This window comes from Tubulanus polymorphus, chromosome 1 (assembly GCF_964204645.1).
Source record: "Tubulanus polymorphus chromosome 1, tnTubPoly1.2, whole genome shotgun sequence".
NCBI classification, from domain to species: Eukaryota; Metazoa; Nemertea; class Palaeonemertea; order Tubulaniformes; family Tubulanidae; genus Tubulanus; species Tubulanus polymorphus.
This window is the reverse complement of record NC_134025.1, coordinates 14,511,439-14,583,527: the sequence shown is the minus strand read 5'-3', so window position 1 is coordinate 14,583,527 and position 72,089 is coordinate 14,511,439. Positions and strand designations below refer to the sequence as shown.

Sequence of the window (72,089 nt, the reverse complement as noted above, 5' to 3'; positions counted from 1 at the left end):
GAAACCAAAATGATGAATTGTCTCGGGCGACAAAACCAAAATAATGAATTGTCGCGGGCGACAAAACCAAAATATTGAATTGTCGCGGGCGACTAATACAAAATATAAAACCAAAATAATGAATTGTCGCGGGCGACAAAACCAAAATAATGAATTGTCGCTGGCGATGAAACCAAAATAGTGAATTGTCGTGAGCAATTAAACCAAAATATTGAATTTTCGCGGGTGACAAAACCAAAATATTGAATTGTCGCGGGCGACAAAACCAAAATAATGAATTGTCGCGGGCGACAAAACCAAACTAATGAATTGTCGCGGGCGACAAAACCAAACTAATGAATTGTCGCGGGCGACAAAACCAAAAAAAGAATTGTCGCCGGCGATGAAACCAAAATGATGAATTGTCTTGGGCGACAAAACCAAAATAATGAATTGTCGCGGGCGACAAAACCAAAATATTGAATTGTCGCGGGCGACAAAACCAAAAAAAAAATTGTCGCGGGCGACTAATACAAAATATAAAACCAAAATAATGAATTGTCGCTGGCGATGAAACCAAAGTAGTGAATTGTCGTGAGCAATTAAACCAAAATATTGAATTTTCGCGGGCGACAAAACCAAAATATTGAATTGTCGCGGGCGACAAAACCAAAATAATGAATTGTCGCGGGCGACAAAACCAAACTAATGAATTGTCGCGGGCGACAAAACCAAAAAAAGAATTGTCGCGGGCGACAAAACCAAAATAATGAATTGTCGCCGGCGATGAAACCAAAATGATGAATTGTCTCGGGCGACAAAACCAAAATAATGAATTGTCACCGGCGATGAAACCAAAATGATGAATTGTCTCGGGCGACAAAACCAAAATAATGAATTGTCGCGGGCGACAAAACCAAAATATTGAATTGTCGCGAGCGACAAAACCAAAAAAAAAAATTGTCGCGGGCGACTAATACAAAATATAAAACCAAAATAATGAATTGTCGCGGGCGACAAAACCAAAAAGAAGAATTGTCGCGGTCGACAAAACCAAAATAATGAATTGTCGCTGGCGATGAAACCAAAGTAGTGAATTGTCGTGAGCAATTAAACCAAAATATTGAATTTTCGCGGGCGACAAAACCAAAATATTGAATTGTCGCGGGCGACAAAACCAAAAAGAAGAATTGTCGCGGTCGACAAAACCAAAATAATGAATTGTCGCTGGCGATGAAACCAAAGTAGTGAATTGTCGCGAGCAATTAAACCAAAATATTGAATTTTCGTGGGCGACAAAACCAAAATATTGAATTGTCGCGGGCGACAAAACCAAACTAATGAATTGTCGCGGGCGACAAAACCAAAAAACGAATTGTCGCGGGCGACAAAACCAAAATAATGAATTGTCGCCGGCGACGAAATCAAAATGATGAATTGTCTCGGGCGACAAAACCAAAATAATGAATTGTCGCGGGCGACAAAACCAAAATATTGAATTGTCGCTGGTGATGAAACAAAGTAGTGAATTGTCGTGAGCAATTAAACCAAAATATTGAATTTTCGCGGGCGACAAAACGAAAATATTGAATTGTCGCGGGCGACAAAACCAAAATAATGAATTGTCGCGGGCGACAAAAACAAGATATTGAATCGTCGCGGGCGACAATATCAAAATAATGAATTGTCGCGGGCGACAAAACCAAACTAATGAATTGACGCGGGCGATAAAACCAAAATAATGAATGGTCTCGGGCGACAAAGCCAAAATAATGAATTGTCTCGGGCGACAAAAACAAGATATTGAATCGTCGCGGGCGACAATATCAAAATAATGAATTGTCGCGGGCGACAAAACCAAAATAATGAATTGACGCGGGCGATAAAACCAAAATAATGAATGGTCTCGGGCGACAAAGCCAAAATAATGAATTGTCGCGGGCGATAAAACCAAAATAATGAATTGTCGCGGAATGATGCAATCGTGAGTTGAAATAATACCTGAACAAATCGATGCACAGACATTTACTTTATATATCTACTTGAACAATCGAGCCTACTCAGTAATATACTCAGTTTTTACGAAACCTGGAGTTTTTGTTTCAGAGAAATTTGAGTATCAGTATCCGATGCTATATACTAACGTTAACGTTAGTTATCATCGCTCCGTCATGCTAAGTTATACATTTCATGTCAACCAGTATCTACAGGCAGCTGTACAGTGTGTACACACTATATCTGAATACGAGGCTGGAATAACAGGCTCACTTCACGTAGGTTCATGATGAGGAGAAACTCGCAGCTGATCCCCGGAACGACGATGTAGTAACACACGTCGATTCGTCGATGTTTACGGCTCGACAGTGCTTTTAAAATCTAAAGTAGTAAATTTCCAGTGTATCGGTAATATGATTTGATGAGGAAAATGGGCTATTGTTAAAATCACTGTTTGAAGACCGCGACTGAATGTGAAGTCTGCGGCAATAAATTAGTTCATTTATACTTGAATTGATAATCGAAGTGACAGTCGGCCTGCGGGTTGATTTCGGGATGACGACTCGAAAAACATGTCGCCCCATTGAATGGGGCTAAATTTTCGATGTTTACGGCCCGACAGCGCTTTTGTAACGATGATTCGTGAAAAAACACGCGGGCTATTTGTAGATCTCAGTGAGCTGAACGATATTATATGGATTGTATATGAAACAGCGGTAAGGTAACAAAGCCTATGTTCTTTTGGTAAAAATAGTGTGGAAGAAAATAATAATAATAATAATCACGCGGATATCAATAGGGTTTTCTGTGAAATAACAGAAAACCCTAATAAATATAACTGCAAAGCAGCGATAACGTGTTTTCTGCACAGTCTTTGAATCCTGTTCAATGGTTAATACAGTTTTATAAGAGGAAGCTCGACAAACAGTCAATTAGACCTTCTTGAAACCATGGACAACTGAACCAGATGTCCTATTTGACTCTGGAAAATCGACTGTTAGGCGATAATTACTCTTTATGATTTCGACAAAGCATTTAATAAGGTACAACATCAGCCATTACTAAACAAGGCTATTAGGAAAACGTATCAATGATAGGTTGCCGAAATGGCTCAGCATTATCTCTGAACGAAAACTTGTAGCCGAAATCAACGGAACGCTTCATCTTGGATTAAGTCGGTCTAACTAGTCGAGTCACGCAAGGTAGTATCCTAAGTCGTCTTCTGTTTAATGTCCTGACAAATGACATACACAGTAATCCAAAATATACCAGACCGAGTAAATTTCCAAAACGACCTTAACACGCTGATCGACCAAAAAACTTAATGATCCGACAAGAAAATCTTGTACGCTTTTTGTTTGAACCAAAACTTTTCTTCATTCTGAAAGCTTTGTTATTGTTGAAATGAAAAACTTTTTGTCCCGGCAAAAAAATTTGGTTGAGCGAAAACAATTTTTTCGAACGAATGTTTGAATGAAAACAATTCTGTTCGGTTGAACGAAATACTTAATACTTTTAATTCGGAGAAAAAACTTTTTACAATATACTTGTTCGAACAAAAAAATTAATGTTCTGAAAAGAAAATTCAAACGATTCTGTTCAATCGAACAATTGTTCGAACAAAAAACCTTTCGTTTGGACAAAAAAAGTTTGTTCAACTTTGTTCTAACGTTTTTTTCGAATTGGTTCAATCGAACAGAATATTATTGGTTGGGACGAAATAAATTTTGTTCCGACAAAAGAATTTTCAAGCGAAGGTCTTTTGAACGAAAAAAAAAGAAATTTCTGTGGCTCCGCAGTAACTTAAAGCCGGACGTAGGTCAGCCTTGTGACGCGATGCGATCCTCGCGTTGCATCGCAAGTTTCGGTGCAAGTCGGTTGCGATACGATTGTCAGCGACTGTGTGCGACTAGTTTCTGCCAGTCGCAAGAGCGCGTCGGTTGGTTGTGACAGTCGTGTCGCGTCGCAGAAAGTAGAACACGTGTGACTCCTTGTGACTGGCGTTGCTGAAAGTCGCAACCCGTCGCAAGGGAGCGTAGGTCGATGAGTCGTTGCGACACAATCGTCGCTGGCGGTCGCAGTGATAGGCGTCGCAGTGAATCACAAGCCGTCGCAAGGCCGACCTACGCCCTGCTTAAATCATAAGAAATTAATGGAATACCAGTTTCATTTATGATGAAAAAACTCTAATGAAAAGTCTGGCTTATAAAGCTGTCTGCTCAGACGAAATTTTCAAAAAAATCTTCATTTTTGGCAATAAAATTGATAATTGTGATTGATCGTTGCAAGTCACAACCAGTTAATCACTAATTAACATGCATTTTAATAAATCTTGATTCCTCCTTTACAGTGAACTTAGCTTTAACCTAGTAGAGGCTACTAGCCTATGTAGGCCTATGTGTATGCGTAGGCCTAAAATCTGGACAGATTGGTCGTAGGCCTATTGAATAACAACCCACCTAAATATCGTAAATTTTGTTTTGAAGTTCAATCCAATGAGTCCGTTAATAAACGCAACAATTATACTGTGTTTGTTTAGTAAAGCTCAGTACCGGTAGGCCTAAAGCCGCGTAAAACTCGATAAACACTTCAAGCGACACAGCGAACGATCTCCTTTCTCCCACAGCGAACGCTTACTCCGAATGTCAAGTGTTAGTCCAGCATACGGAAAGGAGTGTGTTATATACTTGTTTTTAGTAAATACCTTGTGCATTTGACAATGATCGGTATGTACTGTAGGAAATATAGAGTATTGATGGTATTGATATAGAGTTTGAAGCCCGCGGCCGAATAAAGTAATATATTCTTTTATTTTGATACCTCGTCGACATAACAGCTTTTCTCCGCTATATCTCTTCGGCGTGTTTAGTTTAGGCCTACGATTCCCCGGTACACTAAAGATTTATCTTAGTAAATACACGGTTAATTCGGTAAAGAAAAATAGGTATTGTTAAACTAACTCCTTGAAACCCGCAGCCAAATCACTGGTAGTAATAAATTAATTTGTACTCGATTTGATTCTCATGATGAGGAGAAACTCGCAGCTGATCCCCGGAACGACGATGTAGTAACACACGTCGATCCGTCGATGTTAACGGCTCGACAGTGCTTTTAAAATCTAAAGTAGTAAATTTCCAGTGTATCGGTAATATGATCTGATGAGGAAAATGGGCTATTGTTAAAATCACTGTTTGAAGACCGCGACTGAATGTGAAGTCTGCGGCAATAAATTAGTTCATTTATACTTGAATTGATAATCGAAGTTACAGTCCGCCTGCGGGTTGATTTCGGGATGACGACTCGAAAAACATGTCGCCCCATTGAATGGGGCTAAATTTTCGATGTTTACGGCCCGACAGCGCTTTTGTAACGATGATTCGTGAAAAAACACGCGGGCTATTTGTAGATCTCAGTGAGCTGAACGATATTATATGGATTGTATATGAAACAGCGGTAAGGTAACAAAGCCTATGTTCTTTTGGTAAAAAACCGTATAAGTTACATATTTAAACCATACATCACTTCAAGTATCTTGAAAAGGGCTGCTTACCACACATTGCAACCTCGATTCTATCGCCAACGGTTAAGGACCTAGGAGCAAAAATCGTTTTTTTCACAGTCCCCTGGTGGCAGTTGTATGAACTATTTATGCAGGATGGCATATTACACACATGTCTTTGTACTTATACCAAGTTTTGTGATTTTCACAATAAACAGACCGCATTAAATGTGAAAAATGGATGCTGAAATCTATTTTTCAAAATTTACGCCCCCTAGTGGTTAAAATGGGAACTAATCATATGAGGGGTTCGATTCGTTTAGTAACCAGGTACATGTGTATCAATTTTTATAGAAATCCATTGATACCCTCAGTCGATATAGATGAAAATGCGTATTCCAGCGTCTTATAGGTGGCGCTACTGGCGAACCATATGAGCTACATAGTTATACCATACATCAATACAAGCATCTTTGCAAGGGCTACTGGTCACTCGTTGCAACCACAATTCTCTCCACCGGTTAAGGAGCTAGTTGCAAAAATCTCTTTGAAAAATTTGGGGGCCCATTTTCGAGCCCGTAGAGCCCAAACGGTTAATCGCAGATAGGGCGTGCCATTGAATTTTTTAGCCTCCAGGCTGTTATGAACAACTTTCGAGCTCGGCCGAAGCTGAAAACTCAAAGACAAAAATTTTTCTCACACAGTAACTTTTCGATGTCAGAATTTTCAAATGTAAAACGCCCCCTGGTGGGTGAACGGGGTTCCCAATCAAAGATCCCTTCGACTTACCTCAAGGTACCTCTGATCCGTACATCTCACGAAAGTTTCAAGTAAATCCGTCAAAGAATATTGTAATGCTAACGGAATATAGCCATCCAGGCTCTCGCGTATAGATACCGTAGCTGCATTCATTAGCTCTATCCAGGGAAGTTACTGCAAGGATGCTATTGCTTGTATATGTGGCACAAAAATTCCTCAGTTGCGTTCACTCGAGACTGACCCCATTCAGTGCGCCACATATATATATATATATATATATATATATATATATATATATATATATATATATATATATATATATATATATATATATATATATATATATATATATATATATATATATATATATATATATATATATATATATATATATATATATAAAGATACTAAAAAACTACAGATCTAGTACACACGCTCTATCACTGCTTATAGGGACACTGACACAAACAGACGCACTGACGCGCTGTGGGAATGACACGTAGGCAATACACATACGTAGATGGATACTGTTTGAATCGGGCCTAAATTTCGATGTTTAGAGGCTCACAGTGAGTAAACAGTGCAATTCTGATTAATATCACGTACATTATTTGTCAATGCAGCGTAGTACTTGTGATACAGAATGGTTTCACCGACAGTGAAAGTAAGTTGCAGTTGTTTATATCCTTTCAGTAAGATCCAGTGTGAAAAAGAATATAATAATAATAATAATAATAAATATAGCTGCAAAGCAGCGATAACGGGTTTCTGCCTTGCTGGATGAGGAGCGCCACCAAGGGGTCAGCTGATAACATGGCTATGTTGATTCACATGGGATACTACGCGAAAAGTTCTAATGTACCAAGGTTAGGGGAAATCGCCAACGGTTAAGGACCTAGGAGCAAAAATCGTTGTTTTCACAGTCCCCTGGTGGCAGTTGTATGAACTATTTATGTAGGATGGCATATTACACATATGTCTTTGTACTTATACCAAGTTTTGTGATTTTCACAATGAACAGACCGCATTAAATGCGAAAAATGGATGCTGAAATCGATTTTTCAAAATTTACGCCCCCCTAGTGGTTAAAATGGGAACTAATCATATAAGGGGTTCGTTTCGTTTAGTAACCAGGTACATGTGTATCAATTTTTATAGAAATCCATTGATACCCTTAGTCGATATAGATGAAAATGCGTATTCCAGCGTCTTATAGGTGGCGCTACTGGCGAACCATATGAGCTACATAGTTATACCATACATCAATACAAGCGTCTTCGCAAGGGCTACTGGTCACTCGTTGCAACCACAATTCTATCTCCACCGGTTAAGGAGCTAGGAGCAAAAATCTCTTTGAAAAATTTGGTGGCCCATTTTCGAGCCCGTAGAGCCCAAACGGTTAATCGCAGATAGGGCGTGCCACTGACTTTTTTAGCCTCCAGGCTGTTATGAACAACTTTCGTGCCCGGCCGAAGCTGAAAAGTCAAAGACAAAAATTTTTCTCACACAGTAACTTTTCGATGTCAGAATTTTCAAAAGTAAAACGCCCCTGGTGGGTGAACGGGGACCCCAATCAAAGATCCCTTCGACTTACCTCAAGGTACCTGTGATCCGTACATCTCACGAAAGTTTCAAGTAAATCCGTCGAGGAATATTGTAATGCTAACAGAATATAGCCATCCAGGCTCTCGCGTATAGATACCGTAGCTGCATTCATTAGCTCTATCCAGGGAAGTTACAGCAAGGATGCTATTGCTTGTATAGGCCTATGTGGCACACAAATTCCTCAGTTGCGTTCACTCGAGACTGACCCCATTCAGTGCGCCACATATTTATAAAGATACTAAAAAACTACAGATCTAGTACACACGCTCTATCACTACTTATAGGGACACTGACACAAACAGACGCACTGACGCGCTGTGGGAATGACACGTAGGCAATACACATACGTAGATGGATACTGTTTGAATCGGGCTTAAATTTCGATGTTTAGATGCTCACAGTGAGTAAACAGTGCAATTCTGATTAATATCACGTACAGTATTTGTCAATGCAGCGTAGCACTTGTGATACAGAATGGTTTCACCGACAGTGAAAGTAAGTTGCAGTTGTTTATATCCTTTCAGTAAGATCCAGTGTGAAAAAGAATATAATAATAATGATAATAATAATAATAATAATAATAATAATAATAATAATCAGCAGGAATACAATAGGGTTTCTGCGAAGGCAGCAGAAACCCTAATAATAATCAGCAGGAATACAATAGGGTTTCTGCGAAGGCAGCAGAAACCCAAATAATAATAAGAAACACGCGAATCTCAATAGGGTTTTCTGTGATGTAACAGAAAACCCTAATAATCACGCGGATATCAATAGGGTTTTCTGTGAAATAACAGAAAACCCTTATAATAATAATAATAATAATAAGAAACACGCGAATCTCAATAGGGTTTTCTGTGATGTAACAGAAAACCCTAATAAGAAACACGCGAATCTCAATAGGGTTTTCTGTGATGTAACAGAAAACCCTAATAATAATAAGAAACACACGAATCTCAATAGGGTTTTCTGTGATGTAACAGAAAACCCTAATAATAAGAAACACGCGAATCTCAATAGGGTTTTCTGTGATGTAACAGAAAACCCTAATTAATGAGTAAGGAAATACATTAAAGATGAAGTAATATTAAATGAATGAGGGACTGCTTTGAAGCAACATTTAGCTTATACAAGAAAGCAGCCCTAGAAAAGAGGAAAAAATATACACAAGATGAAAACTGGACCACGTTCGACTGTTGTTGATTCACCACCGCAATTTACCTCTAGCGGATAGAGCTTTGTTAACGGTCTACTAGTCGTTCCTGTTGCGGTTTTAAGTAACGCTGAACGCACGACGTTGTCCCGGCAAAAATTCAAACCGGTGACTCTCCTAAGCCTCCAGTCGACTCGCAGTCCATCATTATGAATTAGGACGATGTCTCCAACGCGAACGTTTGAACGCCGACTTCCGAAATTAACTTGAGTCTCGCGTAAAGCTGTAAGATACCCATGCTGCCATCTTTTCACGAAATGCTGAAACAGGTGAGCTCGGTGCTTAGCTCTGTATTGAGTAGCGGTCTCTGTAAACTCGGATCGCACAGATCATCGATGTTTACGACGGAATACGGTACGAATACGACGTCCCTGGAACAATTGGGACGGTGTTATCGGATCTGGGCGTCTATATCACTGGACACGTACGTCAACGGCCTATCATTTAACACCGCTTCGATTTCGGTCACCATTGTTGCAAGTTCGTCTCGATCGAGTTTGTTACGATGTAGAACTTTTCTCAGTAGCCGTTTCGTCATTCCAATTAACCTTTCCCATAGACCCCCGAATTAGCTCTCTTAGGAATAAAGCGTCATTCACATGATCTTGATGATAGATAATTAACTATATCATCATCATTACATATATTATTTAATAGAGGGCGCCGATTGCGCCCCGGAGGACGCCCCTTTCATAAACACGTATATGACTGTGGATTCTAGAAAGTGTCTTTTTAACCGAATCTGACTTTTATATAGACCGCTTGTAGCCGCCGATGAAATTCACGCTGGCCCTACACAGATCGTAGATAGCTTCGTCATTCCACCAGCATCCCCATGTTAGGGTCAGACTTTTATATCAGACTTCCAAATCGTGTATACATCCGCCATTTAACCGATTAATCCGATTTACTAATCATTTCTATATATGCCTGCCGCTCCTGATATAATCATACATCCTTTACTATAACAATACGTATTCTAATGATACTCAATGCAATATAATATTACGACGTTCAAATAGAGGTCATTATATAATCACAGGAAGCCATTCTACATCTTAGTCAGTAATATTTTGCCAAATAGCTTGTATGTGTACGCATAGACCTGTGACGTTTTGCACATCGATTTACGGTTGTCGTTTGTAAAATGACACTGAATGGTTAACATTGTTTAGGTTTCATAATAGTAACGTTTTATAAGGCGTCAAAAAATTACGTTAGAGTTCGAGACTTCGTGGGGGATGTTCCGGAAGAAGTATTGCGTCACATTTAAAAGGGAAAACGGCAGCATTTGATCAAATTGACTACCGCGACTGGAGCTGGTGATTCTAGACAGGGTTCGTAGCGGGTCTTCCAAGGCGGTATTTATTTATATATTTAGAAAAAAAATCATAGCCAATATTTGTCTTGATTTTTATTTAAAAAAAAAACAAAGGCGGGAGGCCCTTCATCAGGAGATTTTAATTCACTCAATTTGTCAATTTCTTTATGATAACCATGTATTTTAGGCTAAAAAACTGCCCTCAGCTTTTTGACCAAGTCGGCTTAATCACTGGAAAATTTGGGTGGTTGCGTTGTCATGTGGTGACCGTCATTCCGTGTTGAAGGTTGCTGAAACCAATTTTAAAAACGTGTCGAATTGAATAATTCAGTTCAAAAATTGCCAATGCGTCATTTACTTGTCTCGGAGCTAAACGCTGTAGAAAATTAGTAGATTCGAAAAACACAACGCGATGTGTTCAGTCACGAAATAACATCTTGGAAAAGTTCAAATCCGTAGCGACAAGCAGTAAAATATTGAAGTTGAATCCGAAAATCGATGAAAATGGCGTATCAACCTACGTGCGAATTAAATGGTCGATTAATACATGCGGATTATTTGTCTCGCGATGCACGTGAACCGATTATCCTGTCGCGTCATAACCAAATAACTCGCTTAGTTTGCGTTATATGGCGCATTCACACGTCGAAATTTAGGCCGGTCTAAATTTGGTCTGGTCCAATTTAGACCGGACCAAGCGTTCATACGGGCAAAAGTACCTGGCACGGTCTAAAAGAGCGAACCAAGTCGGGTCCAAATTTATGACCGGTCAAAATCGTGTGTGGTCAGAAACTGGTACCAGGTCCGGTCTAAATCGTAATTCTGAATCTCTGCGGTGACTGTCGCAATCTCTCTGGAGTGAGTCCAGTTTATTGAGATTTAAATGCTTTTATTAGCCTTTATGTAAATAATCTAATTACTGTTTTTTCCTCCCATATACTATACCATGGAAAACACGTTCCCAAATGTTTTGATACTTTCTCAGTTTGTATCAAAAATATTGCCAATTTCTGGTCCTTGAGTCCTGAAAAATGATAAATTTACAGCGCAAAATCGTACAAACGTGTCAATTATACTTCTAAACACTTTATTTGCGGACCAGTTTATGAATTGAGCGTGGGCCATAGAGCGCTATATCAGTAATAGGGAATAAGTTGTTTCATACCAAAGGTCGAAGGGTCGAGCTCATAAAAAATAAAAAATAAATTCTCGCAAACTCGAATTTATTTTTTATTTTTTACTCACTCGCCCCTTCAACCTTTGATATGAAACAACTTATTCCCTATTACTCTTAAAATATTCATATATATGAATAAAATAAAAATGAATAACTTCTAAAATCAATTTTAATAAAAAATTTGATATTAAAATGGAAGCAAATAAGTACTACTGTCCAACATGTAATATCAATCTATATAAATCCCAAAAAGCAAGACACAATAAAATTAAAACACATTTAGAGAATAAATTGAAACTAGAATATAAAGATGATATATTAGAAACTAAATTAGATGAATTAAAGAATGAAAAAGAAAAATATAAATGTGATACATGTAATCAATCATTCAGTGATAAAAGATATTATAAAGAAAATTTAAAATCTAAAAGTCATATTAGAAATAAGAATAATGATATTTTAGGTGAAGATTATTTTGATAAAGATAATGATAAGAAACAGAAGACAATTAAAAGCATAAAAAATAAATTAAACAATAAAAGACCATACATGGAAGATGTAAGAAATTACATTAATTCATTAGATAATAAAAAAGATATAGAGATAACCGAAGCATTTAAAAGTGATATTGGCCCAGCAGCTATCGAGTTTAAATTTCATAAAGGAAAAACATTAGAAGAAAATAAAAAACATTTAGAAAATATGAAAGAAATAATAAAAATAATAACTGATGTTGAATACCCTAAAATTAGTATATCTTCTAAAGTTAAATTCATAAAATCTGAAGATAAACCAATATATAATCTAAATTCTCATTCACAACATATTATATCAAAACAACATATAGATGATAAATTAGATAAATGTTATAATGAAGTAAAAACTAAAATAGAAGAGAAATATTTAGAAGGATCTGGTTTAATATTTGATGAAATAATATTTATGACTTAACATGTTTATAACACAAAATTTAATAAGTTAACTAAATCAAAACCAATTGATGAAAATAATGTATCATTATAAAGAACCAGATATTGAAGCATCGAGTTATATTAAACTACCATTTAAAACTAATGCTGTAATAAATGTACAAAATTTTGATGATAAATGTTTTCTATGGACAATTATAAGTTGTTTACACCCAACAGAAGATATTACACATAGTTTTAGATTAACTCATTATTAACCATTTGCAAATAATTATAAGATAGATAAGTATCCTGTTAGAATTAAAAACATCCCAAAAATAGAAAGAGATAATAATATAAAGATAAATGTATTTGATTTAATCAAATTACCAAATACAAAAGGTAACAATATAAAACATTATACATTAGAACCTTTATACCTATCAAAAGATTATGATTCAAATGGTGTTATAGATATATTATATTATGAGAATCATTATATGTGGATTAAAAGAATTGATTTATTTTTTAAATCAGAAAATGATTTTGATAATAAAATATATCTATGTAGAAAATGTTTACATAAATTCAGAACTGAAAGTGCATTATTAAATCATAAACAATTATGTGAAAATCATGATTATTGTAAATTAGTTTTACCAAATGAAAAAGATAAAATATTAGAATTCAAAAAATATGATTACAAAAATAAAGCACCATTTGTAATATATGGAGATTTTGAATCATTAAATAAAGAACTAACTGATCAAGATAGAAAAGAAATATATTATAAAAGAAAGAAATTAAATTCTAAAGAAAATGATTTTTCAGATGAACCACCAAAAACAAATACAATTAAAAAGATTCATCAATCGGCTGCAGCTTTCGGGTTATATTTAAAATCTGATTATCCAGAACTAATTGAAAGTGAATATTATCATTACAGAAATGAAAATGTTATCAATCATTTTTGTGACTTATTAATTGAATATGAAATAAGATTTAGTAAATTATTGAATACAAATATAGAAATTATAATGACAGAAGAAGATAAAGAAGCATTTGCGTTTGCAGGTAAATGTTATTATTGTGAAAAGATATTTAATTATAAAGATAAAAAAGTAAGAGACCATGATCATTTGAATGGAAAGTTTAGAGGCGCTGCACATGAGAATTGCAATTTGCAAGCTAAGAATTATATATCATTCCAATTTGGGTGTCTAAGATTTATAGATTCATATAGATTTTTAAATAGTTCATTAGATAACTTATCAAAATCATTAGTTGATGATGAATTAAAAATATTAAAGCAACACCACCCAAATAATGATGATTTTCAATTAATGAGATATAAAGGCGCAATTCCATATTCATTTTATAAAAATCATAATGATTTTAACATAACTGAATTATTAAAAGAACAATTCTATTATGAATTAAAAAATGAATATGTTAAAGATGAAGTCTATAATAGAACATTGAATATTTGGAATCATTTAAAAATAGAAAATCATGGGCAATTAGTAGATTTATATCTAAAATCAGATGTATTATTATTAACCGATATATTCGAAAGGTTTAGAGATGTAAACCTAAAATATTTTAACATTGATCCTTGTCATTGTTATTCATCACCAGGTTTAACATGGGATTGTGGATTAAAATTTACAGATATAAAAATGGATTTGTTAACAAATATAGATCAATTATTATTATTTGAAAAATCTATAAGAGGAGGAGTTTCAGGTGTATTAGGTGATAGATATTTCAATGTAAATGATAACCCTGGATATAAGTTATTATATATAGATGCAAATAATTTGTATGGTTGGGCAATGATGGAACCACAACCTTATGGAGTATTTGAAATAAGAGAAGTTTTACAGAATGAAAATTATGATAAATTTGATTGGAAGAAAAGAATTCTAGATATTGCAGATGATTCAGATATTGGTTACTTCTTTGTTGTAGATTTAGAATATCCTGAACATATTAAATTTAAATCTAGAAATCTAGCATACTGCCCCGAACATAAAACTGTAACTCATGAAGAATTATCAAATTACCAAAAAAGAATTAAACCCGAAAATCATATTCATACAGAAAAGTTAATGGTATCTCAAGAAGATAAATATAATTATGTAGTACATTACAGAATGTTAAAGTTTTATTTGAATCAAGGAATGATTCTAAAAAAATTACATAGATATATTTCATTCAGTCAATCTAAATGGTTAGAAAAATATATAGATTTTAACACCAAACAGGGAACTAAAGCTAAAACTGATTTCGAAAAAGATTTCTTCAAGTTAATGAATAATGCATTCTATGGTAAGACTTGTGAAAATATTAGAAATAGAAATGATATTGAGTTAGTTAGTAATGGTAAAAGGATAAGACATTTACAATCATATCCTAAGTTCATTGGTAACAGAATATTTGATGAAAATTTAGCCGCAGTTAAGATGAGAAGAACATCAATGAAATTTAATAAACCAATCTATGTTGGTGCATCAGTTTTAGAATTATCAAAATTACTAATGTATGAATTCTATTATAATATATTACAACCACTTTTTGGAGAAAAACTTATAGAAATATTATATTTTGATACTGACAGTTACATATTAAAGATAAAAACTGATAACATAACTGATGATTTAAAAACATTAAAACATCATTTTGATTTTAGTAATTATCCTAAACATCATGAATTGTTTAGCAATGATAATAAAAAAGTTCCCGGTAAATTCAAAGATGAATTAGGCGGTGAAGAAATGACTGAATTCATCGGTATTAGATCTAAAATGTATTCATATAAAACTAAAGAACATGAAGCTAAAAAGTTAAAAGGAATAACCAAAAGTGTAGTAGAAAAGAATATTCATTTCAAAGATTACATCAATTGTATATTCAATGAAGAAGTTAGAAAACATAAGATGAGATGTTTAAGATCTGAGTACCACGAAATGTTTATTGAAGAAATAGAGAAGATAAGTTTGAATCCATTTGATGATAAACGATATATATTAGATGATGGTATACACACAGTCGCGTATGGTTGCAATTTAGATGAATACTTAAAATTTAAAAGGGAAGAAGAGAAAGAAAAGGAAATAATGAACAGGATTATAACGTGTTAATTCAGTTTTAATGAAAATATATATTATAAATGGAGCCGGAACAATCACAAACTATCAATATTACAAATAGTGTTATAAATATATATCATAAAACATGTTGCAAATGTAAAATAAGTAAGCCATTTACAGATTATTATAAACGTAAGATTGGTAAAGATGGTTTACGCCATAATTGCAAAAGCTGTTATCATCAGAATAATCAACAATATTATAGAGATAATATTGAAGCACGAATCGATAAAATTAAGCAATGGAAGGAAAATAATCCAGAACGCGTTAAAGCGTATCAAAATAAATATCATAAAGAAAGATGTCAAACAGATTTTAATTTTAAAATGAAACAATGTCTAGGTAATAGATTATCACAATTATTCAGTAAAGAAGCGCATTCAGTTACACTATCTAATTTATTGGGTTGTTCAGATGAATTTCTCAAATCATGGATTGTATATCAATTCAACGATAAAATGAATGAAAAAAACTATGGTGAATACTTTCATATTGATCATGTGTTACCGATATCTAAATTTAACATGAATGATGAACACAATCAGAAATTAATTTGGAATTGGAAGAATCTAAGACCTCTTGAAAAGAAAGAAAATCAAATCAAATCTAATAAACTAGATTTTCAGTTATATTTGGATCAATTAGATAAAGCAAAGAAATTCATTGAATTTTGGAACAATGAACCAAATAATGAACGATATGTTGAAGAAATTGAAAAGATAAGTCTAAACCCATTTGATGATAAAAGATATATTCTGGATGATGGAATTCATACAGTTGCTTATGGTTGTAATTTAGATGAATACTTAAAATTTAAAAGAGAAGAAACAAAAGAGAACGAGATAATGAAAAGAATTCTAACGTGTTAATCAAATTTTAATAAAAATATGTATTATAAATGGAGAGTAAACAAACACACAGTGAGAACAACAAATTATTTCTAGATAGAATTAAAGATATAACAAATGTAAAATAAGTAAGCCATTTACAGATTATCATAAACGTAAGATTGGTAAAGATGGTTTACGCCATAATTGCAAAAGCTGTTATAATCATCAGAATAATCAACAATATTATAGAGATAATATTGAAGCACGCAACGATAAAATTAAGCAATGGAAGGAAAATAATCCAGAACGTGTTAAAGCGTATCAAAACAAATATCATAAAGAAAGATATCAAACAGATTTTAATTTTAAAATGAAACAATGTCTAGGTAATAGACTATCACAATTATTCAGTAAAGAAGCGCATTCAGTTACACTATCTAATTTATTGGGTTGTTCAGATGAATTTCTCAAATCATGGATTGTATATCAATTCAACGATAAAATGAATGAAAAAAACTATGGTGAATACTTTCATATTGATCATGTGTTACCGATATCTAAATTTAACATGAATGATGAACATAATCAGAAATTAATTTGGAATTGGAAGAATCTAAGACCTCTTGAAAAGAAAGAAAATCAAATCAAATCTAATAAACTAGATTTTCAGTTATATTTGGATCAATTAGATAAAGCAAAGAAATTCATTGAATTTTGGAACAATGAACCAAATAATGAACAATATGTTGAAGAAATTGAAAAGATAAGTCTAAACCCATTTGATGATAAAAGATATATTCTGGATGATGGAATTCATACAGTTGCTTATGGTTGTAAATTAGATGAATACTTAAAATTTAAAAGAGAAGAAACAAAAGAGAACGAGATAATGAAAAGAATTCTAACGTGTTAATCAAATTTTAATAAAAATATGTATTATAAATGGAGAGTAAACAAACACACAGTGAGAACAACAAATTATATCTAGATAGAATTAAAGATATAACAAATGTAAAATCTGTAGATTATAAATTCAAAAAGTTAACAGAATTAACAATCCATAAGAAATATCTAATTAGAAATATTGTTACAGTTACTAATAACTATGGAGATAAATTAGTTATACACTTAGAATATGAAGGATTAGAAGGAAATACATATAAATTCAGAACATATTTACCTGATAGATTTCATAGATTATCAAGTGAAGATTTGGAAGAATTATGTTCTGGTGATTTCTATTTCGTATACAAAGGTAAGAATGAAAAGGGGCACCATGAAATAGATTTCGAATAAGAAAATATGTAAAATAAATGGTAGAATTAAAAGAATACAGAATATTTGTTGATTCTAGAAGACTTACAAATTATAAATCTCATAATTTACTAGTACAATTAGATAGAGAATATAAAAATTGTGTTGATTTAAAATTAGTTAATATAAGTTTATGTAATTCTTTTTACAATATATCGAATAAAACTATTGAACATAGAGCCTTTTTAATTTTTAATAAAAATAAAAATGAATGGGCCTATATATATTTAAAACCGGGGTTATATAATTTAGATACATTGGCACAAGAAATTAATAGAAAAGCCTGGCACAAGTCAGGTAATAATTCCGGGTTTAATATTAGATTTTTAAAAAGTGAGAGTACTGACAAAATAAAGATAAGGTTGTCTAATAGTGAAAAACATGCATTTATGGTAAAAAAACCTATAGCTAAACTGTTAGGAATTCCTCCAGATAAATCTTTTACAAATATTGAAGCTACACCAAACTTAATACCTTTTACACACTTTTATATTTATTGCAATTTAATCGATCCTACAAAAACATTCGAAGCAACTAAAGATATAACTTGTAATTCTGGTTTACTAAACATTTTACCATTGAAGAATGTTAAAGAATTTGGAACGCAAATAAATTATAATTTAACAGAATGTGATTTCAAACCATGCATTCCTCGTTTTAATAATTTTAGATTAGAAATAAGAAATCATAATGGATACTTAATTGATTTAAATAATTTCCCTGTAATTTATGAATTATTTATAAGATGTAGAGAGTAATTTTTTTCACTATATAAATGAATATAACTGTTGGACCGAGTATATGTTTTGGGTTTGATTTTAAACATGGTAAAGAAATGAGAATTAAACTAAATGTAATTACTGATATAAAAAGTAAATCATTTAACAATGCGTCAATGATTGATAAAGAAAATTATAATATAGAAAAAGTAATTGATTTAATTAAATCACCTTTAGAATATTATGAATTAAATGAAGATGGAATTATTGAAGATATCAAAAACATATTATCCAAAATATATGATAATCATCAAAGTAGTAATGAAATAAATGTTGAATTAATCATAAATAAGATAACTAAATATTTTGATGATAGTAATTTTTTTGATAAATAAATGAGTGATAATAAGTGGATAATAACTGGATTATATAATGGAGCATTACTATCAGTTGGAACTGTTGGTTATACAATGGTATTAAAAAAAGTATTTAAAATGGGAAGTGTTAATGTTGATAGATTTGATATAAATGATATTTTAAAATTAACGTTAGCAGTTACTTTATCTAATTTAACTATTGATTATTTGGAAAAACAAAAATATATTCCTCCCATATAAATGCATAATTTTTTTGCTAAATAAATGGCTTCTGCAATTATAACTATTATAGGATCAGCAATTGTTAACGCTTTAGCATTTACTGGTGGTGGATATTTATTTAAACATATTGATAAAAATGGTTCATTAACAGAACAAAAAAGACATAACTTAGCATTAGAGAAATACAATAAAGCTGCAGAAGAATATAGAGAAAAGAGGCAAAACTACATGGATTACATCAATAAAGAATTATATGATCAGAAGATTTCACATAGAGATTTTCAATCAGTTGATGATGCAATGAGTTTATATAACGCGGTAACCAATAAAGAAAAATTACATCTATACAAACCTAAATTATCAGATTATTATACCCCAAGTAATGAACAGAAGAAATATGAAATAATATGGATTTTAGGTGGAACAGTTATTGTTATATTTGTTGCTTATAAGTTTACTAATTAGTAATTTTTTTTTTCTAAATAAATGGATGATAAAGTTGATAATATTGATATTATTCCTCATGATATAGATAAAAATAAATTAAAAATATATTTAGAAAAACAAATATTAGAATTTGAAAATGACTTAAAAGTTAAAAAGAAAAAATATTTAAAATCTAAAATTATATATTATTTGATTATAAGTGGTTCGGTTACAATTAGTTCTGTAATAACATTTCTAGCAATATTCAGTCCATTAACACCTTTAGCTATATCAATTGGTGTGTTAGGATTAAGTTCAAGTGTTTTAACCGGTATAAGTTCAAAATTGAATATAAAAAGTAATAAAGAAAAAATTAAAACTAATATAAAAGAAATTAATAAATTAAAGAATACACTAGATTATATAATAAGTTTAAATGGTCATATAACAGTTGAAGAACAAGATAAATTATTAAAAGAATTAGTTAATTATTAATTTTTTAGTTATATAAATGGGGTTTCCAAAAGCTTTCCAATATAATAAATCAATTAAATATAATATTCCGGCAATAGATTTTAAGAAAAATATTACATATAAAAATATAGTTTTAAATTCATTAACTAATTTAGAAATTTATGTTACTGAATCACAGTTGTTTATTTCTAAAATGGAAAATATATTTAATACATATGAAGTTACTTTTACTCGAGATGAATATCATATATAAAGTAAAATCTAATATGAAATATTGGCAGAACCAATTAGATTTTGCTGTTTATTGTGCAACAACAGGATGTGGAATAAGTTGGAATGATCATTTAAATAACTTAGATAAAAATTTGAAGTATTCTGATTTAAAATTAATTCACACAATATTTAGATTTCACACATATTTTCAAATCAGAATAATATTAAATGAATTAGAATGTCCTTTACCCGGGTCTAAATATTTTAAAGAATCGGATAATAATATTAATCTATCTAAGTTTTATAAAATATGTAATGAATTTAATATGAATATTAATTCTGATTTTAGAGCGCATGGTAAATTGCAAGGTATTGGTGAACAGTATGAAATAAAAAGAATTGATTATATGCATAGAATTGGAGCTTATACTAATTATAAAATTGATAATAATAATGGTTGGGTTAATTTCATTTTAGAAAATAGTGAAGGTTTTACTAAAGCTGGTATACAAAGAATAAATCAATCTATTAGAACTTATTTGATATGTATTCTAGGTGCGCAAGTTGAAACAAGATCACCAATAGTTGGAAATGATAACACTTCATTCGATGCGCAGAAACAATTTAAAGTATTATTTGAAGATTCTATTCATAATGATAAAAATAGATCGATTCCAGAAAACATTGTAAGATATCAAAATTATTTAGATAAATTACATATTAGATTAAATTATTGTATAGGCCCTAATCTATTAATTATTTCTAATGATTTAGTATTAAAGATGGGAAATATAATTGGTTATAATAATCTAATTAAAACTGCAACAATAAATAATTCATTTGGATTGAATGATATAAATAAAAAGATTATCACTGCTCCAAAATTAATGGAAGGTGAAAAAAATTAAAAACATATTCAATCAACTGAAACTAAAACTAATAATATTAAATTGCATAATGATTCTAAACCGGATTATAATACATCAGAAAATGGTGCCGTACGGCACCCACACGGTGATATTAAAACTGATAATATTCAACATGATATAATTAAAACTAATGATGATAATAAATCCCATGAAAATACTAAATTAGCTTTAACTTGTATAGGAATTGTAATCGGAGGAATATTATATTTTAAATTTTAATTTTTTTATTATGTAAATGGATGTAGAAGGTGGAGAAGATTATGAAATGGAAGGCATGGGAAATAATGATGATGTCAATACTAACAATGATGATTATATGACTGCTGATACTAATATTGATAATGATAATGATACAACATATAATTCTAATTTAGCAGATAGTGGTTCTAAAGCCCCATCAACAGATGAATTTGATAGAAGAACTAGATCGAGAATAAATCCTGAAAATTTAGACCCAGGTTTATCAAGACAAAATTTAGAAAATATTGAATTTATGTATGATTTTCAACATGTATTTAAAGAATCTGGATATAATATAAATGATAGAGGCGCCAGATATTTAGTAAGAGAATTAAAATCATTAGATGGTGAATATTATTATCATTTGAAAGATGATTATTATATTGATATCTCTTATTAAAAAAAAACAAAATATTAGCAGAATCAACTTTGTTTAGGTTAGACCTATCTAGAATTAAAAGAATAAGAAATATAAATGAAATAGAAGATGTAACACAAGAAGAAATTATTAAAAATGAAAGAGTATTTAAACAAAGAATTAATGAATTATTTGAAACAATCGATAATAATTTAGAAACAGAAACAACTTCTGAACAGAATATAACTTCCAAAACTAGTAAACTTAAATCAAATAAAGTTCCAATTGAAAAACTTTTACCAAATGGATTACTTGATGCAACAGATCAAGAATTAGAATATTTAGATATATTTTCTGATAAAGCAATTAGAGAAATTTTTAGTATAAGACTTGCATCTGATAAAATTGCGCATGATAAAAGTATAAGAGATTTTAAAATTAGAACTTTAGAAAAGAATTAACTGATAAAAATAAAGAAATAGAACAATTAAAGTCTGATTTAGATCATCAAGTAATTGATGAAATAGAATATAGGCAAAAAAAGAATTACGTTTAGAAAAAGAAAAAGATGATTTAGAATATAACATAGAATTACAAAAAGAAGAAATTAAATTATTATTAAAATCATATGATTATAATATTGATAGATTAAAAGTTATTTTTAAAGATTTGTTGATAAAACCAGATTCTAAAATATCATTAAAAGACAGAATAAAATTGTTATTTAAATTAGAAGGAATAACAATTCTTTCAATTCTAACAGCTGTAACTATGTTATTCACAACAATTGGTTTAGCTATATCAAATGCTTTAAAATCTACTCCTACTCCCAATAAACCGGATAAACCCCCGAATGATAATAATTCTATACAAAATAAAGTTAAAGATGGTTTAAAGAAATTAGCAAAATATTTATGGGAACTATCAAAGAAATCTGCTGCAGCATTACCAGGAATTATTGCATCAATTGTTGGTTTTATATTGAAATCTGCTGGGAATATTCTTAACTTTGCTGCTGAACATATTATTTTATTTTTAATTACAGTTGTAAGTGCTATCATTTTTGGATTAGTAAATATGATATCCAAAAATATCAAGAAAAAATAATAAAAAATAACCATGATAAAAAATAAATAAATAATTTTTTTGTTAAATAAATGAGTGGGAGTTATATAAGTCCTTCTAAGATTTCTAGAATATCTAATGCTATTAAAGCAGAAAGATCACATCATATAATTACTCATAACCCTTCTAATATTAATCCCGATGAAACTTTATACGTTAGAATTCCTCGATTAACACAAAATACTTTTTACGTTCCAAATAGTATTTATTTATCAGCTAATATAAAAGTAATCGGTAATAATAATAATTATGTTGTTGATAATGTTGGAAGATATTTGATTAAAAAATTAACTATAAAGATTGGTCCAGAAACAGTTTTCTCATTAGATGATTATAATTTATTTATGCATTATAAAGATTTATGGTTAACTAAAGAAAATAGAAATAATATGATATTTCAAGGCATCCAATCAGAAAACCAAAATAAATTAAGATCAGAAGCCAATAGCGCAATATTAACTAATGCTGTAGATAAATTGATAAAAAGTATATATGGAAGCAAATATAAAATTCCATTAGACTTTGAATTGATAAATAATAATGCGCCTTTATATAAATACGCAATTCAAGAAGACGTTATATTCGAAATAACATTTGCTCCTGTTAATGAAATTGTAATATCTAGCGTTAATAAAGATATGGGTTATAAATTATCGAATATATGTTTAGAATATGATACAGTAACTGATGAAAATATTTCAAGTATAATTCAAACTCAATACAATCAAGGATTTTCATTATTATATGATTATATTGATAAATTTAAAACTGTAACTATTAATGCAAATGATGAAATAATTAATGAGAATATTAACTTCTCAAGAAGATCGATTAAAGGTATATGAATATTTTTTACCATTGCAACATATACTAATGGTGCAATAAATGTTGATAATTATTATAATCCTGAAATAACAAAAGTAGAAATAACTATCGAAGGAATAGCAAATAAAATATTTTGTCAAGGAATGAGAATGATTGATCAATGGCCAGAAATTAGAAAACATTTTATGAATGAAAAAGTAAAATCATCTGAAAATTGTAATATTAATCAAATTGATTATTATACCGGTAATAAATATGCATTATGGTTAGATTTTAGAACAACAGAGGATAATTCATCACATGGTTCTGGAAAAAAACTACAGAACACTAAAGATGGAATACAATTATTCATGACAAAGAATAAAGGAATCAAAAATTTTAAAATGCACATTTATATTATATCTGACGCGCAATTAAATATTGTGAATTCACAATTAGATAGTGTTATGTATTAAAATTTTAACTTTAATAAATATTTATTATATAAATGGAAGGTGGTAAAGTATATAAACATATTCCATACATCGATACACATGAAAATAATGATGGTTTATATTATGTAATACCTTGTAATATAGCTTTGATATTTGATCCTATTTTCAAAATTTATAAAACTAAACTAATAGAAATCGATAATAATAAAAGTGGTGTTGTTGATAATTTAAGTAATGTAATTGATAATAATGTAATACCTACTACAGTAATACCTACTACAGTAATACCTACTACATCTAATAATGTAATAACTTCTACATATAATAATGCAATAATATTAAATGTTAGTCAAAATAGAAATTATTGTGATTATTGTAAAGATGAATATTCAAACGCTCCATCAAATTGGAATAAACATATGAATACAAATTCACATATTACTAATGTTATAGAACGTGTTGGTTTAAAAGAATTTATAGAACACCCATTTAGATATGTTACAAAGTTTGTTTCAAATACAAAAGTAAATGGTAAAGAATTATATGTAGATTTTTTATTAGCAACACCTAATAAGATGAATTAGATTTAACTGATGCTAATGAAATATTAGGATCAAACACTGTAAATGAAATATTAGGAGCAAACACTAATAAAGATTCTATGAAACATAAAGTAGAAAATAATGATAAATTTGATTGGATGAATAAGCATAACAATGAAACAACTATTGATGATGCGGTAAAAAGGGTGAAGAATAAGTATAAAAATAAAACAACTATTGACGATGATACGGTAGAGAATTTGAATAAATTGTTAGGGTCTGATAGTGAAAGTGATTAAAATATTAATTATATTTAACATATATAATAATAATAATATTGGTTGAAAATTGTATAAAATAATAGTAAATAAAAAAGGGGTTTTTAAGTATTTAAGGTATTTAAGGTATCTAATACATATCTAATACATATCTAATACATATTATTTGAAAATACCTTAAATCATATTTCTTTTTTAAATTTATGTTGAAACCTCAGTAATAATAAATAACCTTTATTATTTTCAAACTTATTCATATATTAGTTGAAAAAATAAAAATAAATTGGTTGAAAATTGTATAAATAATATTTATTTTAAAAAAGGGGGTTTTAAGTATTTAAGGTATCTAATAGGGTATCAGGTATTAGGGTATCTAATAGGGTATCTAATACATAGATATATAAATAGTTATTTTATAAATGTATATTCATATGGAAAATGTAGTCTCAGTAATAATTTTGAACCTTTATTATTCTTTAATTTATTCATATATTCATCATATAATTCAGTAGGTATAATTTGATTTTCTTCCAATGATTGTTGCATAGATTTTTTATCTTTGTTGTAGAATAAAACTAGAAATCTTATATTCTCCCTAAAGTCTTTAACAATTGAATTATATTTTTGATTTAAAACCCAGGTTGTTATCCCAAAATGTCTTCCAGAGAAAGCTAAATAACATAACTCACTTTCTCTCACTTTTGAATCATGTAAATTTGCGCAATCATCTACAATGAATAATGTATTTGATCCTTTATAAGCATCAATTACTATTTTTATACAATTATCTAAATTTTCTTTTACTGTTTTAGGATCTAATATAATAAACTTTTTCATCTTAACTATATCTCTATTATATGTTTTATTCATTTCATAAGTAGGACAGAATAATATTATATTATCAAAATGATTCTTATAAATAGTTTCTAACAAATCTAATATGAAATGTGTTTTACCACAATTGGTTACTCCAGTAACTAACATATTATGAGGTTCAAATATAAATAAATCTTTATTCATTTATTCTTTTAATTTTACTAGATAAAATCCATTCATTAAATTTATCATCGTATCCTTTATATTTCACCAAAGAATACTTTTTTCCTTTAAGAGTTTTTGTTTTCAATACTTTTTCTATTTTGTATTCTATTTCATCTGGATTTGGTACAAGTGATAATTCTTGTTCATAGAAATAACCTAATATTTCTTCATCTTTTAGATCTTCTAGTTTATAAACAAAAGGTTTAGTTAATATTATCTTTTTAATTTTAAATATCTCTTCAGTAAAATTTGGAGTATAACCTTTATAGAATGTTTTTCTATATTTAGATATTGTTACGTGTTGTCCTATTTTAAATTTAGGTTCACCGAAATCGTGTGTAACAAACGCTCCATATAAATTATTCCAAACTATTTCCGAATTATCTTCTTTTCTAGCTTGTATAGGTTTCATATTTATAGAACTATGTTTAGAATTATTATAACCTTTCACTAAATCATCTAATATATTTATAGACTCACCGATATATTTATATGTTTCATTAGCAGTAAAATATTTCCACATTCTAGTTTTCAATGTTTTATTAAATCTTTCTATAATAGATGCTTTTTTATCTGAATGTGTTGAAAAATAATCTACATCGTTATCAGATAATAGTTTTTTGAAATGTTTGTTATAGAATTCCTTACCTTCATCAAATTGTATCTTATCTGGAATAGCTTCTTTAGATATAGATTTAAAAGCATTTGTTACTTCTATTCCAGTTTTATTTTTGATTGGAATTGACCATGCGTATCTACTGAATATGTCTATAACATTTAATATCCAGAAATATCCTTTGTTGTATTCTTCTAAGTTCTTCATGTCAATTAAATCTGCTTGCCATTGTTGATCGATATATGAAACCATAACTTTTCTTGTTAAATAAGTTTTATCCATTTTCTTGTGGATTTGATATGTGGGTTGGTTTTGTAACCATGATTTTAATTCGCTATATTTTATACCACCATTTTCCTTATCAGATTTAATTTTACCCCATAATTCTGTAACGTTAGAATATGATACTTCACTTTCTGGGTTATAATATAAATCTCTTAAATATTGTTCTTTTTTCATCTTATTTTAATCCATTAATAATAATTTAGATTTAGTTTCAATTGTTTTATGATTTGACTTATTTTCTGGTATAATAGGTTTATTGTCTGTACACGGATAACTAAGTTTCCGATTGTCATTGGAATCATTATTGTTATCATCAGATTTGAATTTTGATTTATATATTACCCCGGAGAATATAATAATTGTGATTAACCCAATTGTAATATATAAGTAATTATGAGATTCAGCTGTGCTGAATCTATTAGATGGATTATTATTTGAATCAATATCAGATAAAGTCTGTGATTCATTTATATCAGTTAATTTATTTTTCTTAGCTTTTTTTAATTCTGAAGATCTTTTACCTAATTCTCTTGCCCATATAATTTGTTTCTCTATATCAGTTAATTTATTTTTCTTAGCCTTTTTTTAATTCTGAAGATCTTTTACCTAATTCTCTTGCCCATTTAATTTGTTTCTCGGATCTAGCCTTTTTCTTAACTCCATCACTCATTTATTTTAGTTAATTTTTGTTCTGATTCATTTTCTGTTTCAACGTTTGGTTGTAGTACATCTGTTTCGTTCTTACCTGATTTATATTCCATAGGCTTGATGTTCGAAAATGTTATGACACCAGTAGAAATTAATGTCATAACCGATCCTAATTGGAATGAAGCATATCCAACCCATTTTTGTAATTCAGTCATAACTAAGTAGTCATTTTTCAAATCACTATATAATTTATTTTCATCATCAATTGGTATTAACTGGTTACATAACTTAGAATAACATTTGACAATACCATCTGAAATAGAATCATTTATTCTAGCTAATCTAGCTTCTTCATAAATCTTAAAATATTTTATTACTTTATCTGGTTTCATAGCATCTAATTCTTGAAAAGTAATGATTCTATTTAAAAACTCATTAGTTTTTCCACCGGCAATCAATAGTTCTAGATGATGCTTACAATATAAATAGTATTCATAATCTATATTGTTATTAACTTGAATAGAATTAGAAACAACTGTATCTTTATTATCACTAATACCTAAATCATCTAATGTTTTTTCAATATCAATACTATTCTTATTAGATTTCTTTGACATTTATATTAGAGAAATTTAATAAGAAAAATATTATAAGTATTATAAAATGATACTAGTATCTCTTTGGGTTAATACTAGTTAGTTAAAGGTAAAGAATTTTAGTATTAGTTATTGTTTTTTTAGTATTTTTTATTTGTGATATAAAGTATTCTTTTTTGAAAAGAAAATATTAAAAATATAATAGAATTCACTAGCTAGTTGAAGTTATTGTTTTTTTAATATTTTTTATTTAAAATCTATTATTCTTTAACCACTCATTAAAGACTCAACGTATTGTTCATTATTTGGATCATTGTTCCATTGATCAATAAATTTCTTTGCCTTTGTTAACTGTTCTAAATATAACTGTAAATATTCTAGTTTCAATTTATTCTCTAAATGTGTTTTAGTTTTAATGTGTCTTGCTTTTTAGGATTTATCTACATTGATATTACATGTTGGACAGTAGTACTTATTTGCTTCCATTTTAATATCAAATGTTTTATTAAAATTGATTTTAGAAGTTATTCATTTTTATTTTATTCATACATATGAATATTTTAAGAGTAATAGGGAATAAGTTGTTTCATATCAAAGGTTGAAGGGGCGAGTGAGTAAAAAATAAAAAATAAATTCGAGTTTGCGAGAATTTATTTTTTATTTTTTATGAGCTCGACCCTTCGACCTTTGGTATGAAACAACTTATTCCCTATTACTTATATACGCCTGTGATCTCGACTTTCTATTTATTACGTAAGCTATTCGTGTACAAAATGCGGCCGGCGCACGATAGAAACTTCGCTCTATGTATTCTTTCATTACCGCCGACAAAGAGGACCGATATTTCGCAAATTGGATTCGGGAGGTTTAAACCTCCCAAGGTCAAATCACTAAAATTGTGACCTTCGTGGAGATTATCTAAAAAGCCGATGGTAATCAAATTTAGCAGAACTTTTTACCCAAACGTTCAATGGTTTGAAAATCTGTCAATGGCATTCCTAAGTATTTGATGAAAGTTGAGAAATCATAAGATATTCATATAACCATGGACTCTAAAACCTAAATCGTTTAAGAGTCCCTGATATAAAAAAAACTTCGCATAACGAAGAAGCAAAAATTCGAATCTGATTCATCTGTTTGGAATTGATTCTTATGAAATGGAAACAAATGCGTGAGCACTACTCATTGATTCGTTCATTATTGTACAATATGTTTCATTTGTTGACCGTAAGACGTTGACATTATGTCAATTTCATTCAATTTACTTTGCGGCTTTACAACGGCTTTTTCACTGGTTCTACCTGATGCGATAATTCTGAAAGTTATTGTAATAATTTCTATATGTATATACGTAATGATACTCTTTCTGAATAAAAGATGCACGTTATTCGAATCCCCACCATTGTTCTCTACAATGAACGTTAATCAAACTCACAATAAAACCAGAGCCAAAACCATGGACTCAAAAACGAAGAATCCGTGGTCAAACATACAATTCTAATTTCCCCGTTAGTTCACTGATGCCGTCAGTTTCTATCGAATGCAAGGATTCTAGCCAATCAGAGAGGCGCATGTACACATCCATTGGCATGTTAGTTATAGTACAACTTAGACAATAATCAAGGTTCGAGCCAATGTCAGTAACTAGAATATGTTCTTTCATCAAATACAAATAACTCAGCAGTAGTCAGTTAGTTGAGTTTGTTTGACTTGATTTGTATTTCATCAATCAATCTATTTCATTTTATTTTAAAGTACAAACTAAACGCTTGAATTGCTTATAACACGACCAGGTATGAATTAGAATAGATCGGCTTAATATTTCGAATGCAAATTTGGCGGTTAAGCAATCGGAAATTCGAAGTGCTTGAGAAATTTTTCAATACGCACATTACTTCGAATAGCGATAAGTTCATTGACACATGTGACCATTGTTGTGTTACTTTCGATAGCGAGTCGAATAAGCTATGGGACAGCTAACGACAGCACAATCGCAATATCAACAGAAGTTCATTTTATCCTACATGATGAGGCTAAATTCAGTGAAATCAATCGTGTTCTGAAATATATATTTTCCTGGATACATGTTGTTTATTGTAGCTATTCCTTGCGGTTTTATACATTAATCTGCTATAACATATTGGCCATTTTCAAGAACCCAAAAATTACAACTTTCTGGGAATCTGTTTTTTTTCAAAAACAACCCAAACCCGAAATTCTGTACAGTTGTTAGTACGCAGCGTATATACTGTCGGATTAGAGAATATTGAAAAAATTAGAAAAAGTTCAGTGAAGGAAAATAAGCTCAGCAGTGACAAATTGTCATTTCATCCCCTTCACGTGATTAATTGATGTCCAATCCCCTTCACGTGATTAATTGATGTCCAAATATGTTCTACCGTGAAACGTCAAACGAATTTTTGTATACGTATCTCAGGATGCATGCTCTTCAAAAAGGTAGCCTATAAGGAAAAAACTTACCCGGTAAAATCCTAATTTGTCCTAAACGATATTCCAACTATTATTTTGTTAATTATTCAACTATCATCACTAACTGGGTAAGTTAGTTGAACTTACATAAAGATATTTCATTAGGGACACTTCAATTTCACACCATTCAATATCATAAGGGAACAAAATTCTTTGAAACTTGGTAGTTCTTAAGACTAGGTTTTGTTTCCGAAGCTATATTAGAAGCGAAAGCTCGTGCGTCGAAATAAATAGTTAACCTTTAAAGTACTACTCGTCTCTTCATTCAAATAATATAAGTCTTTATTGATTCTTTTTTGTTGGAATATGCATAACTTTTTCTGGGCAAATTTCTATATTCTGTCAAGTCATGGACTCTAAAACGATTTAGACATTAAAACGTTTTAGAGTCCATGGTCAAGGTATTTTGGCTATAACGAATATAACTAACTCCCTGGGGCAACGATGTGGCTGATGAAATGATCTCTCCCATTGTAATCCCACCATTTAATTACTCATTGTATAACAACTCTCACAATTAAGCCTCGGACTCTTAAACGAATTATGAGTGCATGCTTTAGAATGCTTTCTTTAGTATAGGCTCTGATATAGAGCATATTGTCTTGATTTAGAACATGTATGCATAAACTCTAGGCTGCAAAGAAATACGTTTTCAGCGGCTCTAATCGAGTTAAATCTTTCGTGATAGATTAACACAGAGAGGCGGCACCCAATCGCTGCTTATTGACATTAGGCAGAAGCCACTGTTATGTTCATTAGTAAAACTAATATAGAATGAATAAGTAAGGAGGGAAAATGTATAAATTAAATTTATAAATGAATTTATAAGAATTTAGCATGCATCGGAGTGCACTTAAATTGGATTATTACAAAATAACTCACTTCAGAATTTATGATATTGTTTCATTGATATTTATTACTTTAAAGCAATTCACTTTAAGAACTTTGGTCAACAATAAGTCTGACCTGCAAATCAGATCATCGGGAGACAAAATACTGTTTCAAAAAATTGCTAATACATTCCTAATCTTAACCTTTCGCCATAAACCTACTGGATTTAGGGCCTGGGGCATTTTAGATGGTTGTAGGTAGAAATCCCCTAGGTAAAATAAATATTTACTCCAGTGACAATATTTTGATTCAAAGATTTAATTCAATCATCTAGTCTGAGTCTTTATGGTAAAACTTCTGGCTAACCAAGAGCTAACCGAATACCGACAATAGAAGGTGGTCGCTTGAAAATTAGTTAATTTACGCAACAGGAATCTATCTTGATTTCAAGGGCACTTCAATTAATCGTTTCAATAGTGACCACTGTAAATTAGCCAGTAGTTTAAATGACCGAATTCAATCAACCGATTCGTATCCTAAGAATGAGAATTGTATCGAAACTTTTTTTCGCGGAATAATTCAATCTGAATCAAACGATGACATTGATCCTGATCTTTTGCTTAATGAAAATGATACGGAAGCTATTAATATGCCTCACGATCTAGACATCCCCATAACTAGAGATGAAGTTATAAGAGCGATAAGAAATCTAAAAAAAGGCAAATCACCGGGTCTTGATAATATCCTACCAGAAATACTTATAACTGCCTCTGAAACCCTAACACCTGTGCTGACCATTTTTTTCAATGTCATCCTTCAATCAGGTATTACCCACAAAATTGGAGCAGTGGCTGCATTGCACCCATTCATAAGAAAGGGATGACTTCCGACCCAAACAATGATAGAGGTATCACCGTCTTGAGCTGCTTCGGAAAAATATTTTCAATTATTCTGAATACACGCATTATACAATGGTTAGAGGCCCACCAAGTATTAAATAATGCACAGGCCGGTTTTAGGCCAAATAATGGTACTATAAATCAATCCTTTGTATTATCTTCAATCATCGATCACTGTATAACGAAGAAAATGAAAAATGCGTGTATGGCATTCGTAGATTTTTCTAAGGCCTTCGATTATTTGAACCACGACATTCTCTGGAAAAAGATCCTGGAAGCTGGTATCACTGGCAAAGTTTATAACATAATTAAATCTATGTATGCTAACAGTGAATCATGTGTCAAAAACAATGGGTTCATATCTAGCTTTTTTGACTGCACCGTCGGCGTAAGGCAAGGCGACTGTATCTCGCCTGTACCTTTCAATATCTATATTAATGACATGGAAGAATTTTTTATAAACAATGGCCATTCAGGCATTGACTTTAATTTATTCAAACTATATGTTTTGCTTTACGCCGATGATACCGTCATTCTAGCCCAATCGCCCGGAGAATTGCAGGGTGCGCTTGATATTCTGCATGATTATTGTAAAAAGATGAAACTATCTGTGAATTCTGATAAGACAAAGACAATGAAAATTGGGTACCGTAGAAATAACCGTAACCCCCTTTTATGTTTTTATAACAATGTCCTACTGGAAGAGGTGTCAACCTTTCAGTACCTTGGCATTACTATGTCAAATAACGGCAAAATGTCTGCTGCAATCAAGTCGCAGGCCGATCAAGGTACAAGAGCTTGCTTTGGACTCAAGAAGTATTTGCTAAACGCGAGACTCATTTCACCTAAAACCAAGCTTGATATCTTTGATTCATTAGTGAAATCAGTATTAATGTATGGTAGCCCAATCTGGGCATTTGAAAATGTTAGAAATATAGAATCCGTTCAATATGTCAAATTCTGTAAATACATACTCAATGTGCGCGCCACGACACCGAATGTAATGGTCTACGGTGAACTAGGCTGTTTCCCTCTGTCTATAGATATACAAATCTCGGCAGCAAAGTTTTGGTTAAAAATTCTGCGGTCAGAGGAGAACACACTTTTACGCCAAACTTACAATCTGCTTTATGGTGATATTCAGAACAGCCCGCGCACCTGTAATTGGGCCTCAAAAATGCGTGACTTCCTTAACGGCCTAGGTGTCGGCAATTATTGGCTAGCGCAAGAAGTTCAAAATGATCGATTCTTTTTAAAACTCGTCGAACAAAGGTTGAAAGACCAGTACATTCAGTCGTGGAGGGTGGCTTTAGAACGTAGCCCTAATCTTTATAGATATTTCAAAGGACGTTTCGTATACGAACGATACCTTGACATTAATGACACAAAAATAGTTAACCTAATCTCTAAATTTAGATGCGGCAGTCACGATCTTAGGATTGAAACAGGTAGATGGACCAGGCCCTTAACGCCGAGAGAAAACCGCACTTGTACAACTTGCTCCACTGACGAAATTGAGGACGAATATCACGTTCTCATGTCCTGCCCCTCATACAACTCGCTTCGAAGTAATCTCTTACCTCGTTATTTTAGAACACATCCTAGCATGGCAAAATTTATTCAACTTCTAACTACTAATTCAATCGGAAAACTTAGATCTGTTGGAAGATATTTGATTTCAATGTTCAGTAGACGGAGAATGCTTCGAGGCGACCAAACCGAGTAAATATAGCTACCCCATCAACTAAATATTTCTGTTTTTTCAAGATGTAATTTTGACTAAATTATTTTGTTAAGATTTGTAATTTTGATTATCTGTCATACAAGTGTAGTATACACTTTGATTAAGAATAAACTATCTATCTAACCACAGAAGTTATTCCTCATCAAACGTTCGGTCATCATATTATACATCTATACATCATTACTATCATCTTCAGTTAATAGAAGTGCAATAAAATCTAGAATCTATGAGTTGAGTTTTTTTGAACATAATAAATTGTGTTGATCTTATGTTAGTTAAATCAAATATTGGGAATATTTTACCGGGGGATTTTTACTTTGGGGATAATAACCTAAATTATTTGATATCATCGGTTTTCATTAAGAAAAAAAAACAACTATTAATCTTAACTACACTTATATTTCTTTTGGAACATTAAGATTCTTTCATTGAATTTAATATGTTATTTCGTACAATAGTTCATCACAGTGCGTAATTCACGCTTAAATGTACAAAACTTCTTTACAGAGTTCAAAATATAAACCAACAATCTCATCTCAAGCATATACTAGCGATGATGCTATGGGATAAAACCAAGTCTCGATTCATTGCCAAAAATGTGGGTACATTCATTCAAATCAGGACTAAAATACGCTTATATGAATATCTTGCATGATATCATTTTACATTACGGGTGTCTCATAGGCCTGGTTTTACTTGTACATTGTCATCAATTAATTAAACATCCCAAGTAACTTCTTTATTTACTTATGGCTTAATCACGTGTATTCAATAGCTAGTCGGCTATAGAAAGACTAACCCGATAAAATTCCATTAACCGTTCGTCCAGAGTCGAACACTCGCGCGTTAATTCGCAACGATTTTAAAGAAAGAAAATGATTGCATGAAATCTAGTTTTCGTATCAATCGGCGTCCAATCTCTTAAACCATCCTAAACACAGTAGTTTAGTAGTTTGTGTCTATTTGCTTTTGCTGATGTCATTTAACATAACAATAGAAATGTATTCGTTTATTTGGAAATTATATGAAGATATGGAGTAATCATGTGACAAATCAAATTATTACTGCAAGGCAAAACATAGCGCACTTCAGATATATGATATGGCCTTAAATACTTTTTATTTATTAACAGTCCAGTTTAACGTCTATTGATATGAATAGTCCAGTTTTGATATGACTGTCGCAACAGTTGGAATAAAACCTATGAAATCTAGGAGCATTTATCTCATGAAATTTAGATTTGAGATAATTGTATTGTATTGTATAAGGATTAAACATTTCAATGGCTGGTGATTATTTGTGATGAAGTAATCAGTGAGATGGACTGTTGATGTAGCCCTGATTGAGGCACTCGGGTCAAATAATATTTTTTAGATAAAACAGTGCATTTGTTAAAGCAGAACACATGATTTTAAACTAAATATAAGTAGCTAAACCGTTAATTTTCATTCCTAACTTTTCATCACTCCCGATTATCAAATATAATTCAACAGTTTGATTAACGGATAGTTGCAGTTAACAACATTTCTTTCTGATAGAGAAGGTATACAGGTATACAGAGGAACAAGAAAAGAACATCCAACTAGACACTGAAAAATCTTTATTCGGGTTTTTTACCAAGGGCCTTTACCTTGGGGTATATTTAACTAGGGGATTTTTACTGAAAGGGACCTTTACGGGGCGAGTTTTTACCCGATCACATCGATTATTGAATGACATGTTCGATAAAATCATGACAAAAACTGGTATCACTGGTACAATTTGCTAATTTTCGCTATTCGGGTGGTTCTGTAGATTATTGGCTATACCGTTGGTAACTGACTAGCTATTTGTATTACTGATCGGACTGTGAAAATATAGCTTTGATAAAACCACAACGAGATAGAAATGAATCAAATGCAATATTTGACTCGAAAACGAGCTTAACCATGGAATCAGTAACGTTTTTTTACAGTCCATGGCTGAAATGACGCTATTGAAAAAATCAATGAGAAATACTGCCTCCGATTTTTATGACGAAAATATAGGAATGAATTCCGAACAGAATCAAATCAGGTTGTTCTTATTGGTATTGTGTATACATTTCATTTATTAGATGTTTCAAGTAATTCGTGTAATTAGGAAAAACTCGATCCAATAATGGGTTTTTCTTTCGGTTTTAAGTAATTTACAACTTACCAAATATGGACTACATGGTTTGACATTAAAACCAGTGAGCATTATGGTATCAAGTTCAACCAAAATTGATTACGATCGGCCTTTCGTAGAATCTCCCTGAAGGTCACAATTTTAGTAAATTGACCTTGGGAGGTTTAAACCTCCCGAATCCAATTAGCAAAATACCGGTCCTCTATGTCGGCGACAATAAAAGTACCCTGCGCGTAACTTTCTATTGTGCGCCTGCCGCGTTTTGGGCACGAGTAGCTTACGTAATCTTAATTGAAAGTTGAGATCACAGGCAGATATTGAGGTCTATGGCCCACACATAACATCATAAATTGGTCAGGAAATAAAGTGTTTTGTGGTATAGATGACACGTTTGTACGATTTTACACTGTAAATTTATCATTTTTCAGGACTTTCAGGACCTAAAATCGGCAATATTTTTGATACAAACTGAGAAAGTATCAAAACATTTGAGAACGCGTTGGAAATGTTTGGAGAGTAACAAATATTCGTATCCGTATTCGTATGTCGCAATCATCATCCCTTTTACTTTCGTGTTTTGAATCGTGTTTAAACGACACTTAGCGTGATAGAATAAAATCGAATTCGCAAAATTGTCTAAACCTGACAAAGGATAGAATTGGTCAAATGACGAATGTCTTGCTCTACTTGGAATCTGGAAGTAAGACTTCACCCAGGCCGAGTCAATTATTTAGCAGCTGGTGACGTCTGTGGGCCCGGTGATAAGCAATTTCATCAACGCGTGTCAAAACGCCGTGTGCGACGAACGCTCACCAAAATTTATATACATATATATTATATTTCAAATTCCGTGTCGACCTATATGTATGTATTTTACAAATTATAAATATATATATATTATATATATATATATATATATATATATATATATATATATATATATATATATATATATATATATATATATATATATATATATATATATATATATATATATATATATATATATATATATATATATATATATATATATATATATATATATATATATATATATATATATATATATATATATATATATATATATATATATATATATATATATATATATATATATATATATATATATATATATATATAGGTCGACACGGAATTTGAAATCGACAATGTGGTCTGTATTGACAAGAATACTCTAGGTTGACAATGGCCATCGGGCAGATCGGGCAGATTTACCGAGATCTAACCCAGTAGTAATGGTTCGTGTGAAAATTGGTTCCAAGGATTATGTTCGTCCGATATCAAGATTATATGTTTTGGAATAATCGTTCTATTATATTGACCTTTCATATAGACTTTAATCCGTTATTCGATTTTGTTGTCGATTTAGTAGTTGCAAGGGCCCTCTTGCAGGAGGGGGAATTAATGGTTTATTGAAATTAGTGAAAATAATCAATTATTAGTTGGTGCATATAAATAGAGGGTGCCACTAAATGGTTGTTTCTATTAAAGCACATGTTCAGAGAAAGAAGATAAAAAAGGTGGAAGAATAAAAGATCAGATTCGGTCAATTCAGTTTTGATAGTTTTATTCGGATTAGTCAGAACACCACTCCCCATAAAATGATTTTCATCGGAAATTGTCTCGCCCCGCAAATCATTGCCTGGCATTAGTGAACAAGAGGGCCATAAGGCCAATATGGTCGAAGACAGCGTTAAGAATTGACTAAATAGTAGTGAGTGGATGCATGAGGAGATATCAGTTTAATTAGTGAAACAAATTCACGTTTCCAGGGTTCCCGTTTTTTAAACCGTTAGATGGACATTTTCCCCAGGCAAAAGTGGTCCTAGTTTCCCCAAATCCTCAAAAATTCTTTGAGATCTTGTTAGAAATAGTCATTATATGTTCCTTCCAGTTAAAATTTTCATCAATCTGAACACCTAAAAAATTTGTACTACAAACTGTTTCAATATTAATTCCACATATAGATATTTTCAATTCACTTTTCTTTTTTACTCGACTGAAAACCATATAATGAGTTTTTTTCAAATTTAACGAAAGTCTATTAACTTTAAACCACAGATCTAAATTTGATAATTCCCTATTGACCAGAAATTCTAGAGATTTTAAATCTTTGTGAGATATGAAGCCATTAGGGTTCAACTCCAGAATAGGTCAAAATAGTTCCATCGTGCAGGGTTTTCTTAAATGAGGGAAGTGGTTCGGTTTCAAATTGCCGCCAGAAACCTGATTGTCGACCATTTCTCGGGTCGGATATCAGAAACCTGATTGTCGACCATTTCTCGGGTCGACAATCGGCAATCAGAAACCAATCACCCACAGCATTTTATCGCCCTCACAATCGCAGCATCTATATCGCCCTCACAATCGCAGCATCTATATCACCCTCGCAATCGCAGCATCTATATTGCCCTCCCAATCACAGCATCTATATCGCCCTCACAATCACAGCATCTATATCGCCCTCACAATCACAGCATCTATATCGCCCTCACAATCACAGCATCTATATCACCCTAACAATCACAACATCTATATCGCCCTCACAATCACAGCATCTAGGCCTATATCACCCTCACAATCGCAGCATCTATATCATAATCACAATTACATCTATTTCACCCTCACAATCGCAGCATCTATATCGCCCTCACAATCACAGCATCTATATCACCCTCACAATCACAATTACATCTATTTCACCCTCACAATCACAGCATTGAATTTTATGAAAGGCCACTATCAGGTTTCCGATTGCCGATTGTCGACTCGAGAAATCGTCGACTATCAGGTTTCCGATTGCCGATTGTCGACTTCTGAAAATTACTTCACGATCTGCGCGTATTAATACTTTTCTCAGTGAAAATGTTGGAACCAACCCGCAGATCTACTTTTAGGGGCCTACCTGTTCTGGAGTTGAGCCGGCATTAGTATCATCTGCAAACATTATGAACTGAAATAATTTTGAACTGTTAATACAGTCATTAATAAATAAAAGAAAAAGTATAGGACCTAAAATCGAACCTTGCGGAACTCCACATGTTAATTTTTGCGGAGATGAAATATGATTTATCGATCAGCACGTCTCGCTCGAGCAGCACCAGCAGCAGCAACATCGCGGTCGGCAAAAACATTAGTCTCCGCCCCTTCTTTCACCAAATAAGGAATTCGGTACCGCTGGCCACGTGCACTTTTTATTTTGAGCCGTAGATTTCCGGTACTCGATATTCCCGAAGGATCAGAAACAAATAAATACGTGAATAACATAGGCCTACATCCAAAATGTTATTTTTTATTTCGGATTTCTCCGTGGAAACCGAGTGGAAGATTAGATTCGAATCCCACAAAAAGCACAGTCCCTTAGCAACGGAGTGAATCTTTTAGAATAACAAGCGCACCGGTTTCACGGCATCGCTAACGGTCGAGTCCCGGAGAATTAGATTACGCGCGCGGGGATTCGTGTTACGAAACGACCGAGTCCCGCGAGATACGAGTACTGCAGAAAAATTAACTCAAATTTTTGCCGATCCTTGGGATAAAATGCGTTTTTTAACTTATCATATCTTTTTACGTGTCTTTTACTCCCGTTTTTCAAACGTTTCCCTTTTGTGTCGAGTAAAATTTAGTCGTGCTACTATAATCCGTATTTAAAGTAGTTCCATTAATTCTGTACCCATGCAACCCGTTGTACTACTTGGGGACAAATTTCTATAGTGTAAAACATATAAAACCATTGAAGCCGAGAGATTTAATGTAGAAATTTGACGATTTTTTATTAGAATAATTTATTCTCGTAATCGATAAAACAATAGGCTCTCAATTTGTAAACAACATTCCCAAAGCATGTTTTTTTGCAGAAAATGAATCTCTTTTTTATATTTGATCACGGAACTTCGCTCACAGATCTATGATATTTCGATTTCCTTTTGGTCACGCCCGGCAACACCGCCGGGTACCTGAATCCTTCAGCAAAACTACGTTTTTAATTTAGAATTCTATATCAACAATCATGGAATTGAAAGAACCGTCCGCTAAAATTGGTTTTTTAAACCTTAAATCTGGCTGTACTAACTTACTCAGGGTATTCCCCGAGAGTACAGTATCTTCGCATTACTGGTAATCTTCATCAAGAAAATCCTCACTCGCAATGCTTTCAAGAAATAACCGGGCTAGCGACGAAGCGTGCCGTGACAATAATCTACCGTCCGATCCATGTCAATGTAAACCACGAACTGCGCAGTTTTTATGACCTACTTACACATGTATCAGTGCACGAGCAGCTGTGAGGATAAAGATGGGGATAACACTTCATTGGCGGGTAAAACTGAGACAATTCACTGACAGGTAAGCCCTTCATGCGCCTCAATATTTTGCGTAATTCATCACGATTTTGGGAACCAAACTAAAACAGGCTATATGAGAGTCATAGCTAGGATCATGGATACAGGCAAATGACGCGTTACAGACAATTCTTATCGGATTATCCGTTCTTTTATGATACAGCATTATGGGACTATATCCATGGCAGTAGAGATACTACGGATGTTGATCGGCGAACGGCAAGATTTTTACTAGCGACGATGCCTATATGGTCTTAGACCATAAAAACTACCAGTCTGATCAAAGAATAACCCGTTTGTGAGAGGTGTTTTTAATGCAGTTGTTTATACGTAACGATTATATAATTTCTGGTGAATAACAATTGGCAAGTCTACGAGATTATTGGTTATATCATTGCACTTGTATCGGAACTGTAAAATTTCGAGCCGTAGTCTACCTCTCATCGTCGTTTTGATAGGCCTATGTGATTTGACTTTTCTTTTTGTTTTCAACCTTTTGCTTTCCACCAGAACCTTGAAAGGCTTGCGTACGCCGTGTATCTTTCTTGCCAATGTTCTTCATAATTCTAGATCTTATCTCTTCTCTGGTACATGGTTGATCATCATCTTCTTCTGAACTTAAATCATCATAAAAATCGTCACCAGTGCTTGGAGGTAAAGTTATTGTGACCCCTTGCGGATGTTTTTTCGTTATATTATGTAGTTGGTGCTCCGTCAAATCTGGAGGCTCAAAATCCTTCATTTGTGAATATTTCTGAATTGAAAGAAGTTCATTTGTACGTTGTTCGATTAGTCCAAGGAAAATCATGATATTGCTATCTTGGATAGCCTCATGTTTCCCACCCAATAAATCTTCAACTGGCTTTCTATCACACCCAATCTTTTCAAATGCAACCTTGATACCAGCTTTTAGTTTGTCCAGTGTTTTATTTATTTCCATCAGCCGTTGTTCGTCAGAACTGGTTGTGGCTTTTTTCAACCTTATAGTTTCTTCTAATTCCTTCAGTTTTTCACCACGTTCACATTCCATTTGGACATCCTGCTCTCCAAACTGTTTTATGTCTGACCGAAGTTGTTCACTTTGTTCTTGAAGAAGTTCTACCTCATTACTCATTTCATTAACATAGTTAAAAAGGGCAAAATTATCGTCTTCTTTTCTGATAAAATTATCTACGATATTTTCTAGATTTTCTTCACCAGTTATTTCTTTGATCCTAGTGAATGCTTCTTCATAACTTTCTATTAAACGTTTATCTTGATCAATTGCCCTTTCCCCTGCCCCTCTTTTCTTTCTCTTGTCGGCTTCTTCAGTCTTGTAATCTGCACGATCACCAGATTTGATATTCATGAACTCCTTCAACTTATTATCATGGCTAATGACGCGTTCCAGCTCTTTCATTTCTGTTTCATGTTGATTTTGGTCTTTTTGGTTTCTTTCTTGAAGTTGCATCATCTTTGACTGGTATTCATCTCGTTGTTCGTAATTATGCGTTGCTTCATCAATAACCTCACCCATTTCTCGCTTGCATTCATTCAACTCTTTGTCTAATTTTTTGTACAGGTGATCGAATCGTTCGCGTTCCTGCCTTAGGTGGTCAATTGCATGTCGTAATTGTCTGTTACGCGTAAGTTGGCCGTTGAAATTGCCCATTGCTTTATCAAGGCGATTTTCTAAAACGCGTATTTTCTTTTGCGTTGCAGTATGTAGTGCCTGTCCTTGGTGGATCCCACCAATCTCTTTATTTTGTTTCTTAATTTTGGATTCAAGCAGCTGAACTTCCTCATCTAAAACATGAATTTTATGATTTTCTTCCACTATTTCCGTTTGGTATTCATCGTGAGATATAACCAAATCTTCCAATTCTTTTGTAGCATCGTCATCCTTTATTTGGTTTTGGAAACTCTCCGTATTTTCGAGATTCGTACAAATTTCACGATTTTCTTGTTGTAGTGACTCTATCAGCGATCGCTGTTTTCGGATAACATTCTTTGTGTCCTCTGTATACGCACGGCGATCACCACACAGACGCCGATACTGACGCTGTAGTCGCTGCAACTCTTGTTCATTCATACCATCATCAACGCCATCTTCGTCAGAATCTGACCAGCTCAGTCCGCGATTCATCCTTTTAAATTCCTAAGTTCCAGCTCGTAGCCTAACCCAATACATCAAGGCAGTTGGTATCATGTGATAATGTTGCGTGGATACATTCCATTTCCACAGGAACACTGTCGGTAGGGAATCGGTACGGCAAAGGTACCTAAATTGCGTTGCTAAGGATTCTCGCATTTTCTTGGTTGATAAAATCATTGACTTTTATTAGCTTTGCTGTGACTGAAGGTCAGCGGAGCTAATGGGTTAGGGGGCGAGCCGTCGTCGTCCGTCCGTTCGGCATCAGACCATAATTAGGTTAGTAGCTCGAAGGTGCGTAGGGCCGGACCCCAAAATAGTACCTAGAGTGAAGAAGAGGTCCCCCATAAATGTTGCCATAATTTCTGCAAATGGGATAGGTAACGAATTTCGGTTATATGTATGAAATCCATTGATCCTGAGAGGCAGATTGATGATGAAATAAGGGATTCCCTGGACTTTTTTTGCTTGGAGTAAGGGTACCAAACACGATGGGGGATTCCCTAAAGCCTGAGCGTAGGTCGGCCTTGCGACGGCTTTCGACTCACTGCGACCGCCAACGACGATCGCGTCGCAACGACCCACCGACCTACGCTCCCTTGCGACTGCCAGCGACGGGTTGCGACTGCCAGCGACGCCAGTCGCAATGAGTCGCACATGTTCTACTTTCTGCGACGCGACGCGTCGCGTCGCAAGGTCGACCTACGCCCGGCTTTAGATATTGGGCTCGGATGTACTGGCATACCTGTACTGGGATACCCCTCCTTTCTAAAGGTTTGATAAAGGTTTGATTATTTCAAAGTTAGGTTGGGTATGTGGGGCGAAAACCACTAAGATGCTGGCCTATGAGCCATAAGCAGGATTTCCGCTGAATTTACGCGCTTATATATGAACTTAACTCTCGAATTTCTTGTTTTTACTTTAGGATATAGAAGATTTTGGAATAGTGGTCTGAGCTCGTTCGTTCGTTCGTTCGTGCGTCTGTGAACTTTTTCTTCGAATCGCTACTAGTCCTACAGTTTTATTCGGATCAATTCCAAATTTGGTAAGAACATTCTATGGACCAAGGCCTATAAAGTTACAGAGCCATTTTTTGGATTCGTCCGCCAGGGGGCGCCCCTAGGGGGTGGAGTTTCTATTTCTTCAAATCGCTATGGACCTAGGTCTATAAAGTACAGAACATTTTTTGGATTCGTCCGCCAGGGGGCGCCCCTGGGGGTAGAGTTTCTATTTCTTCAAATCGCTACTTGTCCTACAGTTTAAATCAGATCAATTCCAAATTTGGTATGAATGTTCTATGGACCTAGGTCTATAAAGTACAGAACATTTTTTGGATTCGTCCCCCAGGGGGCGCCCCTGGGGTTGGAGTTCATATTCTAATTGCTACTAGTCCTACCGTTTTAATCAGATCAATTGGTATCAATGTTCTATGGACCAAGGCCTATAAAGTTACAGAGCATTTTTGGACTCTTCCCCCAGGGGCGCCCCTTGGGGTGGAGTTTCTGTTTCTTCAAAGCGCTACTAGTCCTACAGTTTTAATCAGATCAATTCCAAATTTGGTGTGAATGTTCTATTATGGACCACGGACTATGAAGTTACAGAGCCATTTTTTTATTCGTCCCCAAGGGGGCGCCCCTGGGGATGGAGTTTCTATTTCTTCAAATTGCTATTAGTCCTACAGTTTTAATCAGATCAAGACGAAATTTGGTATGAATAATGTTCTATGGACCAATACCTACAAAGTACAGAGCCCTTTTTGGATTTGGCCAAAAGGGGGCACCCCTAGGTATACAGCTTCCATTTCTTCAAATCACACAGCGGAGCTATACAAGCCGATAGGCTCCTTGTTAACCTACCTCTGATCGATGGTTGGGTTGTCGGTATGTCCGCACGTCCCTATAGCGTAATGTCGTAAGATTCAATCAGTCCAATATTGGCGGATTAATTTCAAATACCAGTCCGATGTGATAAGACTCTGATGGAACTATTTTATGCTGTAATCTTGAGTCATTTAATCTACCCTTTCCGGCAGTCTTTACATTTAATCTGATCTATACTGTAAGCGGCTAACGGTGAAATTGTTACGGGTTGACGCGGTCTGTTCGCTTTGGATTAATAGGATTTTAGTACGAAATGAAAGATACTGGTTGTGTGTATGTTATGTTTAAGTATCGATTTCGCGCCCTTATGATTACGCACGTTGAGATAGAGATTTGGACCACGTGTCGACGCTGTGAGCGGTGAGCATCAGCTTTCGGTTGGTTAAAAGCTGCGTTCACGCTACGTTATTCTGAACGGTCAAAATTTGGAACATTCGGACTAATTTGGACCGACATATAGTTTAAGGCCACGCAAAAATTGCTTGTTTTCATGAGTTTCATTTTCCGCGCGCGTCAAAAAAGTCAATCAGTGAAAAATAAAGTTAACAAGAAACGAAATTCTTAATATGGACTCTCCTAAATTTACAAGAGTGTATGTTTAATCAGCATCAAATTTAAACATTGGAACTCTATTAAGCAGAAAAATGAAATAGAGTGAAAACTATTGGATTGAATTCAAATGATGGGAGAAAACTGACTTTTCACAGACAATTATAAGGACGGAAAATATCAAGAAAAAAAATTCTTTTTTCAAATCTTGAATGGAAACGCATCTTCGGCATGAAGTTTTTGGCAGAAATTCAGGGAATCCGTGCTCCGAGTAATCAAATAAATTGCCCATGGGCAAAGTGTGGTTTACCTTAAAAGCTAGAGGTTTTTTTGGAGTAAGGGCATTGCTTGAAAAATCCTTTTAATTCGTGACTTCAAAGTTCTAGAAGTTTACATTGTATTTTATTTTTCTCAGAAAAATATTTGGTAGTCAAATAAGACCAAAGATAAACATTTGTTTATGGTCAACGTCCAAAATTTCGTAGGGCATAGGTAGGCGCGGCAGGGAGACTATCTTATATTTTCTAATAAATATTTTCCACTATATGAAAAAATATTCAAATAAAATTCATATGATGTCACATATCAGAGGGTGGCTTGAGTCTTGGAAACGAAACCTCTTCCAATGTATGGCCGCGGAAGCTAAAACACCTGGGCGTGGTATTAGATCGATTTGAATCCTGGAATTTACCACTACAATATTCAGACCTCAACCTAAACCTATAGTTTGCTGCTTAGTTTTTTCAGGTCACAAGAAATTACAATTTATTACAAATTCTATCAAACAGAAAACACAGCGCTCTCATCTTCTGCTACGGCGATTATTCAGCCTGTAATCATACCAAACGTGCACGCACCAAGCAGCGTAACAGCATCACCATATAGTAGTCTGTACGAGCTTGTGTGTGTGCAACAGTCTAGTGTTTTCCTGCGCACGTTGAGGCCTTGTGTAGTGAACGTTCGCTTCACTTCAATCTCAATCAACACAATCGCCGGTTATTAAAATGAAACAATACCTATGGCGATATATGAAATTGTCACATTCTCAGCAGCAATGAGCATTTAAAATTCGCACATATACGGCACCTAGTCCAATGAAACATTCGCCATTAATGGCTTTCCCGCAATCATTTTAGTAGCACCAGAATTCCCCGTATATCCCAAAAATAGCCAATCACATTCGTAGAGACGACGCCCGCCAATCGAGCTCATCGCAATTTTATACGCGAGGGCTAAGAATTTTCCCGCCAAAAACAGTTTTTCGTCGAATTTATGATCGATGTCATCGATGGAGGTTCGCCATGTCTTCAATCGCATCGATTATGCGTCGTTTAACCCGAGAACCAATGAAAAAATGCTCACATAAAAAAACGTACCTCGATTTTACATGCATTGGTTCAATGCCAACCTCATACCGCTGACATAGGTAAACCAAAAAGCCCTGCAATATGTCGCCCTTGATTAAATCAAGAAGTTTTTATGAAAATCTGTCTACTGTATATTGATCTCCATTGATCTCTATACACAACTCCATGATGATTCATCATGAATATACATGGTATTGGGTTTCCCCACTAACTCAAATAGACAATTTCACTTTCATGGTGTGACGATTCCATTTATATCATACACTGTGTACAAAGTTGTGAGGCAATTTATTTTTGTAAATTGAACAATTTCCAAGATTCACTTCCCCCTTTCCCAATTTTACTGCCCTTCTATAAAATTCACTGCTTTTCTCTGCCGCCTGACCGAGTTGAATCATTTGCAGTTAAACTAGGCCCCGCGCGAGGCGTGCTTTTCATACACATGCACAGATCAATGCACCACATAGTAGCGAGTATATGTACCGCGGAGCGATTTTTTTTCGCAAAGAGTTTCCACCATCTCGTTTGCAGTGCGCATGCTCGCATTTTTCTTTGGTAAACACACTTTTGGTAAACACAATCCACGCGTATGCGCACTAAACCCGCAGTATCAGCGTTCGCAGCTATCAACAAACAAAACCGCGTCAAATACCCGCCAACCTTTTCTACGATTTTACATCTACACGTTTATATCAATTTCTGAAAACGTTTTCGCATTTTTCATTCGTGTATCAAGTGTTTATCAGCATACCGGACTACTAGTGATTAAGATGGATCTTTGAACACGATGAAAATTTTGATATATTGATTTTTTGTCACCGTATTTGTCATTCATATTTCAACTCATAAACTTTGGAGCCTAGTCATCAAGCCTTTAAATGAACGCACGCGATCGGCCGCCCCGCTCGTGCTTGAAATGGAAAATAAGTATCTCGTACGATGATCAGTGATTGAAAATAAAAGATGAAATCTAAATCATTCATTTCTTTCAAAGATTACATTGGATTATGTGGTTTGGAAATGAGGCCAAAAATGATACCGTGTTTCTCATTCCCCGGCCGGGTCAGATAGATTAACGGTAAAAATCTTAGTTTTAAATATGAAAATATAAAATGCCGAGTTACAAACTCAAAATTAACTTCGAAAATCGCATTTGACTGAGAAAACTAGTTTATTACGAGTTCAAAACTCGGAATTAACATCAAAAATCGCATTTAACTGAGAAAACTAGTTAATTCCGAGTTGCAAACTTGGAATTAACCTCAAAAAATTCTTTAAATAGATATGTCCCCAGGACGCTTCCGTAGTATCATTTTTTTGGCCAACAATTGATTATTTAGAGAAACAAAAAAAATTATATTCCTCCTACTATTGACGCGTCATTTTTTTACTAAATAAATTACATCATCAGCAATTATAACTATTATATACGGAAGCCCCTAGGTGACATACGAGAAAATTTTTTCACAATTTCGACTTATTAAGTCGAAATTCGACTTAATTAACACGAAATTCGACTTATTATGTCGAAATTCGACCTATTAAGTCGAAATTCGACTTATTAAGTCGAAGTACCCTGAGCTGTTTGGTGGCGTGGATATGCTACGGGGACCGTTGACGCGAGCTGAAATATATGCGTGTGCTGAAGATTGTATAGAAAAGGACGATGTCACATGCAAAGATCCAGCCATACTAGATGCTGTGATGGAAATCATGCAGGATCACAATTATCATATTCCCAGCGATGCATATGATGCTGTAGAACTGTACAACTTTTTGAGGCAGGAAATTAGGAGGATGCTTGTTTAAGTTCAACTTTCTAATTGTCAACTTTGTAATGTGTTGATTTTCACAATCAAAAATAAGTGGCCGATTTTATATTACTGTCTTAAATGTGCATGTATATAGGGTGTCTGGTTTCAACAGAAACAATACAGTCCTCAGTTTCAGAAAGGGGTTCATTGTACTCTGGTATCCGTTGACTTGCGTAGGCTTACAAATCTGACCAATTTTAGTCATACAATCAGGTTAGTCTGTATAAATGTCTGTATCAAATTTCTAAAAGCGCAAATTTCAGCCCACAATATAAGCAAAAAACATTTAATTGAATGAACCAAACTTTTTATTTAATCATGCATAGAACTGATTTGTTCAGAAAAAGTCTCTACAAAACTGAAAAACGGGTCCAAAGTAGCCACTGATGATTATGAAAGTATTGATACAAAAATATAATCTATAATCATGCATACTGTTCTATAATTTCTACACTGTCAACAGATATTCTATTGAATTAACTAAACAAATGATAAGAAAGAATTAAATTTGAAAGCTGGCTTTTTCAAATTATTGTCATGAAAACAAAAATATTGCTATTAAAATACTGATTCACAACCAATCTTAAAAAACTATAATATATAAACATGCATACGCTTTTAAAATTTCAACAATTTTTATAGATATTTAATGTATAAACTAAACAAATGATAAAAAAGAATTAAATTTGAAAGCTGGATTTTTCAAATTATTGTCATGAAAACAAAAATATTGCTATTGAAATACTGATTCACAACCCATCTTAAAAAACTATAATATATAAACATGCATACGCTTTTAAAATTTCGACAATGTTTATAGATATTTAATGTATAAAATAAAACAAATGATAAAAAATTAATGAATTTGAAAGCGGGGTAAAAATTAAGATTGCAGGCTAGGTAGCGACTATTGATTTCGGGTCAGCCTCTGGACTCAGAGTAGTTAAGAACACAATGAAATGCATACGGTACATAACTGTGCAGTACATGATTGTGCAGTAATTGTTATGTGTTCATTTGTCCGTAAAAGACAGACAACTAAGAATCGCAGCAAGCATGTTTTGCTGAAATTCGTCGTATTCGCTAAGAACTGGTAAATGCAAAATATTGGCGCAGGTATTTGCAATAGGGTAGTTTCTTGTCCACTCATCACTTCCATCCGATGGATGTCGAAACCGTATACACACTGATGGATCAAATCCAAGAGGTGGGGGGCGTGCCAACCCTGCAGTGAATATAAGAAGGTCTTCCAGGAAACCACGTTCCGAAAAAGAAATATATGTACATGTATGTGTTTGAAACAATGCCTTAACTACTTACAAGTAATGCCAATGGATATAGATAATCAGATAAATAATGATAAGGGGAATTTGACTATGCGTACCTCCCAGATGCTCGACAAAATCATACCAATATGCTAGTGTATCAGACTCGGCCCTCCTTTTATTTGAACCTTCCGGGCTTAATTCTGGTGTCTGGAACATATCTAGTATCTGATTGGCATCAAGACTATGAATGGGTTCCAGAAAACCCTCTCGCATGAGATCTCGGTTTTCTTGTACCGCCATTAAAAACCCCAAGGTTTCCAAACGACTTTTGAACCTGAAAAACAGATGATATCATTACTGCAAGTGATTTCTCAAATCTCAGTTTAATTACAGTAGTTCATTTGCGGATTCATTTCAGATTTTTAACATTTTACATCTTATTAAACTCTCCATGCATTGAAAGTACAACATTTGACTGATAATTCTTTACAGTGAATTTTACTCAATGGAAAGGAGGATGGAAAAGACTTACTGTTCAATAGCAGAGTTAGTTCTTTGAAAAATGTACCAGTGTGCAACATTGCTTGCGCTTTGGACAGCTTCTTCTAGGCTGTTTATATGAAGACATCCTACTAAAGTCTATCCCAGTGGTTATGATCGCGGCATTTCCACTCTCAAAGAGCCAGTATCAACAACAATTTAATTGATACTGACACCACTATCGGGGCTTGAAAAACAATTCATTCAGTTTTGACACCCAAAGTGGTTTAGTCAACAGATTTTATCAAATGGTGGCCAAAAAAAGATGCCTTGTTTCTCATCACACTTTTGCTTTTTACCATGACGAGGGCGGGCGGTTTTTATTTTTATGTACTTTTTTTTAAAGTAGAAATAAAAAGAACTGTTTGAATGTTTTTGAGATGCGGGAGGTGTCATTTTATTTTTATTATAACAATGAAAATATCCCTCTGACATATTCTCTTCAGATGCGGGAGGTAGTTTTTTTATCTTTATTTCACTGGAAAATCACTGCTTTGAACAGATATCAACATCGTGCACGAAAAATAAAAGAGAAATCGCTTCGAAATGAGAATCACGCCAGAAATCAAACCCGGAAGGCATTTGACATAGGGATACGGTAACCGACTCCATTGATATGGGCTCGAGTCACCAGTGGTGCCGATGATATTTATACGATCTTTTCTCGATACGTTCATAGAGAAATAAAATGATAAAAAGATGACGATATGCTTATTATATAGATGCGGGCGCTACCGCTACCGCTTTCATTTTTGCTCTGACATCTGTGTCCGGTACATCGTCAATTTTAATCTTTGCATATCCTCCACTCACACGTTCATACATCTGCGGGTGGAGGAACTGGGGAAACGGTCCTCCATGTACTACAGAGTAAGCAACGAGTTTACCAGCAATTATATAGCATTCCTTATCAAGAGCTACAAAGATATTAACATAGGAAACGACTTGTATATCACAAATCATTTTGCGTTTATAACACTAACTATTGGAATCGAGATTGAAGCCACTGGCAAAAGTAATTTGTTTCTGGACAAATATGTATTCTTACCTTTTGCATTAAGCTCTAAAAACTTATTATTTTCTGAGCCCGTAAACAGATTGCTCCTTGATAACTGTATCAGGGCAAGCCTGAGAAACTCTCTGGAAAGACCACCCGTATCTATTCCTTGCTCTCCATGGAATTTTACACTCAGTAAATTATTAGCACTGAATGATTCACGGGAGAATCCTCAGTATGCCCCATCGAGCACCTTCTCTCGTGTCACGTTAATCACATTTTTTGCCGTCTCGGTCAATTGGTGAAGAGAGTCCTCGATGAACTTCTGCGATACTTGTTGGAATTTGATTTCTGAATAATATCGTAGGTGTGCCAGCTTAGACAAACGTATGAAAAACGAATAACGACTGAGTAATATAACGCAACTAGGGATGCACTTGGTGAAATGCTTGAAAATCTGACAAGTTTAATATATTCAACGCCCCCTGGTAAACAAATGCAGAAATCAACTCACCAAAGTCTCAGTGATGTCATGAGCTACTTATGTACAGTGGAACCTCGTTACAGCAAACTTCAGGAGACCAGAAAATATGTTCGTTATAACGAGGTTCCACTGTACAATTGATTGTGGTGCCAAAATATGCATACCCTGGTAGGTACTAACTTGAATAGTCAAATTGTATATAATTTCATTTTCAATCATAATGAAACTTGTCAAAAAAGTTCTGATTTCAGCAACAATGGCGAGCATGGCTAAACCGAATATGAAGACAATTCAGTGAAGCATTTTCAAAACTTCCCAGATGGACGAAAACTGAACGCAATAGCACTGGGACCTGAGTCCAAGTGGGCTAAAAAGAGGCACTATTTCATATTTGAGAATTTAGCAGTACCTTGTTTAAAAATGAATAAGCCTGAGGTTGTTAAGCCCAGCAGAAAAACTATTTTACAAGGTGATGATTCATTCAGCGGCGGATCCAGGTCAGACGTACTCTGATCGTGCCTAGAACGCGTCTCCGTGCATCTAATTTAAAAATATTTTCTGGGCGAGGACCCTCAGACCCCCCTTCCTAATTTGTGCACCCTCTCCCCGAAATCCTGGATCCGCAGATGTTAGCCTTGTCCTAGTCGGAAACATACCTAACGCAGTCTCAACTGTTTTGTGACTTTCTCAAAATGTATCAAAAATTTAACTAATTTTTAGTTCATAAGTCCTCAAATATTCATAAATGAACAGTTAAAAATTGTTGTAACGTGTCGACTCTGCCGTAAAGGCTGGCTTATCTCGACAAGCAACGCGACGCCTACCGACACAACTGGGTTTATCGCCGATTAGCGGCAACTAACGGCCTACGAGAGGCCGCCAGTTGCTCCTCAATCGGTTCGACATAAGCCGGCTTGCGACGGCAACGCGACGCCTACCGACTCGTCGCAAGCCGTATCCGGCTAGTTGCCCATGTTCTACTCCAGCCTACGGTAGGCGGGCAGTTGCTTTCGATCGCAGCCGACATAAGCTCATCTGCGACGCGACGGAACTGAGCGCAGGGTTCCAGCCAATGAGAGACCGCATATACATAGTACAAATTATCACCGCTAGTTAGCGTCATTCGTAATTAGTCATAAACTTTCAAATTCAAGTAGTTCAAAACGTAAGCCAAACCTTCAGCACGGCAGAGGACTGGACCGAAGATCTAGAAACGAAATTGGTAGAATTATGGTGTGAGCAGCCATCTTTATAGATGTCGCTAGCACGTTGTATTCAAAACAGAATCAGAAAGATCAAAGTCTTAAAGAAATAGCTTTTCTAATAATTCAAATTTATTCCCAAAATGCTTATCACGTGATCAATTGAGCCGTTGCAGTTGCTAGTAATCGCAACCGACATAAGCAGGGAAGCAACTGGGAGGATCTCATATCCCGCTAGTCGGCCTCAGTTGCTGCGAATCGGAGCGCAGTCGACATAAGCTGGGCTGCGATCGCGGTTGCTCTCAGTTGCGTCGGTAGGCGTCGCGTTGCTTGTCGACATAAGCCAGCCTTAAAATCAACCTATTAACAGTCCGGAATTTGGGATAATATTGGGCTTTAGAGAACATAATGCCCCCGAGGTCTTCACATTTACAGAAAAGATTACGTAAGTGATTCACGCGCAGCGCGCGATAGGCGCACAATAGAAATCTGAGCCGCGCGTTCTTTGAGTGTCACCAATTAAGAGGACCGCTATTGTGAAAATTGAACTTGGTTAGAATATTCCTCCCAAAGTCAATCCAGGGAAGTGTGATATGTCTAAGGCAGATTTCTCCCTTTGTGACACAACCATTTAATTACTCATGTGACCATTATGTTTAAACACCTCTCACAATCAAGCTTAAGATTAAGTGGCCTGCGGTATGAATGCTTTAGTATTGATTCATATACGAAGCATTACAGTCTTTACATTGAAATTAGTTGATAGAATGCATCTTACTTTTTCTCGACTTAAAAATTATTATTTGATTGACATACCACGGATTCGGAAATTAGTTGATTAAAAGCACAAACGCATATAGTCGCTATCCCGGTAATTAAATCGACTTAAAAATCGATTGATTGTTATTGAAATGAAGAAAGTTGAAAAAGACAATCAACGTTTGTATGAGATATATGTTTCGTTGTTCGTGATATTCAGCATACACCAATGTCCAGTAAAATTTAACAATTCAAAGTTATTACAAAACCTGCAAATTCTAATGTTTATTTAGCGGTAATTTTCCCCTTGCCATTTTTCCAACGTTTATCCAAAGATTGAAATACTTCATTAATACTAAACTAATACTAAAAGTTATCGCACTGGTAAAATAATATTTCAAATTTCAAATAGTATTTCAAAGATATTTCAAATAAAAAGTTTCAATAATTTATCGCATCGCACAGCAAAATTCGTGAAATACATTTTTGATTTACGGGTGCCTCATAGGCCTGTCATCGCTTGTACATTGTCATAATGAATTCTCTTTAATTGAGCAATATTTACTTAGGACTTAATCACTGACTTTCTATATATAATAAGCTATACAAAGTCAGATAAAATTCAATGGCTTGTTATTGTCAGCTTGCTTGTATACCAAGCTTCGCTAACATAAACGATGATGTTGCCCTTTTTACTGAAATCTTGACGTATCAAACCATAGATAAATAAAACGGCAAAAATTGCTTCAATCGTTTTTACGCATGATGAATCGATCTTGATTTGAAAGGCACTTGTTGACGTGTGGGGAAAAATTGAAAATTTTCACAGAAATCCTCTAAAACGATTCCAGTTATTTTTGACTTAATTTTGCAATACAAACGAAAACATACCGGCGGCAGCAAATCATAAGCTCTTTAATGGGTATATTCTTAGGGGATTTTTACCGGGGAATTACGACCATTACCGTGTAGACGAGCCGGTAACAAAAACCTTTGGAAACAACAAATTATTCGCTTGTATGAATTAACGCCACTTTTGATAGGACTGCCTAATCAAATATTTCAATCTGTCGAGAACGACATGTGTTGGTTATCTTATATGATTCGTTGATGTCTCTCTTATATGATTGGTTGATGTTTTCGCGCCATGTGTACTATACTGTAACCCTATACTGTAGTAATAAAGTCAGATGCTGTTTAGATTCACAAAATACAACACGCTCTTCGACTTTACTCCTTCGGATCTGGTCAACTCTCTGTGGTGATCGTCACTCCATCACATTTGGTGCCGTGACCAGGATTATGTCGACGACATCGGAAAATGCGAATGACGAAACTGAGCGTCAAAACGAAATGGACCAAACGAAGCGTCCTACAGCATCTCGGTTGGCCCACCGAGGGCAGTTATCTAAATACCTCAATCGTGCAGAAGAGGTCTACCAGAGCCTACAATCCGGATCAACAAAAGTAGGCCTAGCCGAAGTTCAAGATCTGGTAGCAATCATATCATCAGCGGTCACAAAGCTAAACCTCATACAAGAACTAGATCAAACAATTCTCTCGTTGACGCCTGATGAAAATCTACAATCATCTATCGCAGAAGCAGATGATTTCGCATTCGAACGGATTATCGAAATACAAAAGTATAGATTCTTTATTGAAACGTTCAATAATGACACGAAACCGACGACAACGACAACTCATCAACCGATTAACAACAAATCAAGGCAAGTCAATCTACCTAAGTTACATTTACCGACATTCAGCGGGGATTTACTACAATGGATCGGCTTTATAGATGCATTCGAATCAGCTATCCACAACGATACCGGATTAGACGACATCCAAAAATTCCAGTATCTTCGTGCGCAACTCAGCGGAGAAGCGGCCCTATGCGTCGAGGGCTTATCACTGACCAATAACAACTACGTCGAAGCCATTGAACTTTTGAAAAACAGGTACGGACAAACTCATAAATTGATCAACGTTTATATGAAGGCATTGTGGGAATTGCCAAAACCACGCGAAAATGTACAACAGATGAAAAAGTTCTACGATGAACTGGAAGGCTATATCAGGGGTCTAAAATCTCTCGGTAAGACCGAGGAAAGCTATGGGGATCTCCTGATTCCAGTCATATTCGAGAAACTCCCGTCGGGAATTAAAACTCAGATCACACGCGACCATGGTGATTCAGCATGGAATTTAACTGAATTGAAGAAAGCGTTACAGAAAGAGATTCAAGCGGGTCTGGCAGGACAAGCCATTCAAAGGGGTCATCCTTATTACCGAGATGATGTATTTTACCGAGATGAACCGAGATCAACCGAGATGAAATTAAATATAACATATTTATTTATTCCTTATCGATTTTAACACTTGAAATCATGTTATATCAGTAATAAATACCTCCTAGAGTCATATTTTACATATTTTTTTATTTAAAGAAATTTTGACTCAAAAAACGTAAACTCGGTTAGCAATAAAATTTCATTGAATTTGATTGATCGACGATCTCATCTCGGTAAAGTTAAAAGTTATTTTTCCAAAAATATCCGACAAAATATGTAAAATATGAACCCAGCAGGCATTTATTACTGATATAATATGATTTCAATGGTTAAAATCGATATGGAATAAATGAATATGTTATATTTAATTTCATCTCGGTTGATCTCGGTTCATCTCGGTAAAATACATCATCTCGGTAATAAGGATGACCGATTCAAAGTGTGCTCATCAGCGATTCAGAACACGAAACCACAGACACGTCGTTATTAATTCATCACAGAAAACGAAATCAAACAAGCCGTCTAGACCGTAATTATAAAATTCAATGTAACTACTGCAAGAAAGACCACAAATCAAGGGATTGTCTGATCTATAACACTCTGGAAAAACGGATGGATATAGTGAAAAGAGAATATCTCTGCCGAAATTGTTTGAGAAAAAATCACTAAGCCAGAGATTGCAGGTCACGCTATTGCTGTTCCGTATGTTCAGATGAACACCATACATCTCTATGCGGCAAAAAACCACAATCAGCTGGTCATAACGATCAGAACCCGCGATGCGATGACAGGCAAATGTACATCGGCGTGCTAAATTCACAAGACTCAATCACCGTATCGACGCCAGTCGTCTTAAAGACAGCTGTTGCTGAAATTACTGATGAAAAACATCAAAACTCCGAGACCGTCAGCATATTGTTTGATGAAGGCTCGACCCGAACATGGATCACGGAGGAAACAGCCGTGAAATTAAACTTGAAACCGGAGTCGAGCGAAATACTGAATCTTTCGATCTTCGGAGATACTAAATCTAAACAAAGGAAATACGACCGGGTCAAGTTAGCCATTAAAACCGAAACTGGAGACGTGCCGATAAGCGCACTCGTAAAATCGAACATTACGACACCTATGAGTAATCACATCAAAGATACACGTAATTTACCTTATCTATCGGGTCTGAAACTGGCGCACCCTGTAAGCGGTCGTGAATCGTTCGAAATCGCTCTATTAATTGGATCCAACTACTACTGGTCCTTAGTTGAGGACAAAGTCGTCAGGGGCAACGGCCCCACAGCGGTTGCGTCAAAACTCGGTTATCTTCTTTCGGGTCCGCTAAAAAACTCGAGTCACGACCGTCGTGACTACGCGAACTTTATCCTCACCGATGATACTCATGAACGAGACCAACTCGAAAACTTTTGGAGGGTCGAAACACTCGGGATAAAACACCCGATAAACGAAGAACTTACGTTTGAAAATTACGCGACGGATTGTATCGAAATGGCGGGAAACCAATACGTTGCGCAGCTACCATGGAGGCCGGAACACCCTCCATTACCGACCAATAGACTGAACACAGCCAACCGAACGCGAGCGATTGTCAGGAAACTAAATAACGATACCCGAAAAATCTATGATCGAATTATCGAAGATCAAATAGCGCGTGGATTCATCGAGTCGATCCACGAGGAAAACGAATCCGAAGGTGATTATATACCGCACTACTCGGTGAAGAAAGACTCAGCTACAACACCAATTCGCGTCGTCTACGATTGTAGCTTCCGTACGCGTCAGTCTCCGAGTTTAAATGACTGCCTGGAAAAAGGACCGCTACTGCTTAACGATCTTGGTTCGATCTTGATGAACTTTCGTACATGCGACGTTGGACTTAGTAGCGACATCGAAAAGGCCTTCCTTCAAGTGGGCCTAGCCGAGCCAGACCGGAAATTCACGAAATTTTTCTGGCTAAGCGATCCAAACGACCCCGAAAGCAAATTCATTACGTATCAATTTAAATCTGTATTATTCGGAGCAGCGTGCTCGCCGTTTATTCTCAATGCCGTCATAAAATCACATTTGGACAAAGATAAGAGCACGGTAGCTAACGATATGAAATCGAGCATATACGTAGACAACGTCGTTACGTCGGTGAAAGACGAATCGACAGCGATCGATTATTACCATAATGCGAATCGGATGATGTCCGACGCAGGATTTAAACTATGTGAGTGGACTAGTAACAGCGAAAACCTCAGACATATTGCGAGTAAAGACAACTTATTGAACGGACATGACGTTGTCAGCAACCTAGGACTCCTGTGGGATGTCAATCAGGACAGGCTTAAATACAAACAAGCGATCGAGCATAGCGAACCAGAAATTATTACGAAGCGCGAAATCGTCAGGAGCGTGGCGAGTCTCTATGATCCGTTAGGACTGTTATCACCGGTTCACATCAAATCAAAAATATTCATCCAAGAATTATGGAAAGCGAATGTCTCGTGGGATGAATTATTACCAGACGAGGTGAGCAATAACTGGAAAACTTTGTACCGCGATCTACAAAATGCGAGAAAAATAACGATTAACCGGAAGTATTTTTCTGCGCCGTCGGAGGATACCGATACTGAGTTACATAGCTTTGTGGACGCGAGTTCACGTGGCTACGGAGCCACCGTTTATCTACGTCAAGGGGAAAACACCGCGCTTGTCATAGCGAAAAACAGAGTTGCACCCGTTAAACAGCTCTCGTTACCGCGCCTCGAGCTAATGGCCGCCGTCGTCGGCGCCCGTTTGATCAAATATTCATTCGATGCGCTCAATCCATGCTACAATTTCAGCAAAGCGATTATCTGGTCCGATAGCGAGATAGTCCTAAGTTGGACTAGGAGTGAAAATCGACTTCCGTGTTTCGTTCAAAATCGGGTGCACGAGATAAACTCCTTGAAGCTAGACAATCTCGATGTGGAATTGAATTACGTACCGACTCAAGATAACCCAGCGGATCTACTAACACGCGGTATAACCACTCATCAACTGGCCAACTCAACACTATGGTGGCACGGGCCCGACTGGTTGAAAGTCGGCGATTGGCCAGTCTCGCGATTTCAAGCCGATAACGAAATTAAAACTGATGAATCTGTCGACGAGACTACCATGTCGATACAACACGAACAGTTAGAAAAAGCGGGTATCTTAAAGATCATTGATCCGGAAAAATATGGATCGAACTTTTGAGTTCATTCAAACGACAATGGAGCCGTGAATACTTGATAGCGCTCAGAGAACGTGCGAAACTCAACGGGAAACTCGAAAACAAAATAAAAACTGGCGGCATTGTTTTAGTGCACGAGGACAACAAGAAGCGAATACACTGGCGTATGGCACTCGTCGAGAAATTAAACGTTAGCGCCGATGGACTTGTGCGATCAGCGGATATTAGAACAAGTACCGGCCGTACGAACCGACCCGTATCGAAATTATATCCGCTGGAAATTAACGCGAAATCTGTCGATGATTCATCGGATACCGGTACGATTACCGATACAAATCAACCGAAAACGCGTGCGACCAGGCTGGCCGCAGCCAACGCTCAGCGAAAGATTAGAAATTGGACGAAATTATTAAAAGACTGAACTCTGTCTGGATTATATGTATGAAACCGATGCGTAGGCTATTATTGCCTTTTTACTCGACTATGTTTACATCACGTGATTCTGCATGCGTGTTTACGTTAAATTCTTCGTCGGCCGCGAGGTCAAACACGTTATCGTTTTTACGCGTTTTCTGAACTTTAATCGTTTCCGATCTTAAACAAATAACGCGTTTGCTTCGAAACTTTTCTTTACCGGAAAGGACTTGAAATATCGTTTAATCACTCTTGGTGTTGGGAATTACTTATTATTACTATAAAGCGGATTAATGAATTTAAATGTTATTCGATACGATGTTAACTTGCTTTCTATAGATAGTCATTTATTATGAAATAGTCTTTATGTACTCATTTATTCAACACAACGCAATGTCTCTATTTCTAGCCCTTATGGCGATTCAATTTCATACGTGAAACTATTACTTAGTATAGTGATTATTAATATCTTTCAATTTAATGCGATACATGTTATCTTAGAGTAAACTTTCAAATTCGGCGCTTACCGCCGCCCCCGGAGTGTCGAGAACGACATGTGTTGGTTCTCTTATATGATTCGTTGATGTCTCTCTTATATGATTGGTTGATGTTTTCGCGCCATGTGTACTGTACTGTAACCCTATACTGTAGTAATATAGTCAGATGCTGTTTAGATTCACAAAATACAACACGCTCTTCGACTTTACTCCTTCGGATCTGGTCAACTCTCTGTGGTGATAGTCACTCCATCACACAATCATGAAGATGGCGAGTTGACTGAGCCCGAGGCGCACAGTCAATAGTAGATATAAAGGAACTACGGACATAATGCGTTTTCCTTAAAAGTGTTTCATCTATACAGATTTAATACAACTTGTCAACAGTTCAATTTCTATAATGCGATGACCTATGTATGAAAATATGTTTTCTGTTTGTTTTACGCGTGATACCGGGGGATAATACCTTCGCCCAAACGTTCTACACACACAAGTAGTTACATGTTGTCACTATGGTACCGCAGTGGAGTGAGGGGAGGAGGGGGAGGGGGGATGACGTCATACCGGAAGTGACGTAATCCAAGATGGCGACCGGAAGTGACGTAATCCAAGATGGCGACCGGAAGTGACGTAATCCAAGATGGCGACCGGAAGTGACGTAATCCAAGATGGCGACCGGAAGTGGCGTAATCCAAGATGGCGACCGGAAGTGGCGTAATCCAAGATGGCGACCGGAATTGGCGGTTAAAATCCAAATCAATAAATTGACAACAAATCCAAATCAATTTATTGATGATGTTAAATCCAATTTTATTTATTGACAACAAATCCAAATTTATTTATTGGGTACGACATCCTATGCGTGTGTGTGAGAGGAGGGGGAGGAGTAAATCCTAGATGGCGCTTTTCCAAGGAATCCCGAGTACGGGTGAAACGAAGTAAACCAAAAATTCAAAAAATAAATGTAAAACAAATTAATGTCAACAATTAAAAAACATTTATTAACAATAAATACGCAATAAATAGAATAAATAAATAAATAGGTAACTATATTTTTGTCTTTTCACTCTGTTACATTAATATCCGTACGGAAGCGTGTTATACCGATCTGCGGGGTCAAAAGCTCGTTTTGTATAAACGGTGCGATATATTTTACGTTCGTCTCTATTGTAAATAGAGCAGTCCTTGATCTTTCTATTGATTTTGTCGGGATTTAATATGTAATGATGGTCGTACTTTTCTTCGACAATTATATCCACCATGGAACCAAAGTTTACAATTTGCTTGTTTCGAAAATTCAAATTGATCCCTTTAACCTTACATTCAGTCGAGAATTCATTATCTCTAGGACTAAATACCCGATATGCATAATTTTTGGGTCCAGCCGAAACAAATTCTGAAATAAACGACCCCTCCCCGTATTTATCAACCAACTCATCAGTCATATCACCCAAAAAATTACCGGTTGGCGGATCCCATTCACCAGGTTTCACGCTATAAATAATGGAGTCGGTATCCGTGTATAGGGTTCGTTCCCCTAATTTCTCCATATAACTATAGAGAATAAGCCGCGCATGAGTCGTTGTGAAAGCTGCTAAAGCGACGCTGGTTTTGTTTGTCGATTCGACAAATTCTTCGCGTTTTTTGTAATGCACTCTTAACACCTCGTCATTACACAACAACAGATCGCTTATCTCTAAGTTTCATCCAAAAGCATTCTATGTAATTCTCCGGGGTCCGAAATATATTTGGCCGTCGTCTTATTTTCGTTTTGACCGAGTTTACCCCACATCGAATTTAAACATAATTTCGCGACTGTTCGCATCCCCTTGGCTTTCTTAATCTTATCTTCTTCGAGTTGGATACCCTCTCTCTCTAAATAATCGGAAATGAATTTATCCTTCTGTTCGCGAGACATATCTTTAGCCGGCCAGCCACTAGCTTCAGTTTTAACTTTGAGGAATTTTCCTATATAATCCTCGAATAAACCCGTTTCGTTAGTTTCCCAATCCCAAATTTCATATATATCTAATATCTTATAACCAAGTTTCACTGCTTTTTGTACCTCTAAAGTTACCCAGGTACCCGTTATCGAACGTTCATCATCCGAGTGATGACACTTTTCGCGCTGATTGCTTTCATTAGCGCACGTTCGACACAATGGGAAAGTCAATTTCCCACCCGATCTATATGGGAGCACTGGTAGATATAAACCCCGAGGCGGTAAAACCTTACACTTTATCAACCCGTAATAATTTTCAATATCGCGGAAATTTTCAGTCACAATAGTCGGATGACCGATTGGATAACTGCAACGACTGTTGACATACGGGTATAACGAGCATATGTCGATATATTTGATTTTTTCTTCACCCTCGGCTTGGCGATAAATTTTTATCGCGTTCGTACGACCTCCAAAAAATGCGTCACGTGGTTGCAATGGATCGAGAATATCAGATTTCTTGACAAAATCTGCAAACGCGTGGTTTTCTTTAACCAAGTCACGATATTCGTGTTCCCAAAATTCTACCAAATTGTAACCCAAAGCTCTAATTTTAGATGTTTTTTCTAATGTGGCCTGATATAATTCACCAAATTTACGATCGGGTCGTACCGGAGATATCAAATCCGGATTTTTGAAACACTTAGGGCATCCGTGATATAAACAACCGTGAATTCGTACACGGTATTGGATTCGGCGTGATAACCGTCTACTTTAAAGCGGTCAATTGATACTTCGCCGCCGTTCAACGCGTGTTGGACTCGTATGTCATTCGTTGTGGATACCCATTTCAACCAGTTAATTGCCATCTTGGAAAATTTTGCATTAGGTTTATAACCGCCTGGAGGGATTAGCCCTATTGTTTTCGGTTTCAAAAAGTTTGTTCGTAATGCCACATTGAACGCCGATGCTATAGTGATGCTATTACGAAATGGATCAACAGCCGAAAGAGCAAAGAATTGATGTTGAAAATTTACGACCGATTGCATCAGAATATCCACATCTGAACGACAGTATTCGACCAACTCGCGTTGCATATCAAAAATGAAATGTTCCGACTGCCGATCGCTATGTCACTTTATTAAATCAGACCTTTCGCTCGAACTTAGACCGTCGGGATTGTAATATTCTACATCGGGAATAGGTCCGACGTAATCAATATTCTCGCGAGTGCAGAATTTATACGGAAAATAGCCCTTTTTCAACTCGGGAATACCTAGTGTTTCGGGTAATTTAGCGAGTTTCATTGGTAGAAAATTCAACGTGTCCAAAAACTTTATGTCCAAATGTGTGACGGTCATAGTCATTATTTTCCCGCCGTTTGGTACAATATCTGGTAATATACCTTGTGACACCAAATATTGAAGAATAAAGTAACCGTCAAAGGATTGAAAATTATGCGCGAAAACAATGGCGCCCCTATTCTCTTCCGTAAACAACCACTCGCAGAATTCAGAGTCCGTTTTAAACACGTGTTCATGTTTACCGCAATAATCGCAAACCGAGTCAGGGGTCCGTTTCGACCATTTACACATTTGACATATTCTATGCGCTATACCCAATACTACAACGTGGTTCGATTCCACAGTCGTTGTTTCGAAATCGAATGCGATGAACTTTCTATATTTTAGCTCATCGCCAGCCTTATCGGCATCCAAATACGGGTTAATTAGTGTATGAGGGTTACCCTGCTCCTCAGAAACCACATGATCCTGACTTTTGGCGACCCCGATGTAGCAAAGATGGCCGCTAGGCTTTTGCTCTTTACAAGAACTGCAGTATTTTTGACCGCAGTCGTGAGATTTAGGATCAAGTTTCTTTCTAGATACAATAGACCCGCATTGTAAACATCTCGCTCTCGAATCGCATACGCTTACCCCGTCTGCTCTTGGTCTACAGTGTCTGGCTAAACACGCTTCCGATTTAAAATAGATATTGCATTTTATACACAAATAATTTCCCCGTTGTTCTACGCAATCCCCAAAGCAAAGTCTACATTTATCGGTACAGCGATGTCGCTCGGTATTCATGTACCCTTTTTTACAAATGTAGCAATAGTATACGCGACAGGTAAATGAAGCCATCGATGTAATTACATCGAAATGGCCATCTGTATATAATAATATAAGTTTTTTGGCATTTACACCCTGAGCGTCTAACACATTGCGATTGTTCTCGTATAAAATGTGATACGCGATATGATCCCCCGTTACAACAATTATGTAGTATTCGGATAATTGTTTCGAAAATACGTCCAACTCGCGCAATCCACACTTGCCTTGGGGCACACCGGCATTCGTATGTAAGGCAATCGGCACTCGGACACTCGGACCCCTTCAATAGACAATGACATTGAATGTATATTAAAAAATGATATATATATATATATATATATATATATATATATATATATATATATATAACGGTTTTTCTTTGTAACTCATAATTTCAAAACTTACCGGTTTAGCCTCCGATGTAGTACAGACCACGATACGTCGTGTTGTACAACGTATCCCTTACACGTTTTAGCGTGTCGCTTCAAATGGTCTTTGCGCGCAAACACCTTACCACATGTGTGTGACGCATTGACAATCAGAAGTCCCAAAATGGGAACCCATGTGTCGCGTCAGCGTTTGCTGGTTAGCAAAGTTAAGACCGCATTGCAGTCCCATATTTGCTGAAAATAAAAAACAGATATTTGGTAATACGTTCAACCACATAATAATTAAAACGAACGGTTCTAATCTACTTACCGGAATAGCCAAAGCTACAGACGCCTGTTGCTGAATCGGTTGGGGTGCCATACAAATGACGGTGTGGTGCGTTAAATCGCGCGCACACGCAAATGCTTTGCAACAGCTCAAGCATTTAAACCCCTTCTTACCAACGTGCAGTTGCTGGTGTTGTTCCAAACCAAGTTCATTGGCAAAGGTCAACGGGCAGTATTGGCATGAATACATTTTCTGTGAGGAAAAAAAGATTGAATATGAAATATTTTTAAAAGAGACTAATCTTGAGTGTTTACAAGTCAATTATGGAGCGACTATCGAGTACAATGGACGGACTATTACGAAGGCTATTGTTCACGATTTTGGATTACACGCGATTACACCAAGTGTTACTCGGTCAAAGGCATTTAACAGATATTCAACGTTTAGCCAGAGAATTTGTAGATTGCGACGAACCAGATGGATTATGCATTGTTTTGAAAGAATTAAATATGACGGAGCGATTCCTTTATAAAATTGTCGGCGCTATATTTTGTTTAGACGTGATTGAACTTCAACCGGAGCGTAAATATTTCATACGAAGAATTTATATTAACACATGAAACGAAAGTCCGATAGCGTTTATGAAAAAATAGTCAAACCTCGAATATCTAAAATCGATTAATAGTCAAACCGTAATTTTAACTAATGTTATTTTGTCAAAACCGTATAGTATTTTCCTATTAAAAAAGTGCAAACCATATTTTTCAAAATTGAAAATTGTTAGAACCTCATTTAGTGAAAATAAAGAATTTAGTAAACTATAAATTGCGTAAATCGAAAAAAAATCTAAACCTCAAATATAACTTATGATTTTTTGTCAAAACCGTATAGTATTTTCCTATTAAAAAAGTGCAAACCATATTTTAGAAAGCTGAAAATTGTTAGAACCTCGTTTAGTGAAAATAAAAAGTTTAGTAAACTATAAAATGCGTGTACTGTATTTTTCAAATATTGACAACCCCCTTGTTTCTATTAAAAGTGTTTTTCATTCGCAGCTAAAACACTTAAAACACTAAGATGGCAGAGTATAATGGCCCGAGATACTTATCCCATCCATTCACGATGATAGTTGCAGGACTGACGGGTTCCGGTAAAAGTGTGTTTGTCAAAAAAGTTATAACGGAGAATCTTGTCGAAAAAAATCCCGATAAGATATATTGGTGTTACGCGGAGGCGCAACCCGAAATGTTCAACGAATTGGAAAAGTTTGGAGTGCAGTTTGTAGAGGGTTTTTCCGGGGAACTCTACGACAAAATAGATGGCAGTAAACGTACATTAATTATAGTCGACGATCTGATGAATGAAGTAGGGAGTAATAACGCGTTAGCTTCTTTGTATACACGAGGATCCCATCATCGCAACATCAGCGTTATTACGATTGTACAAAATATTTTCCCGAAAGGCAAAGAGTTTAGAACGATTAGTTTAAACTCGCATTATATTGTCGTTTTTAAAAACGCGCGAGATAGAAATCAAGTTCGCGTTCTCGCTCAACAAGCCGGTTTGAAAAACGAAATTGAAGCGGCCTTTAGAGACGCGACCAAGGAACCCCACGGTTATCTTTTACTGGATTTTAAACCAAAAACTGATGATAGATGGCGTTTGAGAACTAGAATTTTTCCTAGCGATAAATACCATATAATATACAAAACAAAGAAAATTCATTAAAAGTATAATTCATCGGTTAACTAATAAAAGAAGACCATGGCGCAGCGTAAAAACAACTCGTTACAAAGAGTGAAAAAATATATACATCATTTACACGTGTTGGGTAAATGTAATAAGAAACAACGTAGAGCGTTGATAGAATCGGCTCCGTCAGACTTAATCAAGTGCGTATGCGAGATATCCAAAAACAGTTTAGCAGGAAATATAAAATATAGCGACAAAGATAAACGCGTGTTGAAACAACATAAACGTTACATACGCATGTTGGCCAACAATTCGATAGCCATTAAACATAAACGAGGAATGATTTCGCAAAAAGGTGGATTTCTGCGATTCATTTTACTACCACTTTTGAAAACCTATACTGACGTCTGTTTTAACGAACGCCGCAAACCGAATAGTAGATAAGGCAATAGCATGAAGAACGTTGAAAAGTTAATCATTTTACCCGATTCCATGTTACCCTCGATACAAGCTTTTATCGCGAGTCAGGAACGTCAACAAGAATAAGAAACACCCGCTACCTACAACCCTCTAATGGATAACAAAATACCCGACGATCTCAAATACTTAAAGTATAATCAGTTATTGCAGCAAGAAATACATAAATCATCTGTAGAAAAGGATATTAACCAAACGACACAAGATAATAAAGAAATCTCGGGCAAATATACTACGCAGAAGATTATTGATCGGTTACCGCTAAGATTTAGGAAAAAATGTAAATCCCTATTAGCATTTTTTGAAGATAATCCAGGAATTTTGAAATGGAATGATAAAGGCGAACTGATTTACAAGGACAATCTAATTCGTGGAAGCAACATTGACGATATTTTACACATGTCGTTAGTACAAACTAAAATGGATCAAGAATATATCGGCCTAGATAAATATATATCTGCATTTAACGAGTTGAACGTACCATTGAGTCTTATTTCGAATAAAACGTTAAAGAGAAGTATCAAAGGTGAACTTACCGTAGATTTAGATATGTCGTTGTCTCCAAAGAGAAAGAAACCAAAGTATGATCAGAGCGGATCCGGACTGTGTGGAGTGCGGGATGGCAATGTGAATTTCACAAACTGGTTATCCTTTTAACGACTAGAAAACCTAATCACGACTGTCAAAAAGCTTTGACCAATGACCGGGCTTCATTTGTGGCGGATTGATATGTTATGAGCGTTTCATTATTCGTGTTTGGGCGTGTCAACGGTCAGCGGGTTTTGCAATTATATTATTAGTGGAATGGATATAGCGGTTTCATTTGTGGTCGAGTAAGCACGTTAATGATGATTGAGGTTGTAAACGTTGTATCCACAGCGCATTTGAATTGCCGTTTAAATTTAACCGATATTGCGAGAAAATTATGTAATGTCGTTTATGACCCCCGAAAGTTTAGCGGATTGATGTGGAAACATAGAAGTATACAAGGTAGCTGTCTATTGTTCGTAAATGGAAAAATGGTAGTGACAGGATGTAAAAGCGAGTTTAACAGCCGATGCAGTACACGGAAATTTGCTCGTTTGATACAAAGGATGGGATACACGGGGAACTTGAATAACTTGAAAATACAAACTATGACTGGAGTTGCAAAAATCGGTCGACGCGTAGACTTAGTGGAACTTTCCAAAACAGTTGACGGCGATTATAATCCTGAAATATTTCCCGGTTTTGTGTACAAATGTGAAAACGGAATAAAATGTATAGTACATAACGGCGGTACTTTAATATTGTCGGGTGCCAAAAAACTCAACGATTTACAGGAAGCCTACGAAGAAGTTCTATTCTATACCATTCTTTGTTCCAAATAAAAAAGTCATTAAAAGCATATTGTTTTTTTAAGTGTAAATAAAATTATGAGAAAAGATGAATTGGCGAAAGTTATTTTGTTGTTGTTGTTTGAAGCAGGAGGAGCCGAATTTCGAGTGTCAATTCAATAGAGTTAATTGCGTATTGAGCACGTGTTGCGGTAGTACAACTGTAATCGATGAAAGCCGAACAGAAAAGATTCCTGGCGAATCAATATTATGGCGTCGACAAAGAAGGAAGTTTTTCAAACGCAAATACATTACTACGGATTTGTAAAAAAGAAAACAAAAATATCTCTTTACGTGAGATACGAGACTGGTTAGCCGAACAAGAAGTTCATACGTTACACGCCAAAGTACGAAAGAGATTTCCCAGAAACAAAACTATAGCCTATCGAGTGAACGAACAATTTCAGGTTGACTTGTGCGACGTTTCGAATATTTCGAAACACAACGACGGTTACAAATTTCTATTGACGGCTATTGATGTATTGTCTAGATACGCGTTCGCTATACCGTTAGAGATTAAATTTAATTCTACCGTTGTGGATGGTTTTAAAAAGATTTTCAAGATTAGGAAACCTGGCGTTATTCAATCGGATTCAGGCACAGAATTTGTCGGTTCAAAAACGCAGGCGTATCTGAAAAACGAAGGCGTACGTTTTTTCCAAAGTAAAAACGAAGTAAAATGCGCTTTAATCGAAAGATGGATACGTACTTTAAAATCGTAAATGTATAAGATATTTTCGCATAGAAATTCATACAGATATATCGATTTGCTTAAAGATATAGTAGCGTCATACAATAAATCGTTTCATCGTAGTATAAAAATGGCTCCAAACGATGTCAACGAGTTAAACGCGTACAAAGTTTTCAAGAATCTATACGGTACAATCCGTAGTAAAAAACGCGTGAAATTTAAGTTTCGCGTTGGCGACACTGTGCGAATAAGCGAACTCAAAGGACAATTCCAAAAAGGCTATTTACCCGGGTGGAGTACCGAGTTGTTTATCGTTACGAAAAGAATTATGCGTGAGCCACCTGTATACAAGATTAAAGATTTACAAGACGTAACAATAGATGGCGTGTTTTACGGATACGAGTTGATAAAATTCAATAAAAAGGATGAAACGTATAAGATCGAGTCGATAATTAAAACTCGGGGTAAAGGCGTTCGAAAACAATACTTGGTAAAGTGGTATAACTATCCCGATAAATTCAATTCTTGGGTGAACGCTCGAGATATCAAGAAGTTAACATGAGTCAGGATTTTTACGTATATCTCAAAAGCGATGCTAGCGTAGACATTTATCCCGATAATACGCAACATAGTTTTAAAGTTCGATTACGAACACCGATTTCACTTCAAGGCAAATGGGTTTGCGCTTTACATCAAATAAACTTTATGGCAGATTTCAATAACGTGAACAATGGTAGATTTCAATGTACGTCGTCTGAGCAAGGAACTCATTATCTCAATATACCCGAAGGTCGTTATTTGACAATTACCCAATTAATTGTCGCTATACAAACAGAGTTAAACAAATGGTATGATAATAAGATAGTTCTTGCATTCAATGAACTAAGTCATAAAGTTTGTATCCGATTTTATGACAACTGCACAATAACTTTTACGAGTGATATTGCGTGGATTTTGGGTTTTAAAGAAAATATACCGATTAACGAAGATATAACAGATCATCGTCAAGGCTCTAAAATACATGGTCCTATACTGTCAGATTCATCCGATAGTAAAACAGTTTACAAATACATCGAGGTTACTGCAGCCCACAGTTCGGATATAAACGTCGATTATCATAATTTAATGATATATACAGATGTTATCGAACCTCAGCTGGTCGGACATCAAAGCGCAAATCTCTTGCGCATGATTGATTTGAATCCGAGAAATTTTGGTAAAATTGTTGGTCGAGAATTTACCAAGTTACAATACTTCCCACTACAGAGACGGAATTTCCAAACTATAGAAGTCTTTATAAGAACTGAATCCGGGAGAATACCCGTGTTCAGAAAAGGAAAAGTTAACTTAGCTTTACATTTTAAAAAGAAGAATTTATTGCTATGAGGGCTCTCTGCGAAATCGATCGGGATGCTTGTTGTAAATATTACATGAACCAATGCGGTTCGGGTATTGACGTATACACGGCGTCTCCCGTACAAGGCGGTGCTGGATTTGCATCAGTCTTGGGCGGGTTGGCTCGTCCAGCTATTCCACTACTAAAAAATATGGCCAAGCAAGCGGTTCCTCATTTACTGAGAACTGGTTTACACGTAGCCAGCGATGTGGTAGGCGGTAAGAATATCGCGACAGCCATCAAAGATCGTGGCATCGAAACAATGGGTCGCATTATCAGACGAAGCTTAAAAAGACCATCTACCTCAACCCCAAAATCAATAAAAGGTCGTAAAGGAAGTAGACGTATAACAACCGGAAAACGTGTACGAAAAACCAAAGCAACCGCTGAAGCGTACTTATTATGTCGTTATTAGTACATAAGGATTCGCCATTGTGCGTCAAGTCTGAACTCGATCTGTTTACAGTTCCCGGAAGACAGATAAATTTCAAAGAATGCCGATACGTTAGTTATGAGCCTACTACATCGATTAACGATATGGGACCGATTGTATTCAGAGTACCAAAAACTGAACAATATTTAGATTTAAACGTCACGTATTTAAAACTACAGTTTAAAATAGTTAACGCCGATGGAACTAATGTGGGTCCTGAAAAGTCAGTCTTAATGATCAATGGCGCCTATAGTCTATTTAGCGATGTACAAATTACGCTTTACGACCGAGTGGTTACCCACGACGGTGGCTTATACCCGTTCAAGTGTGAGCTGGAAAATATGGTTAATTACAACTCGGAAACTAAAAACAACAGCTGGCTACAATGCGATCTTTACGCCGAAGACGAAGCCGGGAAGAAAGCAAACATCGATCCTACTTTACCGGACGCAAATTCCGGTTTGGTCAGAAGAAATAACTACACTAAAGGCAGTAAACTGGTTTGCGCTTATTCGCGTTTGTATAGCGATGTAATGAGAATGAATAAGATTTTCATCAACAATACAGATTTACAAATAAAACTAACTCGATCAAAGGAAAGTTTTGCTCTAGTTTCCCCCGCCGAAAACCCAGATTTTCGTATAAAGATTGAAAGCGCTCAACTATACATTCGTAAACTAGAACTGGATAGTTCTGTTTTAGTAGCGCATGCTAAAGCAATGGAAAAGAATACAGCAAAATATTATTTTTCGAGAACTGAATTATTATCGTTAAATATTCCAAGAGGTCATAGAACAATTATCAAGGACTCCGTTTTCGTCGGTAAGATACCAAAGGCTATTGTTTTAGCTTTAGTGGACGACGACGCGTTGAGCGGTAATTACAAAAAGAATCCGTTCGATTTCAAGGATTATTCATTGAATTATATAGGGGTGACCATTGATAATGTCCATGCACAAAACTCGCCGTTACTTATAGACTCTCGTGGCGACGGTTGCGAAGTGTATCACGGTTTATATTTAGCCCGGGGCTTATTGTATAAAAACGAAGGAATTGGGATAAAACGCGAGGATTTCAAAAATGGTTATTTTATTTGTGGATTCAATATATCGCCAGAGTATGTCACTAATTAAAAAGGGGTCATTAAAAATCGAAATGCGATTTGATGAAGCTTTACCGCATAACGTGAATTTGATTGTTTACGCCGTTTTCGACGAATTACTACAAGTAACTAAAGAACGTCATATAGAGATCGATTATTAGCGACCATGTTGTACACAAACCAAATTTTAGAGTTTATGAAAAAAGACGAATGTCTGAAAGCGTTTTTCTTT

At 34.9% G+C, this 72,089-nt stretch overlaps 6 protein-coding genes across 6 annotated transcripts; 3 read left to right on the top strand and 3 right to left on the bottom strand.

Moving 5' to 3' along the window:
• Positions 1-41,030: 41,030 nt before the first annotated feature.
• LOC141904372 (uncharacterized) lies at positions 41,031-42,695 on the bottom strand. Its single transcript, XM_074792992.1, has one exon. It carries the CDS (start codon positions 42,693-42,695, stop codon positions 41,031-41,033), a length of 1,665 nt encoding a protein of 554 aa, XP_074649093.1.
• Positions 42,696-49,324: 6,629 nt separating this feature from the next.
• LOC141904295 (G2/M phase-specific E3 ubiquitin-protein ligase-like) lies at positions 49,325-51,082 on the bottom strand. Its single transcript, XM_074792895.1, has 4 exons — positions 50,861-51,082; positions 50,112-50,218; positions 49,696-49,913; positions 49,325-49,536 (listed from the first exon to the last, which is right to left on the bottom strand). Exons 1-4 carry the CDS (start codon positions 51,080-51,082, stop codon positions 49,325-49,327), a joined length of 759 nt encoding a protein of 252 aa, XP_074648996.1.
• A 3,781-nt stretch (positions 51,083-54,863) lies between these two features.
• Positions 54,864-59,487, top strand: LOC141904207 (uncharacterized). The gene is made up of 3 exons (XM_074792798.1): positions 54,864-55,809; positions 56,565-59,042; positions 59,129-59,487. Exons 1-3 carry the CDS (start codon positions 54,864-54,866, stop codon positions 59,485-59,487), a joined length of 3,783 nt encoding a protein of 1,260 aa, XP_074648899.1.
• A 2,186-nt stretch (positions 59,488-61,673) lies between these two features.
• LOC141904126 (uncharacterized) lies at positions 61,674-64,847 on the bottom strand. The gene is made up of 5 exons (XM_074792684.1): positions 64,733-64,847; positions 64,548-64,656; positions 63,072-64,313; positions 62,714-62,900; positions 61,674-62,621 (listed from the first exon to the last, which is right to left on the bottom strand). The coding sequence occupies exons 1-5, from the start codon at positions 64,845-64,847 to the stop codon at positions 61,674-61,676; spliced, it is 2,601 nt and encodes an 866-aa protein (XP_074648785.1).
• Positions 64,848-69,056: 4,209 nt separating this feature from the next.
• LOC141904064 (uncharacterized) lies at positions 69,057-69,488 on the top strand. Its single transcript, XM_074792549.1, has one exon. It carries the CDS (start codon positions 69,057-69,059, stop codon positions 69,486-69,488), a length of 432 nt encoding a protein of 143 aa, XP_074648650.1.
• A 1,371-nt stretch (positions 69,489-70,859) lies between these two features.
• On the top strand, positions 70,860-71,888 carry LOC141903974 (uncharacterized protein F54H12.2-like). Its single transcript, XM_074792436.1, has one exon. The coding sequence runs from the start codon at positions 70,860-70,862 to the stop codon at positions 71,886-71,888; it is 1,029 nt and encodes a 342-aa protein (XP_074648537.1).
• Positions 71,889-72,089: the final 201 nt, after the last annotated feature.

What these genes read in the sequence shown, in the direction of transcription:
- LOC141904207 (XM_074792798.1), top strand. Translation starts at nt 54,864, where the DNA reads ATGTCGACGACATCGGAAAATGCGAATGACGAAACTGAGCGTCAAAAC. An exon ending in ACAGAAAGAGATTCAAGCGG is followed by an intron (nt 55,810 to 56,564) that starts GTCTGGCAGGAC and finishes CCGTATGTTCAG; the next exon opens with ATGAACACCATACATCTCTA. An exon ending in CGAACAGTTAGAAAAAGCGG is followed by an intron (nt 59,043 to 59,128) that starts GTATCTTAAAGA and finishes AATACTTGATAG; the next exon opens with CGCTCAGAGAACGTGCGAAA.
- LOC141904295 (XM_074792895.1), bottom strand. Translation starts at nt 51,082, where the DNA reads ATGATTTGTGATATACAAGTCGTTTCCTATGTTAATATCTTTGTAGCT. An exon ending in ACTAACTCTGCTATTGAACA is followed by an intron (nt 49,914 to 50,111) that starts GTAAGTCTTTTC and finishes TCTGTTTTTCAG; the next exon opens with GTTCAAAAGTCGTTTGGAAA. An exon ending in TTTTGTCGAGCATCTGGGAG is followed by an intron (nt 49,537 to 49,695) that starts GTACGCATAGTC and finishes TATTCACTGCAG; the next exon opens with GGTTGGCACGCCCCCCACCT.
- LOC141903974 (XM_074792436.1), top strand. Translation starts at nt 70,860, where the DNA reads ATGGGACCGATTGTATTCAGAGTACCAAAAACTGAACAATATTTAGAT.
- LOC141904126 (XM_074792684.1), bottom strand. Translation starts at nt 64,847, where the DNA reads ATGCTTGAGCTGTTGCAAAGCATTTGCGTGTGCGCGCGATTTAACGCA. An exon ending in CTGTAGCTTTGGCTATTCCG is followed by an intron (nt 64,657 to 64,732) that starts GTAAGTAGATTA and finishes TTTTATTTTCAG; the next exon opens with CAAATATGGGACTGCAATGC. An exon ending in CAATGCGTCACACACATGTG is followed by an intron (nt 64,314 to 64,547) that starts GTAAGGTGTTTG and finishes TGTCTATTGAAG; the next exon opens with GGGTCCGAGTGTCCGAGTGC.
- LOC141904372 (XM_074792992.1), bottom strand. Translation starts at nt 42,695, where the DNA reads ATGAATCGCGGACTGAGCTGGTCAGATTCTGACGAAGATGGCGTTGAT.
- LOC141904064 (XM_074792549.1), top strand. Translation starts at nt 69,057, where the DNA reads ATGGCTCCAAACGATGTCAACGAGTTAAACGCGTACAAAGTTTTCAAG.